We start from the raw sequence: 55,009 nt of genomic DNA, 5'->3' as shown, positions 1-55,009 counted from the left end.
GAGATCTTCCTGGCGCCGTGACTGACTCAGCTAGTCACTCTTATCAGTTAACTTCCTGGGCCTTATCTATAGAATTCCAGCTATCAAATTCCTGAACTCTATTTACTGTATCCTACTGAAGAGTGTAACGATTTGTAATTACACCTAGAAAGGAATCAAGGATGGGTAGGGATTGGCAAAGAGAACATGTGACTGTATTTGGTTGCTAGCAAAGATTAAGTGAAATTACACAAACCAGTTTGAGAATATTTTAAATGCGTGCATTTTAATAAAAACTATACTTTGAAGCACATATTAGTGGAGACTGTAGTGACGGGAAATTATTGCTGGACTATCAAGCAAACGCCTGGTAGAAATTCCAGAAATTGTCCTGCCTTTCGAGAAACAGTAGGCATACGAACTAAGGGGAGTAAAACCCATCTTGTGAAGCCCAGGGCCGATTTCTTTAAAAAGAGTTCTGGAAATCTCGGGGAAACTGGCACCAAGACCCCTCTTCAACGCCTCGGTCCTTTCCGAAAACAAGAATGGACCCCACCCAGCCCGGTAGTCCGTGACAGGGTAAGTTGGGCTTGTATTTGCGCAAATTGCCTTCCCCTTTCCGTACTCCACTTGTAGTGAACACTGCACTTTCTTCACCTACATGGGGTTTCTGCCGTTTTAAATACGCTAACCTACTTTAGCTTGAGAACACGTCTCGCCGCCTGCAAACTGCCCAACTCTCCCGTTTTCCGGGCGCCGGAAGACCAGGCACATGACGCCAGAGTGGGGTCCAGAGAGCGTTGACCGTGTCTACTCTCCGCCACCTCACTTCCGGCGGGGCGACGCCGCACCGCAGAGGTCCTTCCCGCCTCCAACCGGAAGTGTGTTCGGATCCGGCTCCGCCTTTGCTCCTCTTTTGGCCTTTGCCCTCGTTGGGGCGGGACTTCCTGTCTCGTGTGTCCAAGGGCCTCCAAAGTGAGGCCTGGCGCTGAGGGCAAGTCTGTCAGGCGGTGTGGCAGCGGATACGGCCGCGAATTAGCTCGGGCGTAGTGTACGGGTACTCGTCCACTCCTTCTTGCAGTTATCCTCGCTCTTCTCCCACGGCGCCTCCAGGAGGCCTCGGCGCCCTGAGCGCCCAAGCGAGTGTCTGTCGGCAGGTTCGTAGAGGGCCATGGAGGTGCCGCCGCCGGCGCCACGGAGCTTCCTCTGCAGGGCGCTGAGTCCTTTCCCTCGGGTCTTTGCTGCCGAAGCTGTGGCCGCCGATCCCAAGGCTCTTGTGAAAGACCAGAAGCTGCCTTCCTACGTCCCAGAACCCCAAAACCCGGAATCCGGATGGGACCGCCTCCGAGAGCTGTTTGTCAAAGAGTAAAAGTACCTACTGTCTGTGGGGAGGGGTTCGAAGGAGGTGACCTGCTGCCTGTGTCATCTAGGGCGAAGGACCCCAGAGTGGTGGGATTTATCTTTGTGGGATTTGGGGTTTTAATATTTGTATTCCAAATTTGTATCCTACCATTGCCGTTTGGTAGTTCTATTGGTTGACAGGCCGGTTTTCAGATGGTAAGGGTGAGATTAACTGAAAGTCAGAGCTTTTAGGGGTTTTAGGGACTGTAGTCTTAGTGTAATCCCCCGATTTTACAGATGAGAAGAATTGAAGCAAGCTACTTAGTGATCTGCAGGACTCCACTCCAGTATTCTTTTTCACGTTTCACTTGATCCCAAATTTTCATGAACAGCAGCCCTCCTCCTCGCCATAAAAGTGGAGGTTGGAGAGATAACAGAGAGTTGTAAAGTTTTTATTCTGCCAAATAAGGAATATATAAAAAAATAGTAGCAACTGTTGTCTCATCAGTTTATAAAAGAAAAGATATTAGCTGGATTCACAAATAAGGATGTTTCACAATAAAGAATAAGCCTTTAAACTAACTTTAATGGAAACCTCAGGATAATTAGTTAATTTCATCATGTTTTAAAATTCATCACTTACTGGTGAAAAGTTAGCCCTCTTATGAAGTACTTTACCATATACTACACTGTGTTATCAAGTGGATAAATTAACATTTAAGTTTTAGTATGTTGCTGAGATAGGGCAGGGGAGCTGGTGGAATTGTATTTAATTACTTTATTTAGTTTCATCATCTCATTTTAAAGATACCGAGGCCGCCCTTCTCATTGGTCGTTCCAAAATTTGAGATATCTGTGAACGATCCTGTGTAGTACACAACAGAAAAGTGTTATTTTGATCAGCTTTATAAACAACAGAATGATGAGCTGAAAGAAATTTGGAAGATAATTTAGTGTGACTTTCATTCTCCCTTCCATGTCATGGGTGAGGAAACCTAGGTTCAGAGTGATTGTGTTCTGGCTGCAGGTCATTTAGCAGTGGATGACAGACCCAGAACCACAACCCCATTGCTGTTACTTATAGTCCAGGTCCTTTCCACCACTATTCCTTGTTTGTTCACCGTTCATTAGCTCTTAGGGCCAATCATGTAACTTCTTAGAGCCTCTATCTATAAAATGAAGAAAAATGTCACCTATGTCATGGAATTTTTCAGAGGATGAGAAAGAGGAAAGCATATTGCATTTCCTGGCTTGTTAAATCTTAAGCTCTTTTACATTTACTCTTTTCTGAATTCTGCCAGTTTTTATGTAGATGTTGTTTTTGGTCCTTATTCATTATAAAAGATAAAATAGAAAGTTCAGCTTATAGCAGTTTTTCCTCTTGATATAGGAATTAGTTTCCTAAGAGATTTTATTTAGGTTTCTCTCTTGTATATGCAGGAACTATAAAAACTTACTGATTCTGATTTCAGAAATGTAGTGGTTGTTATTGGCAATTAGAATTAAACACTTGTACAGCCTCTGAAGAAAGCAAGTTAGTAATGTAAAAAATTAACATTTAGTAGTTTACTTATGTAGGAGGGCCATTATTTATAGTAACTGAACACTTACAAACTTAGCTATTTCTTAGAGCAATTTCCAGAGGACGTCTTGGAAGCTCCAGTATGGGTTCTGGTTTCTTATGCTTTTGAGAGTAATAGATTGGATTAAATGGTAGTTTTTCCCTGTTATTTTAGGTTTGTCTGTGTTGCCGACTGCATGGTGAGCTTTCTTAGTCAATGGTCTTTAATAATACAGGCCCATCTGAGCATGACATAAAAATTAAATATTCAGAAAGATAAAGTTTTGATTTTTTTTTTTACATCTAGGAATTCATTCTGGCATATCTTGTCCTAAAATCTCATAAGCTCGTGTAATTTCCAAAAGTTATCTAAAAATTCAGAAAGGGAAATATTGATCTGTACATCCAGTTCACAAATTCTTTCTGTTTACAGGGATATGGTAGAGCTGTAATAGTCATCAAATAAAATAACCTTAAAAAACAACCTTTTTATTGGAGTATAGTATGCACCTAGAAAAATGTACATAAGTATACCACTCAGTGACTTTTCACAAAGCAAACATAGCTGTGTATGCAGCCCCAAGACTGTTAACAGCATCCCAGAATCTCCCCCTGGTGCCCCTTCCTTGTCACTGCCTTCCCAAGAATAACCACTAGCTTAATTTCTGAAAGCATAGATTAGTTTTGGCTGAGATTTGAGCTACTTGTAATATAATCATTTAATTCATCAGAAGATTTAACTGGTTCTGCCCATCATGAAAAGTGTAGCCCTTTTAGCATTTGAGATAATTCTGATCATACTGTCTTTTGGAGAGCAGTATGCATAAACTAATCCCAAACAACACTGTCTTTTTGATGTTTAGTGAACAGCAGAGAACGTCAAAAGAACTTCAGGATATTTACAAGGCGGCAATTTCAGCAGGCGTCATTGGCTGGGCATATGGGGGGATACCAGCTTTTATTCATGCTAAACAGCACTATATTGAGCAGAGCCAAGCAGAAATTTACCACAACCAGCTTGATGCAGTGGTATGTACTGGTGTTCTAATAGTATTTGGGGGCATGCCAATTTAGCTGTTCCTTTTACACTTAGTCATCTAGTTAGGTGGTAGGGTTGGGAAGGTTTAGGAAACAAAGTCTGTACTTGACAGCAATGCAAGTACTAATGCTAAAGTGCATACACGAGCCTCGTCAGACCACTTTTCTTATCTTCAGAATTGATCACCACTTATGGCTCTACTTTCTGAAATATATTTCTACACCCGTGCTAAATCGTCATGGCTCAGCTATAGCATATTTATCCTATTCAAAATGCCTCCTGCAGTACACTAGCTCACACTAAAACAATAATTAACACTTAGAGCTTTATAGCTTGTAGAGTGCTAACTCATTTGTTATATCTTAGCTCTGTACATCAATTCTACTGTATTAGTGAGAAAGTTACAGCTCAGAAATTTTAGTTTTTTGAAGCTTTTTTTTGAAATTGTGTCAGACTTAAAAGTTGCAAAAGTAGTACCAGTGTCCCACAGTATCCAAGGGGGATTGGGATCCAAGGACTCCTGCGGATACCAAAACCCGAAAATGCTCAAGTCTTTTGTATAAAAAGGCACAGTACCATAGACCCCCCATATCCATGATTCCACATCCTCAGGTTCCCAATCTGAGGATACAGAGGGCTGACTATACAAAGAATTCCTGTATACCTTTCAATCAGATTCTCCAAATGTTAAAATTTTACGACATTTGCTTTCTTATTCTCTCTCTGTATAAGGCATACTATTATTTTTTTTGTGAACTGCTTGGGAGTAAGTTATAGACACATGAGTGCTTCAGCATGCATTTCCTAAAAACAAAGACATTTTCTTACATAACCACAATATTATTATGCAGAGCAAGACATTAACACTTCCAGAGTACTGTTATCTTACCTATGGACTTTATGTAAATTTTGCTAGTTGTCCCACTAATATAATTTATTTTAAAAGTAAACAATTTAGGGGCTTCCCTGGTGGCGCAGTGGTTGAGAGTCCACCTGCCGATGCAGGGGACACGGGTTCATGCCCCGGTCCGGGAGGATCCCACATGCCGCGGAGCGGATGGGCCCGTGAGCCATGGCCGCTGAGCCTGCGCGTCTGGAGCCTGTGCTCCGCAACGGGAGAGGGCACAACAGTGAGAGGCCCATGTACCGCAAAAAAAAAAAGTAAACAATTCATTAAAAAAATTTTATTCTGGTCCGGGATCTAATACTGGATCAGGTGTTGCATTTGCCGGTCATGCCTCTCTAGTCAGTCTCCTTTAATCTGGAACAATTTTTCTGTTGTTCTTTGACTTTCATGACTTTGATATTTTTTAAGACTATGGTCCATTTATTTTATAGAATGTCCGTCAACTTGGATGTTTGATGTTTTCTTGTGATTACATTTCACTTATGTGTTTTCACAGGAATACCCTAGAACTGATGTTGTATTCCTCAGTAGGTAAGGATAAGGAGCACAAGATATCTATTTGTCCCTCAACTGGTGATGCTTACTTTAGTCACTTAGTTAAGATGGTCCCTGCCAGGTTTATCCACTGTAAAATTACTATTTTTTTCTCTTTGTAATTAATAAGTGTCTTATGAATACTTTTTAGCTACTTTGAGACTATGCCAATATCCTATTTTTCATCAAATTTCTACCCTCTAGTTTTAGTATTCAATGCTAATTCTTGCCTAAAGCAGTTATTACTGTGGTGGTTGCCAAATGGCCATTTTCTAATTCCATCATTCCATTTATATTTATTGGTTAGTATTCTACTGTAAGGAAGAGCTTTCACTTTCCCTCTATTTATTTGTCCATTTATCTATTTATAATTTATTTATTCAATGTGGACTCATGGATTCTTATTTTATTCTGTAGTTTTATAATCCATTATTATCATCATTTATTTTGATACTCAAATTGGCCTGGATTTGGACAATTGGAGCCCCTTAAATCTAGCTCCTGTGTCCTTTTGATATGTCCCCGTTACTCTTTTTTTTTTTTTGGCTGCGTTGGGTCTTCGTTGCTGCATGGGGGCTTTCTCTAGTTGCGGTGAGCAGAGCCTACTCTTCATTGCGGTGCGCAGGCTTCTCATTGCAGTGGCTTCTCTTGTTGCAGAGCACGGGCTCTAGGGCACGCAGGCTTCAGTAGTTGTGTTACACAGGCTCAGTTGTTGTGGCTTGCAGGCTCTAGAGCACAGGCTCCATAGTTTTGGCACATGGGCTTAGTCGCTCCGCAGCATGTGAGATCTTTGTGGACCAGGGCTCGAACCTGTGTCTCTCCTGCATTGGCAGGCAGATTCTTAACCACTGCGCCACAAGGGAAGACCCCCATTACTCCTTGAGCACGCCTTTACTTTCTAAAAGGCACAGCAAGGTGTTTCTGGTACATCTTTTACTTTTTAAGCACCAGCCCTGGCATAAGCCCATTTCACCAAAGACCTGTAGTTTCTTTTAAAATGGTATTTAAAAGCCAAGTTCTAGTGCTAGGTATGCTCACTGCTACTGAGGTATCATGGCTTCTAGGCTCTAGGCACATAGAGTTAGGAAATGTGTATGTGTGTGTGACTTATGTGCACATTGATGCACATTTCTATATCTGTTTCTATATTTATCTACCCATTTTTTAAAAGCCATGAGTTCGCACTGATACCTTTCAGAGAGGTTTTGACTTGCCCAATATCATATAGTAGTTAAGACTACACTTAGGGTTTCTGTCACATTCTTTAAAAATCTTGGCTTTACCCTCACAGTATTATGCCAGACTTGCTTCATTGTGGTCTAGTGAAAATGAGTTGTGGAAACAGACAACCTAACTTCCAGTTCTGACTTTATTCCTTATTGGCTGAGAAAAACTTCCTCTCTATGTTTTAGTTAAAACTAAAACACCTGCTTGAAGAAAATGTTGTAAAGATTAAGTGAGGTAATATGTTAACAATGTTTACATAGAAGGTGGTCAGTAAAGATTGTCTTTTTTTCTTCCTTTCCTCCTTTCCTGCACATCTGTATAACTTTAATCCTTACCCTTTACAGTATACTCTGTGCTTCTTCTTTATTTTGTGTTTTTCTTTTCCCCACAATTTCTTGAAAGAAAGTATGTCTAATACTGATTTTATGTCTGTCATGGTGTTTGTCATATAGATTCTTAGTTGCTACTTAATTGATGGATTACTTGTGTGACACTTCATCTCTTAGTTCCTTTTACACCTCCTGATAGAATACGATGCACATGGCATTTTCACTTAAGTTTCAGTACTTAAAGAATGATATTTCTAGACATTTTCCTATTGTTTCTATGTGTTCAGGTGTCCCTACTTAATGCCTAGCTGACATTCCTCCACCACATTTTTAAAATAGGGAAAGTGTCAGGGTGTCTCAGAACCTCACAGCCTTTTTATTAACTTTAGCAATCTGCACATCGTGCTGCCACACGAGGCTTCATCCGGTACGGCTGGCGCTGGAGTTGGAGAACGGCCATGTTTGTGACTATATTCAAGTAAGTTCTCTGAATTGTGATGAACTGTCTTGGGTATTCTTTTAGGAGCACATTTTTTGAGCAGTGGAATTATGAAGTTTGAACGCCCATATAAAAGTGATTCATGATACCTTTTTCTTAAGAACTTTTATCTATTTACCTAAAAGATTGGTTCAGTTGTACTTTTGTATGCATGGATGAAGGTCTGCCAACTAATATCAAAATAGATAGAGGTTTGCTAAGTCAGAGGAACTCTGCAGAACTCTTCTTTACGTTCTGTTGCTTATTGGCATATTAGCAATCTGAAACACACTGAAGGAGCCTAGACTAGCACCAGGGATTGACATAGTAGGCTCTTCTAAACTAATACGTATCACTTTAGTGAAAGTTACAGTCAAGAAGGTAAATGAGATTTGCTTTAAATGATGTTTTCCTCCTCCTCCCTTCTTCTCAGTACAGTGAACACTGGTCTAAATGTGTACCGAAATAAAAATGCCCTAAGCCATTTTGTCATTGCAGGAGGTAAGACATTTTTGTTTTGTTTATATTTTTCAATCTCAAATATGGTTTAGGAAATATGTAAGGACTTATAAGTCATGGCTACTGAATTCTTTGGTTGGCTTCTCATCACACCTCATTCAACATTCATGCAAAATGTATGGAAAACGTTGTGCTTGGTCCTTGGTGTACTTGTTGAACAAAACAGATAAGGTCTTTGCCTTCATTGAGTTTTATCATCTAATGTGGATGGGGAAAAAACACGTTGCTATGATAGAAAGTAACAAATAGGTGGGGCAGTGGGACCTAATGTGGACAGGGTGATCGAGAAGACCTTGAGTATAATTGCTTTACAATGGTGTGTTAGTTTCTGCTGTATAACAAAGTAAATCAGCTATACATATACGTACATCCCCATATCTCCTCCCTCTTGCCTCTCCCTCCCACCCTCCCTATCCCATCCCTCTAGGTGGACGCAAAGTACCGAGCTGATCTCCCTGTGCTATGCGGCTGCTTCCCACTAGCTATCTGTTTTACATTTGGTAGTGTATATATGTCCATGCCACTCTCTAACTTCGTCCCAGCTTACCCTTCCCCCTCCCCGTGTCCTCAAGTCCATTCTCTATGTCTGTGTCTTTATTCCTGTCCTGCCCCTAGGTTCTTCAGAACCTTTTTTTTTTTTTAGATTCCATATATATGTGTTAGCATATGGTATTTGTTTTTCTCTTTCTGACTTACTTCGCTCTGTATGACAGTTTCTAGGTCCATCCACCTCACAAAAAATAACTCAATTTCGTTTCTTTTTATGGCTGAGTAATATGTATTTGCCACATCTTCTTTATCCATTCATCTGTTGATGGACACTTATCCATTCATGGATAATAACTTATCCATTATTCTTTATACATTCATCTGTTGATGGACACTTAGGTTGCTTCCATGTCCTGGCTATTGTAAATAGAGCTGCAGCGAACATTGTGGTACATGACTCTTTTTGAATTATGGTTTTCTCAGGGTATATGCCCAGTAGTGGGACTGCTGGGTCGTATGGTAGTTCTATTTTTAGTTTTTTAAGGAACCTCCATACTGTTCTCCATAGTGGCTGTATCAATTTACATTCCCACCAACAGTGCAAGAGGGTTCCCTTTTCTCCACACCCTCTCCAGCATTTATTGTTTGTAGATTTTTTGATGATGGCCATTCTGACCGGTGTGAGGTGATACCTCATTATAGTTTTGATTTGCATTTCTCTAATGATTAGTGATGTTGAGCATTCTTTCATGTGTTTGTTGGCAGTCTGTATATCTTCTTTGGAGAGATGTCTATTTGGGTCTCTGCCCATTTTTGGATTGGGTTGTTTGTTTTTTTCATATTGAGCTGCATGAGCTGTTTATATATTTTGGAGATTAATCCTTAGTCCGTTGATTCATTTGCAAATATTTTCTCCCATTCTGAGGGTTGTCTTTTCGTCTTGTTTTTGGTTTCCTTTGCTGTGCAAAAACTTTTAAGTTTCATTAGGTCCTATTTGTTTATTTTTGTTTTTATTTCCATTTCTCTAGGAGGTGGGTCAAAAAGGATCTTGCTGTGATTTATGTCATGGAGTGTTCTGCCTATGTTTTCCCCAAAGAATTTTATAGTGTCTGGCCTTACATGTAGGTCTTTAACCCATTTTGAGTTTATTTTTGTGTATGGTGTTAGGGAGTGTTCTAATTTCATTCTTTTACATGTAGGTGTCCAGTTTTCCCAGCACCGCTTATTGAAGAGGCTGTCTTTTCTCCATTGTATATTCTTACCTCCTTTATCAAAGATAAGGTGACCATATGTGTGTGAGTTTATCTCTGGGCTTTCTGTCCTGTTCCATTGATCTATATTTCTGTTTTTGTGCCAGTACCATACTGGAGAAGACCTTTCTAAGGAGGTGACATTTAAGCTGATACCTGAAGAATGGAAAGGAGCAAGGCTTGCAACGAAGTAGCCTAGGCAGGGAGAACGTCAAGGGTGAGGGCTCTAAGGTTTCTCAAATGCAGGATAATATGACTGGAACATAGTGAATAAGGGAAAGAATGGCTTGAGATGAGATTGGTAAGGTGAAGTAGAAAGGAGCCAGATTTTTCATGGTAAGAGATTGGATTTTATTTTAAAGCTCTCTGCCTCTGGTAGATAATGCCCTCTTTAAAATGAATGTTTAAAAAGAAAAAAAAAGTATTGAACATTTCATTACATTTCCAGTACAAATCCAGTACATTTCCAGAAATGTAAATGAAGTTAACTGCGTATACATGCAAACACTCACTAATTCATGTACATTCTCTCACATACAAAAACATACACATACTGCACATAACAGTTTTTTACTTTTTATTTGGAAATAACTTCAAGCTTATGGAAAGTTGCAAAAATAAAATACAAGGAACACCATGAGCAATACCCTTTAGTACTGATATTTGTTATTGTTAACATTTTTTTTTTTTACTCCACCCCCACCCAGCTGCACAGCTTGCAGGATCTTAGTTCCCCGATCAGGGAATGAACCTGGACCCTCGGTAGTGAAAGCACAGAGTCCTAACCACTGGACCGCCAGGGAATTCCCAGTTATTATTAACATTTTAGCCCATTTGCTTTATCACTTATGCTCTCTTTTATTTTGGGTGCACTCTGTCTTTCTCTGTGTATACACACACAGGCAAACACACATATACGTAATTTGAGCTTAATGTTTTAATGAAAACATTTAAAAATATAAAACTAGAAATAGACATTAATAGCATTGTAGCAGCTAGAACTTGCCTGGTTTTAACTTGTGAACATTTTTACATGGATATTCTGTAGGCTCAAGTGCCTGTATCCGAACCAAACTCTTGTCTTTCTGCCCCTACTTGCAGATTTACTCCTGTTATATGTTCTCTGTCATCTGTTAAATTCCAAAATTGGAAATCAGTTAATGATGTGGTTCTGCCCTTTATTTCCCCTTTCCAGACTTCTAGTTCTATCAGTCTTTTTTTTATAAAAAATTTATTTATTTAATTTTGGCTGCGTTGGGTCTTCGTTGCTGTGCGCGGGCTTTCTCTAGTTGCAGTGAGCGGGCTTCATTGCGGTGGCTTCTCTTGTTGAGGAGCATGGGTTCTAGGTGTGTGGGCGTCAGTAGTTGTGGCACGCGGGCTCAATAGTTGTGGCTCGCGGGCTCTAGAGCACAGGCTCAGTAGTTGTGGCACACGGGATTAGTTGCTCCGTGGCATGTGAGATCTTCCCGGACCAGGGATTGAACCTGTGTCCCCTGCATTGGCAGGCTGATTCTTAACCACTGTGCCACCAGGGAAGCCCTAGTTCCATCAGTCTTATTCCTTAAATATATATGGACTCTCTCACCTCCTCTTTGTTCCCACTGCTACTACAGGTCTTCCCTGTTTCTAATCTTGGTTTGCTTCACCTCTACTGTTATCTGACTTTTTTGAAATATGAATAAGATTTTAATACTTCTCTGCTTCAGATTCTTCCATAGTTTCCCATCACTCTAATGTCGATTCTTGACCTGACCTCCATGCACCACTCTTGCCCAAAACTTATAATCTACTTGGATTTCTCAAACCCAGCATATTCTTGCTTTACAAGAATGCTTGCTTGAATCCACCTTCCAACTCCCACAACTAATTTCATTCAGCTCTATACTTAACCTGTCTTTCAAGTTTCACTTCATCTGTCAGCTTCAGCTTCCCTAGAGGGTTCTCCTAGCTCACATTTTCCTATCCTTAGGTACCTTTCCCCTGTGTTCTCATAGTTCACTGTAAACAGTTTTATCAAAGCATTTATAACACTGTGTTGTAGCTGTTTACTTGTTTTGCTTCCCTACTAGACGACTAACTTGAATTCAGAGAAAGTGTTAGCCTTTTATTTCACAATTGTTTAACATATAGCAGGGTAGAATAAAGGTTTCTTGATTGAATGTAAATATTAGTAAAATAAAAATAGAAAAATATATCTGATACAATATATATTTTTATCTCAAGCCAGCAACCAACATTAAAATTAATGGTATAACACTAATTTATCCTGAAGTCAGACTCAGGTAAGGATGTCTTCCCTCACCACTATTATTTGGCATTGGTCTGGACATTCATAAAAGTATATTCAGCATCTAGAATGCCTTAGTACGGAGCTTGGCAAATCCTCTCCCTCAAAAGTAATAATAAAGCTGGACAAAATTATCAAAAGCAACCATTTAAAGATTCTGAGAATTGACCGGAGGCACACAACAAATTGAGAAGCATTTTTTCAAGAATTTCTACTGAATCTCAGTGAGAACAGTGGGAGTAGTCTGTAGTGTTTCAGCTTGGGGCTTCTTCCACCTCCTAACACCCAGCTGCATGGTGTTGAAGTTCCACAAGGACAGGGCAGGCTGGGAGGAACAATATTTCTGCTGTTTGAGGTGACTGACTTGATATGGAGCAGAGCACAGCAAATTCCATGCCTAAGGGTGTTGCTGAAAACAATAGCAAACAGTTAGGGAAGGACAGTATCACACAGATAACCTGAGGCTTTGATGTTGTTTGGGGCAAGCAATAGACTGGCAGATGAGGCAGAATCTTACCAGGGATGTCCAGGGAACAAGAAAGCCAAAGCAACTTCAGTAAGATCTTACTAATCCCCAGAACTCCAGAAAGTTACCTGTATGTGTAAGCATACTCAGGAGAGACTGGTAAGGGCCCTAGCAAGCTACTTATCTTTGGTTAATTGTGAGGCCTCATGAACATAGAAAGTAAAAGCCAGAAAGGATTTATAAACTGCCTAAACCTTGAGTGCGTTCTTCAAGCCACAGACAGATCCACTGACAAAAGGTAGCAGCCAGGCTTCCCTGGTGGCGCAGTGGTTGAGAGTCCGCCTGCTGATGCAGGGGACATGGGTTCGTGCCCCGGTCTGGGAAGATCCCACATGCCGCGGAGCGGCTGGGCCCATGAGCCATGGCCGCTGAGCCTGTGCGTCCGGAGCCTGTGCTCCGCAACAGGAGAGGCCACAGCAGTAAAAGGCCCCGAGTACTGCAAAAAAAAAAGGTAGCAGCCTTACTGGCTTAAGATGTGTAATCACAACCTCTGACAAATCATTGACTGACTACCAAGCTGGTATGATTCATAGGAAGCCAGGCATAAAAATAAAAACTGAGCAGAGACTTCTGTGGCTGCACTCTACAAAAACAACAACAGCAAAAAACAAAGACTCCATAGAATTGGTACAGGCAAATCACTACATAAGCAAAGAACCACAGCCATGCCCCTGGTAGGGAGATGTTCCAACTCCAGTGTTGCTATAATTTATTACCTAAAATGCCTGATTTTCAAAAACAGCAAAAATGTCACATGATATACAAAAACAGGAGACTTAAAAAAAAGCAGTCACTGGGTATGTCTCTGACAGAGGCCATCTATTGGACATAGCAAACAAAAGACTTCAAGCCATTTTAAAAGAAATAAAAGTGTGATGACATTTACTCACCATATAGAAAATATCAGTAAAGATAGAAATTATTCAAAAAAGAATCAAACGAATATTCTAGAGTTGATAAATACAATAATGGAAATTAAAAATTCACTGGAGAGGAGGCGCTCAACAGCCGATTTGAGAGAGCATAAGAGAATCAGTGATCCTGAAGATAGATCAATATAGATTATCTTTTATCAAGGACAGAATTTTTAAAAATGAAGACAAATGAACAGAGCCTCAGAGATCTAGGAGACACAATCAAGAATACTAACACATGGATAATGGAGAGGAAAGAAAGAAAAGGGAAGAAAAAGTATTTTAGGAAATTATGGCCACAGACTTCCCAAATTTGATGAAAAACATTATACATTCAAGAATCTCAACAAACTCCAAGAAGAATAAACATGAACAGATTCACACTTAGACACATAATAGTTACACTGTTGAAAGATAGAGAAAAATCATGAAAGCAACAAGATAAAAACAACTCATACTGGAATACCCAAAAAAATTAACAGCTGACTTCTCATCAGAACAGTGGAAGCCAGAAGGCAGTAGAATTACTAAGTGCTGAAAGGAATAAACTGTCAATTAGTAATTCTATATCTAGCAAACCATCCTACAAAAATTGAAGGCAAAAGATGTTGGCAGATGAACAAAGAGAGAATTCATTGCTAGCAGACCCACCTTACAAAAACATTAAAGGAAGTTCTTCAGGCTTAAAGGAAGTGATATCAGATGGTAACTTGATTCTACATGAAGAGCATTGATAAAGATAATTATATAAGTAATTCTTGAGGGCAGTATAAATATTTTCTTCTCTTAACTGATCTAAAAAAGTTACATAATAATAAAATTGAAGTGTTGGGCATACAACATTTAAAGCTATATATTATAGCACAAAAGAGGGGGAAGGAATGGACTTATTTTGGAGCAATGAAATGACACCAGATAGTTACTTGGCTCCACAGGAAGAAATGAAAATTACTAGAGATGGTAAATACATAGGTTAATATGAAAGAGTTTGTGAATCTATTGTTTCCACTTTCTTTTCTTAACTGTTTCTACCCTTAACGTCATTAAAATACATATGGTTGTGTAAAATAATAATAATAACATTGTATTGTTGTTTTTAAACATATATGCGTAACGTAAATGACAATAATAGCACAAAGAAGGGAGAGGAGTGGAGCTGTATTAGAACAATGTTTCTACATTTTACTGGAATTAGTACTGATCTGAAGTAGACTGTGATAAGATGCATAGTATAATCCCTAAAGCAAATAATAAAATAGTAACTTTAAAAAAGAGTAACAAGGTCAAAAAGGAATTAGATAATATAGAAAACAAATAGCAAAATGGCAGATCTAAATCTAACCATATCAATAAAAACATTAAAACATGAATGGATTAAACATTCCAATCAGTAGGGATTGTCCAACTGTATTTTAAAAAGGATCCAACTATATGCTGTCTGCAAGAGACATATTTTAGGTTTAAAGGAACAAATTAGTTGAACATAAAAAGACAGACAAAGATACACTGTGCAAACAGTAAGAAAAAGAGCTTGAGTGACTATACTAGTATCAGGCAAAATAGACTTTAAGAGAAAAGTCCTAGAAGACAAAGAAGGACATTTTATAGTGTTAAAAGGGACAATCCACCAAGAAGATACAACATTTAGAAACATACGCATCTAACAACAGAGCTCCAAAATACATGAAGCAAACACTTTGAATTGAGAGGAGAAATAGACAACTCAATCAGTTGCTGGAGACTTTTACAGTAGCTGGAGACTTTAATGCTCCACTTTTAATAATGGATAGAACAACTAGAGGGAAAATCAACAAGGATATAGAAGATGTGAACACTTATCTATCTACATGACACAGTAACATCTCTAGAACACTCCACCCAGCAATAGCAGAATTTTCATTCTTTTCAAGTGCACAGGGGACATTCTCTAAGCTAGACCATATGCAAGGCTATAAAACAAGTCTCAATAAATTTAAAAGGATTGAAATCTCACAAAGTATGTTCTCTGTCCTCAGTGGAATTAAACTAAAAAGAAATTGGGGGAAAATCACAAATATTTGGAAATTAAATAACACATTCGTAAGTAAACCATAAACCAAAGAGTAATCAGAAGGTAAATTTAAAATATTTTGAGCTGAATGAAAATTAAAGCACATTATATTAAAATTTATGAGGTGCAGGGACTTCCTTGGTGGTCCAGTGGTTAAGACTCCACACATCCAATGCAGGGGGTGCAGGTTCGATCCCTGGTCAGGGAACTAAGATCTCGCATGCCACAGTGTGGGGAAAAAAAAAAAAATTATGAGGTGTAGTCAAATTAAAATAAGAAAGATCTCATATGAATAAGCTTCCACCTTTAAAAACTAGAAAATGAAGAGCAAAATAAACCTAAAGTAAGCAGGCAGAAGGAAATAATAGAATTAGAATGACACTCAATGAAATCAAGAGAAAAATCAATGAAACCAGAAGTTGGTTCTTTGAAAAGAGCAACAAAATAGACAATCCTTTAGCAAGACTGACCACGGGGGTGGGGGGTGGGGGTGATACAAATTACCAAAATTTGCTCAAGAAGAAATAGAAAATCCCTATAGCCCTATAACAAATTGATAAACTAAATATTTAATTAAAATCTTTTCACAACGAAAAGTCCAGGACCAGATGGCTTCCCTGGCTATTAATATTATCCTAATACCAAAGCCAGATGAAGTAGACAACTAAACTACAGATCACTATCCCTCAAGAGTATATACACAATTTTATCCTTAACAAAATATTAGTAACCAAATCCAGCAACGAATAAAGATTATACACCATGACCAAGTGGAACTTATTTAAGGAATTCAAGGTTAGTTTGAAAACACATTTGACAAAAGTCCAACATTCATGATAAAAACTCTAAACAAACTAGGATTAAAAGGGACTCTTTAACTTGATAAAGATTATCTATGAACAACAGCTAACATATTTAATGGTGAAAGACTGAATGATTTCCTTAAGATTGAGAACAAGACAAGTAGATGAATACACTTGTATTTAGCATTATACTGGAGACTTTAGCCGGTGCATTCAGGCAAGAAAAAGAAATAAAAAACATCCAGATTGAAAAAGACTGTTCACAGAAATATGGTCCTGTGTAACAAAGAGTGTGACTCCATTTTTTATGTTTGGCTTCTAGCAGCTTCTAAACCCCACCACTCGTCCTCCACCACCTCCCTTTTTTAATAAATTTATTTATTTATTTTTGTCTGCGTTGAGTGTTCGTTGCTGCACGCAGGCTTTCTCTGGTTGTGGCAAGCAGGGGCTACTCTTCATTGCAGTGCGTGGGCTTCTCATTGTGGCTTCTCTTTTGCGGAGCATGGGCTCTTGGTGTCTGGGGTCAGTAGTTGTGGCTCACGGGCTCTAGAACGCAGGCTCAGTAGTTGTGGTGCACAGGCTTAGTTGCTCCGAGGCATGTAGGATCTTCTCAGACCAGAGCTCGAACCTGTGTCCCCTGCATTGGCAGGCAGATTCTCAACCACTGTGCCACAACGGAAGCCCCTGACTTCCTTTCTAATAAAGTTTTTTAGAGCAGTTTAGGTTCACAGCAAAATTGGGCAGAAGATAAAAGATTTGCCATATACTTCCTCCCTGCTGCATACACATAATCTCTCTGGCTATTAACATCCCACACCAGAATGGTACATTTGCTACAATTGAAGAACCTAAATTGATACATCATCACCCAAAGTCCTGTTTACCTTAGGGTTCACACTTGGTGTTTTACATTCTGTGGGTTTGGGGAAATGTATAATGACATATGTCCACCATTATGGTATCATAAAAAGTATTTTCCCCTCTAAAAATCCGTGCTCTGCCTATTGATCCCCATGCTCCACCCTCAGCCCCTGGCAACCATTGATCTTTTTAACTATCTCCATAGTTTTGCCTTTTCCAAAATGTTGTATAGTTGGAATCATACAATATGTAGCTTTTTCGGATTGGCTTCTTTTATTTAATAATATGCATTTAAGATTCCTCCATGTCTTTTCATGAGTTGATAGCTCATTTCTATTTAGCGGTTGATAGCTCATTTCTATTTAGCGCTGAATAATGTTCTATTGTCTGGATGTACGACAGTTTATTTTTCCATCACCTGTTGAGGACATCTTGGTTGCTTCCATGTTTTGATGATTATGAACACAGTTGCTATAAACACCTGTGTGCAGGTATTTGTAGACAAAAGTTTTCAACTCTTGTGTCATTGCTGGATGGTATAGTAAGAGTATGTTAGTTTTATAAGAAACCACCAGTCTTACAAAGTAACATTACCATTCTGCATTCCCACCAGGAATGAATGCAAGTTTCTATTGCTTCATATCCTCACCAGCATTTGATGTTGTCAGTGTTCCAGAGTTTGGCTATTCTAATAGGTTTTTAAAAAATATTTTGTTTGGAAAAGAAGCCTAGAAAAAAAGACCAAATTTTTTGCTGTCTCTGGATAATGGAATTAAAGGTGATTTTTGTTCTTGTTAATTTAAAAATTTAGAAAAGACGGGGACTTCCCTGGCGGTCCAGTAGTTAAGACTCCGCACTTCCAATGTAGGGGGCGTGGGTTTTGATCCCTAGTCGGGGAACTATGATCCCACATGCTGCGCAGCACAGCCAAAATATTAAAAAAAAAAAAAAAGTTAAAGAATTGGATAACTGATACGCTGGATGCTCTAAATGCATAGTCTATAAAATAATAATAATAGGATATTACAAACAACTTCATATCATCACTTGAAAAATTTTTTAAATTTAGAAAAGTTAAAACAATGAATATTTAAATTAAATAAGTACTTAAATAAGAACTGTAAACCTCAAATGTTAATTTTAAAATTGTTACCACCTGAAGTGTCATTCGTTGTGTTGTACGTAGTGAAAGAGGAAAATGAATGGACATCTTGGGTGTACAGTCTTAGTGGGAAGGAAAGAGGACCTATGCCCCGGCCACCAGGTGGCGTTGTAGGCCAACTGCCCACTTGCAGGCTTGCTTGAGAGGTGTAGCGTAGCAGTACAGAAAGGTGAGGCTGGGGGAGGACATGAACTGCAGGCTCTAGTGAAGGTTTTGTTAATTATTTGGGGAAAACTTTCCTTAAAGAAGGAACAAATGAAAGACGTGGAAGTGACGAAATAACAGATTTTTAAGGCGAGGTTGGCAAAAATGAAGCATAATGAGAAGAGGCTGGGTCCATAGAACCGACTGAGCAATTCTGTTTGTAAAAGGAACGTTTCTTCATTTGAACCTGCAGAGTGGATGAGAAGCTGGCTGTATTGGCATTTTAGATTCAGGAAATCTAGGTTGTGGTGGTATATTAATGTTGGGTTCAAAAAGCTTATTTGGAGATTTATGTCCTTCTTATGGAGGAACATTTTTAAATGGAACTCTGGTGTTTAAAGGTGATTTAATATTGCCCTTTGTTTCTTTTAAAATAGCTATCACTGGAAGTCTTTTTAGGATAAACTTAGGCCTGCATGGCTTGGTAGCTGGTGGCATAATTGGAGCCTTGCTGGGGTAAGTGTTAACATGGTTTGATTCTAAATTAATATAATTTAATGCCTTCTCTGTTAAAAATTGCAATCATTTCTAAAGAGCAAATTTAATACTTAGAGCCTATAAAAGGTCTCTAGTCTTGTATTAGCAGTAGCTTTGACTGTCCAATTCTGATTGTACCCCAGTTTTTGATTTTACTTCTAGTTTTCACCGGATAAAAACTGTTAAATATCTCTAACACCTGAAACTATTTGAGGTTTGAGCAAAGGTACTTATAAGTAGCAGGAAAAAGGAATAAGAAACAGTTAACAAGCACATTCTATAAAAAATTTGGGGTTAGATTTTGTTTGTATAGTTTAATAAACGTTAAGAATTTTCTTCTCCAACTTTTTACTTTGAAACATTTCAAACCTGTAGAAAACATGAGTGAATTGAACATTGAACACGCATATAACCCTTTACTCAGATTCACCAGTTGTTAACATTTTTCCATATTTGTTTTCTACCTCTCTGTTTATGTGTGGGACATGTGTATATTTCCTTTTCTATTTTTTTCTTTTGGTTAAACCATTTAAAGTATTTTAGACCTCATAATTCTTCAGCCCTAAATACATCAGCATGTATTTCCCAGGATGAAGAACATTCTCCAATGATATCACAGTACAGTTACCACAATAAATAATTTAGCATTGATTGACTGAATACTATTTAAGATAGGGTCCATATTCAAAATTCCTCAGTTATTACAATAATGCCATATATATATAATTTTTTAAAATCCAGGATCTAATTGTTGCATTTCGTTGTTATGTCTCTTTAGATTCCTTTAAGCTAAAACAGTTCCACTGCCTTTTTTTGCCCAGAATATTTCTCAATTTTGTTTGATTATCCCCTCATGATTAGATTTAGGTTTAATGTTTTCACCAAGAATACAACATAGGTGAGGTTGTGTCCTTCTCAGTGTATCACATCAAGAGACATATTATGTCACCCATTGTAAGTGATGTTAACTTGGTGTATTAGTTTTCTGTTGCTGTGTAACAAATCACTACAAACTCAGAAGCTTTAAACACCACACGTTTATTATATGGGGTTGGTCAAAAAGTTTGTTCAGGTTTTTCCATAACATCTTACAGAAAAATGCAAACGAACTTTTTGGCCAACCCAGTATCACTTTTCTGTAGGTCAGAAGTCTGGGTAGGCACAGATGGGTTCTCTGCTTAGTATTTCAGAAGACCAAAATCAAAGTGTTGTCCAGGCAGGTTCTTACCTGGAGGCTCTGTGGGAAGAATGTGTTTCTATAAAATTCAGGTTGTTGACAGAACCCTGTGGCTGTAGGCCTGAAGTCCCCGTTTCCTGGCTGGCTGGCTGTCAGGCACCACCTTGTTCCTAGAGACATCCACATTCCTTCTAACGTGCCCCCTCCATGTTCAAACCAGCAACCAGCATGTTGAATCCTTCTCAGACTTTTAATCTCTCTGACTTCCATTCTGCCACCAACTGGAAAAAACTCTCTCCTTGCAGAGGGTTCACCCAGATAATCTCTTTTTTGATTAACTCAAATTCAACTGATCAGTAACCTTAATTACATCTGTAAAATCCATTTTGCCATGTAACAATTTAATCATGGGCATAATAGTTCATCATTTACTCATAGTTGAGAAATTAGGGCAGGAAATTTTGGGGGGCTATTTTAGACTTCTGCCTGCCACATTTGGTATCTACTAAATTTCTCCACTGCAAGGGTATCTTTTTGCCATTGTGCTTAATAAGGAATCTGTGGGGTGAGACTGTGTAAATAGCCCGTTCTCCAGATGTCTTTCTTCTAGTGGTTTCAATGATCCATTGATGATCCCTAATGTAATCAGTTATTGTAAAAGTTGCAAAATGTTGATTTGCTAATTCTGTCATTTCTTCTGTTTTTATTAGTTGGCATTTATCTGAATAGAAGAGTTATTTCTCCCTTACCCTCCCTTTTTCTACCCCACTTTGGGGAGGAAACACTGTAATTTTATGGATTCTTTTTTTTTTAAATTAAAAAACTTTTAAAATTCAACATATTATAATCTATTGCTGATGTTTTTGTTGTATTGTTAATATACCAGCTTGGTTTGAAGGGAAAAATTGCTGAAATTAGCCGCAAAAATATTTTTTTGTTGAGGTAAAAAAAACACATAACATAAAAATTACCATCTTAACCACTTTAAAGTGTACAGTTCAGTAGTGTTACCTGTATTCACATTGTTGTGCAACAGATCTCTAGAACTTTTTCATCATGCAAAACTGAAACTCTGTACCCATTAAACACTAATTCTCCCTTCTCCCACCCCAGAGCCTCTGGCAACCACCTTTCTACTTTCTGTTTCTGTGATTTTGACTACTCTAGGTGCTTCTTATTAGTGGAATCATACAATATTTTTCCTTTTGTAACTGGCCTGTTTCGCTTAGCATAATGTCCTGAAGGTTTATCCGTGTTGCAGCATGTGACAGGATCTTCCTTTTTGGACTGCATAATATTCCATTGTATATACAGTACCACATTTTCTTTATTCATTCATCATCAATGAACATTTCCACCTAGCAAAAATAATTTTTAAAATGTGGTTACAACTTAAGTTGTAACCAGAAGGAATTTAAGTTGTGTCAGAGTCAAAAACTCCTTCTCTTTGAAAACATGACCCAAACCCTCTTCATTACTGTAATAATTATTATCTAAATCAGTTTCTCAATGGGTAACTGTTGGCATTCTGGTGAGACAGTTGTGCCAGACTCTTGAATTTTAGGATGTTTTGGCAGCTTCAGCCCCAAAAGCCAGTAGCATCCTTCCCTCAATACCCTTCACATTTCTTGTCCCTTAAGGGGCTCTGGCACCATTCCTGGTATTAATTTCATTTCTGAGAAACCTTCAGTATAAAGCTATTTACTAGAACTTGTCATAAATGTATTTTTTCCCGGTTTATTTATCACTCATGATAAAAATCAGAGCCAATTTATAGACCTGTTGTTTTTATACCAGTTAAATTTAGGAAGTTGCAATGATTGTTTTTCCTATTATTCAGACCAGGAAGGAAATTATCTGAATATTTTTTTATTTGACAAGGACACTTTAATTATCAAATGTTCCTGTACCTGTCAGTGAGCAAGTGGCTCGTTTGGTGCTGCTCGCGCCTTAGCAGAGACACTCATGTTTCGCGTGGTTAACAGCTCTTTCTCCTAAGCATTCCCTCTGCCTCCCCCTCAGCACTCCTATAGGAAGCCTGTTGATGGCACTTCAGAAGTACTGTGGTGAGACAGTTCAGGAGAGAAAACAGAAGGATCGAAAAGCACTCCAGGAGCTGAAACTGGGAGAGCGGTAAGGAGCATGTTAAGACCAGGGGGGTGTCTGGCTTTCCTATCCGTGGACAGTGGTGCCCTCTGAAATAAGTACTCTAAATTGCCGCTCAATTCACAGAGTTTCTGTTTACTGAGTCCTTCACCTGGCATCTTACCTGGTCTTTTAATCTTTTTAATTAAGGAGAATGGAAAACAGAAAGACACTAATTGAGAATCTTTCCTTAGATACATTTTTTTTTAAGTTAAAATGTTGTAAATCTCATTTGGTTGCATATTTTTTCTTTTCCTGTGTTTTTGACTGCATAGGAAATTATCTAAAGGAAGTAAACAGCAATGAGTGAGCTTTATTTAAAAGATGATATCCTTGTTTACACATACATCTATGAACAATACAGAGCATGTTAGGCCTCCACATTCAAAGATTTTACTTCTTGCTGTGGACGCAATAGGCATTAGGTAGATATAGTGGCTGTTCATGGACTAGATGCCACTGAGAAGGATACAGACTGTCACCTGTTTATCTAGTCACTCCTTGGGGTCCAGCAATAGCAGACTTAATGCTAATTCTTTTTAAGATCATCATAATAGGCTGCCATCTAGCACTTTGGTACAAATGATTCTCATGGTTCTGCTTCCTGGCCACTAAGATGACGTCTGCTGCTGCTACTTTGGTGGTTTGGTAGATAAGCAGTCTTCTTTTTCCCATGTTTTTATTGGAAACTTCCATTTGTGCCACACACACACACACAGACACACACACGGAAATTCTTAATATCTGTAGATCTGTTTTCCAAGAACAGGTGCTATAGGAGAAAAAGCATTGATTTTAGAGCCAATGAAACCTTGAAAACAAACCTTAAATCCCAGCTAGACTATTAATTAATTCTGTGACCGTAGATGTTTTCCTTAACTTCAAGCCCTCAGTTTTCTCAGCTGTTCTAAGGGAAGAATCACACCACAGTGTTCAACAGATGTTTGTTTTGTTCTGTCTTCTTTCCATAGTAAGAAGGTGAGTGAGATATGCTGCTCTCTAGGTTCTAGGATAAAGTACTTAAAATTCTGAATGCCATCATATAATTTGATATTATGGAGAGCTAAAAGCATGAAAGCATTAGCTTATTTCTAGCCCTTTAGGTGTCCTAAGAGACTTCTTTTTAAAAAGGAATCTTTGAGAAAGGAGTTGGAAAAGTAAGGAAAATATCTGGTTATTTGAATCTGATATAGGAAGTTATAGAAGAATTAACATTTGGACAAATATGAACAAATAATAATTGTATTCCAATCAGAAAAAAAGGAAACCAGAAAAAAAAAACTAGAGAAGTTGGTCAGTTATTTAGAGATGGAAAACCTCAAGAATGGGTAAAAACAACAACTGGAATTATAGAAATGAAAGAATATTTTGGCAGAAGGAAATAGTGTCAGAAGTGTATAGGTTATTTATATATTTATATATATATACATATATAATATATATGTGGTATTTCTGAGGACAGTTAATAAATAGTTAAGAACCTTTTATATGTCTGCTTCTTTGCTTGAAAATAACTATAGTATAGAGAAATCAACAAAGTGAGAATCTAGAAAATTAACATAGTGAGCAGAAAATACAGAACATTGGCTGTATTTTCCATAGAGCTATGAAAGAAGATATGGTCAAATCTGGTTATGAAGAGTTGAGAAGAAAGTCATAGGTGACCCTGATAATCACTTAAAGACAGGAAGACACTAATACTTGACTTGGAGAAAGAACTGATCTGTTATTTGGAAATTCGATTTTTTAACTCCTAGTAAATACACGTATGTAGTATTGCCCTATGTGACTTTTCCGTACTGAGATTACCAATGTTATAATCTTTGTGCAGGTCCCACAAGGTCTGTCAACAGAGTTTAACAGAGTGGCAGGGTGTTTCACATCCCCTCTGGGCCCTGAGGGCAAGAGGACAGATTGGTTTGAGGCTCACACCTTAGCTCAGGGTGCTTCATTCAGCAACTGCATGTCACCCCTTCGAGAACTCTGGAGTATCTTAAGGATCAGAGCTACTGCTGGCAATGTCCACGATGGTAATGTGAGACTCCTAGCTGGCTTGTAAGTGGAACAGGTTAGGAGAGAGAAGAAAGTCATTGTATTTGAAGTGCAAGGAGCAATGTTTGCTCACAAGTTGTAAGGGAGTATAAGACAAACACTATCTTTCTAAAAAAAATTCTCTCTAAAAACCAAAGAAATAGAGCAGTACTTGATATATCCTTCTTGTTCTTTGATTACAGGAAAGCCAGACTACACTTTACTGAGCTCCTCCCTGAAGAAATTGAAAGTAATTTACAGAAAAATCGATCCAAGGCTGATGCTAAGAAGATTGAAGCACTGCTAAATCTTCCTAGAAACCCTTCGTCAGCAGATAAACAAGACAAAGACTGAACATGCTCTGGACTTAAAACTCACTGGAGAGTTGAAAGCTGTGTTGCTATGTCCATTGAATGCCAGTTAGTTGGGCTGCTGACAGATGTAAGTACGGGCATCTGTAGTGGCAGTGACTTGCTCTTACTTTTTCTTTTAACCAAGAATTGGGCTACTGTACTCTTACTTTACTCATCCTTAAATTTAAGTACATACTTTTATCTACATTGATTGATCTATATATTTGACATTATATCTATATTGATTGATCAATATAGATTTCTTTTCCCTGGATTATACAATAGTAAATTAAGATTTCCCAAAAGATTAAAGTTGAATTGTACAGGTTGTAAATTTATTCTTGTAGCCCTTTAAAAGAGTACTGTAGGGATCACTAGGAAGGAGAGGAAGGAACCAGGTAAGGCAAATGGTCTGTGAAACCCTTGCACCCTTGAGTCCTAGAAACAGTAAGGACCTAAATGTGTAGTCGTGTTTGGTTCTGTCTTAATAAAAATCAAAGATGGTTCCTGTGCCATTTGAAATAATATAAAACTTAACAAAAAGGAAGTAGGTAAGCATTATTAAAGAAACAACCGACCTTGTTTCCTATCTCAGTAATGCTGACAAAGTATCTCTGCTATAGTATACAAGAGTTACTCAGAATAGATACACTGTCTCTACACTCCAGGAGCTTGCTGCCTGAGAAGGAGGCTGCCCTGCAGATTATAACTTTTACTCAGTGAGAGGTGAGAATGACTGAATTGAGTGTACTGAGAGGAAAAAACTGCTAGTGCTTTGTTTTGGGGTTAGACCTCTTGGTTCCTACTCTGAAAATACTGTTGTTCACATGAGCAGGGTTTGTGAAGCAGCCTAGAGTAGGGGCTAAAGCCGTGGGCTCTGGAGGCAGAACAACTGGCTTGGAATCTCAGCCCTGGAGCTTTGCAGCCATGTGACCTGCAGCCAAGCCATTTTACTTTAAGTCTCAAGTTTTCTCATCTGTCAAATGAAACAGTATCTACCTCAGAATGAGTATTAAATGAAACGATGTGTGTAAAACATAGCACAATGCAGTGGCATACAGGACATTATCTAACAACAGATATTAGCAGTTAAAAGGATACGCACCAGCACATTTTCACCATGATTTACATATTATTGCCACACTCCCAAAAGCATGTTTTTCTTAATTATCCCATTCATAAATTGCTGACAAATTGGTACTTAGTCAATCTGTTTATTGTTCTATTCACAACCACATTGAGATTAAATCCTTCAACTTATAAAATTAGATGGTTGGTTTTAAAATAATTTTATTCATATCACAAAAATATCAGAATAATAAAAGTAAAAAATACTACTTGAAAAAATAGTAGTAACACATTTATTAAATGTAATCAATAATTTACTATAATTTATTTAAAGTACAAGTAAGCTGTCTCTTAGGTTTGTACTGTTTTGTGGTTACTTCTAGAGGTCTCCTTTTGATCATGTCCAAGGATTATGAATCTTAACTAAATGTGGCAATTCCTGGTGTGTTTTTTTTTTTTTGGTAGCTGTTTGTTTGTTTAAATTCTTGTAATTTTGTTCTGTGAGCAACCATTTAAAAGTGTACCTCTGTTCCATAGACTATATAGAGTAATCTAGCCCCTTTACAGCTACCAAAATTAAACGTTTTAAATCCAGCCCCGTTTGAGAAACTTGGTCAACTTGCTGTGCAACTCCAGATTTTCAAATGAGAATGTCTGATTGCCCCAGGTTAAATCACGTCCACTCCTGGTCCAATGAGCATGGAAGGCAATTTCAGAGAAAGAGGAGTCATGAGTTAAGTGATGTAGGAACAGCAGTTGGCCACTTCTTTCTTTTCAATTCTCTGCTGATGTCAGAGGGATCCAGAAATACCATGGAGGAAAAGCCACTTTAGGAATGTAAGGAAGCCCAATGGAATGCTATTTTCATTACTTCAATCAATTTCTGCTAAAGACAGCTTACTCTTTTGTACATACATAAAACCTATCTCATTTTAAATGAGAACCTTCTCATAAAGATTTTACAAATGAGATTAAACTAGCATAAAGCCATTTAAGGAGAGTATCAGTCCAATGTGAACTAAACAAATTATCACTCTCCAACCTTACTATTGCTTTGAGTTGTAAGTCCCCTACATACCAACATTCAAGTTGTGAACTGTTTTTTTTTTTAATTTAACTAAAAATAAATTTTAATTCCTTTATATGTCTTTGAAGTAACAAAATAGATATGCCAATTTTTATTACAAAAATGAACTTATGAAACTGTTTTCATTTGCAGTTACTTTCTAGAACAAGTTATTGATTAGTTCATAAATTTTAAATAGAAAAAAAAGTTTGTGTGTGGTTTGTACACATGCACAACTTTTGCTAAATCTTTTCTTAGAAACGTTTGCATTTTCCTCCTTAACAGTTTATTGGTTGTGTCAGTCTTAACCACAGAGGTTAGCAGTGTGTATTAAGTATTTTGCTATGCCCTTGTTCTCTAATACAGTATTTACTTTGGCTTACCAACTTTTTTCCAAGGAATTATCAAGAAGCATTCATCTGGGCTTTTCATAGTATTGATTTATTTTTTAGTTGCTCCTTTTAAAAGAAAAAAAAAACAGTTCAACAAAATCTATTCTTGTTTGACCTATGATCTGGTAAGTTTGATTTACTTTACAAAACAAAAAATAAAGTCATTCTGTTTGCATTTACTAACAAGTTGCGAACTTTTGAAGATGCGAACATGTGTTCGCACGTCCAATCACGTAAGTTAGTTCAAGTGTGTGGCATACGTTGTCACGTGCATGCACCATTATGCTTTTGTGTACTTTACAGTACTGTATAGAGTACAGTAGTAACAGTATATTTACTTCAAGCCCAGCATGTCCAGAAGCAAGCGTAAAATCAGCGGTATATAGCCGCTGTGTTAGTCGGGTACCTAGGCTAACTTTGTTGGACTTACAAACAAATTGGACTTATGAACACGCTCTCAGAATGGAACTCATTCATATGTAGGGGACTTACTGTATAAGTCATTCATTCTACCTGTCAGAGGAAATTAGTTTTAGATGGGTCTACTTCCTCCTGAACCTAGTAGAGAATTAGGAGAACAACAAAGGAGAACACAATGAAAATGTGCTGGCTAAACACCAATAATATTTCCATTAACCTCATCTAGGTGTACATACACCCTACTTCCCACACATTAACATTAGATTGTTTTTAACAACATAACATCCTTCTCCATTCCTTCATCAGATCAAGTCTCTGAAATTGACCTGATTGATACTGGATAAATTCTGTTTCCAGAAGCACTTTGACTGGTGTGTGTGTGTGTGTGTGTGTGTGTGTGTGTGTGTGTGTGTGTGTGCACTTTGACTGGTGTGTGTGTGTGTGTGTGTGTGTGTGTGTGTGTGTGTGTGTGTGTGTGTGTGTACACACATACCAGTTAATAGCACAAAGCTGGATTGATGAAGGAAAAGAGCACCAGTGCCAGGAAATCTGGGTTCTGGCCCTGGCCTTTACAATTCAAGTCACCTTCCAGGACTTCGATGTCCTTGTCATTAGTAAGAGTATTCACTAATGTCTCTTCCAGGCCTAAAGAATTCTGTGTTTCCAAATCGTTGGCCAGGGTCACCATAGCTACTTCTGTCCCCATCATACTCCTCTAGTCACTTCCAGCAAAGCCACTGGACTGAAGAGGCTCCTAGAGAACAGATACATGAAGGTCGAGGTGGGATAATCCTGGCCATTTGAGGAAGCTCCAAGAAGAGGTCGATCTCAGATGGATGTGGGACCTGAAGAAAACATTAAAAATGTTTATATTTTTTATCACAAGGGTATTCCCAGTTTGAGGTAACATTGTAGATATTAATCTTGATGGCTAAAGAACATAAAGGCAAGTCTAAATTATGAGAGAATTTAGGACAAGTCTGACAATTTTTACTACGTGAAATATCAGGCAAATATTAAGCACCAGCTATCACGAACCAACCAAACATTAGAGATCAAGGCACTCACTCACGTATGTGTGGGGCAAGCAAAGGTGTACCAGGCATGCTTGCTCTTCTCAGTAAGCCTACAATTTGGTAAAGGATATAAGACACAGCACATGAAAATAAACCCAGGGTGCAGAGTGACGTGCTAGAGAGAGCACTGCTCTAGTGGTTGGGCAGAACTGCTTGAACTGGGCAAGATGGCCACAGAATACTTGTGAAGGAGACTGGGTTCCTGGCTTCATTATGAAGGATCAGCTGACTGAGAAGAAAACTTTTAAGATGGAAGGAAAGTCAGGGAAATGCTAGGTAACTGCAGAACTGAGGGGAACATCCTGGGAAGGGCATCTTGGAGAATGAGCAAGAAGTTGAAATGAAAAGAAAGCAGGATAGGAAGCTGAGAGACTGCTGTGCGGAAAATATGCATAGGCTGCTATGCTGCTGTGAAAGGAACCTGAGCTTGATGTCGAGTTTGGGTCCTGGTTTTCCTCCTTATTTGTCTGACTTCAGGCAGATCACTTTACCTCTGGCAGCCTTGGGTTTCTCTCCCATAAAACGGAGATAGAAAGATCGTGCTCATAGAGATTTTTATATGGCGAAATGAAATAATGCGTTTGTAAAACATAACCTGTTATGTAAGTCTCAGGTATTATAGTTCACTTACTTTCTTTTTAAAGGTAACTCTGCAGAATCTCGTTTTTTAATGCCGCTGTTACCCTAACCTTCACAAGTCAAAACTAAACTGTTTATGGAGACTGATTTATAGTGGTTTACCCTGGTCCCGATGTCAGTCTTTTGGATCCTAATGTCTCAATGTTTCTCTTACCTGAAAAGACCTGGGGATTTTAGGATAGCACAAAATTGATATAAACTAATAGTGTGATTCACAAAAGCTGATGCTGTGTTTAGGCTTCCTTAACATCCTTGGATGAATAGTAACTACCCCACCATATGTAGAATCAGATCAAATCTAAAGTTTCGGACACCGTTTATTGACATTTAGTGTGTTCACATGGAGCTTTTGGAAACTGCCGTGTGAAGAACAACAGAAACAACTGAAGATGTTTAGACCGAAGAGATCAGCTGGAATGTGGAAAATAAAAAGTTCTGAAACTTTTCCTGTAGACCCTGGGGTCTCTTCTGAGTTTTTAAGTGAGAAAATGACACGGAGAGGTAATTCTTTATGAAATTCGGCTCCATAATTGGGTCAGTGGGAGATGACTCTGTTAGTAAGAGGCAGACAGATCAATGAGATGTTACTGAATTAGTACAGAGTGACCCCAGTCTGTGTCCAACAGTACTGAGGGATACAGGGAAAAAGGAGTGATCAGAATAAGGAGATAGCCCAGGAATAGTACACGTGTTTGACAGATACTGAAAGACACTGAGTTGACTGACAAGAGGGGAACATTTCAAGATGGCAGAATGGCACGGCAAAGGAAGAGGTTACAAGAAGCAAATTTTATGTGGGGAGAAAGGAGAGAGGTGCCAACCATCTGTTTAGAGTACACTGAATGTGGATTTTGAAAAGGTGGTGGTAGTAGTAAAAGATCTTAAATTTGGTACTGAGAGGAAGAAAACTCTGTGTTCACGAGCACAAGATCTCACATATCCCACACTGGTAGAGAAGATACCTCGAGGTGTTCTGGTCAGCCCAGTTCTTCCACAGATCCTATGTAGATGGGGAAATCCTTCCCATTTCCATGCTCTCCTGATTCCTCCTCCTCTCTCTCCATCTTGCAGCATGTCCTTGAAGACAAAGCACAAGCAATAAAAATCTAGGTACGTAAGTTTCCCTTAAATCACGCCCATGTATTTCAGCAAAACTTCAACTGGCTTAGAACTAGAGGAGTGGTTCTCAACCAGGGGTGATTTCCACAGCCACCACCACCATCACCCCCCAGGAACCTGTGCAATGTCTAGAGACATCTTTGGCTGTCACAACAGGGGCAAGAGGTGCTATCGGCATATAGTGAGTGGGGGCTAGGGATGCTGCTAAACATCCTACAATGCACAGATCAGCCCCCTAAAACAAAGAATTCTACAGCTCCCAAAGTCAATCGTACTAAGGATGAAAAACTCTGAACTAGAGAGGTTCACAGTCTGTATTAGAAACATCCTTGAGCCCACCAGACCTCTTTATTCCTACCCATGGGGTAGGATGTTCATAGGAAAGAGTCTCTAGTCACTTCCTCGAGCCTTGACATTTTTTTGTGCTGAAAGTTGGGGAAATCAGCAGATGTTGGTCTTCCAATTTTCTTTGCTCAGTGTACAAGATTTCTACTCCAAGAAAGGTTGGTGTTCCTTCATGGTGACTATAGCCTTAGCACTGGCCTAGCAGTTCCTCTTCATTTAATTACAGATTGAGGGTAGCATATGTGTAAAGCCAAAAATTTAGATTCATAGGGAAAAAAATCCTAGATATTTCTTCTTTCCTCACTCCTGATCTTTCATCCAAAAATAAATTCTGAAGAATTGAGAATTGGTAAAATCACCTGTGGCCATATAGTTACTCAACTACATCTCTTTAGTGCATCTTACCCTCCTCTAAGAAAATGATTCCTACCCTTAAACCTTGTCATTCTGCCTTTCCTCCAATTCCAAATCAAAGATTAGACTATCACTTTGTATCAAATATGTTTTCAATTTAGTTAGCAAGCCTCAGTGTCTCCAAGAAAATATTATACATTTGGGGGAAAAATAAAAGGACTAAACTAGAATGTGTCTTGAGGGCAATGATCTCTCATCTTTGTAACTCCAGTGCCTAGTAGAGTGCCAGGCACATAGCAGGTGTCCAAGAAATATCTGTCCAGTGAATGAACAGAACTTGCTGAGACAAGTAAAGGAGACACTAAAGTTTCCATAGATTTGGTCCAAAAGTGAGAGTAAAATAGGCTAAAACCTTGGAGAGGTGCTGACCCATACTGGTAGAGTTTGGGTGTCCAGGAATTGAGATCGTTGTGATAGTACAATATTACTTACTGCAGGACAGGCATGTTAGTGTTACTGCAATGATCACAGAAATCCCACATGCTGAGACTGGGATAATAATGGCCCAGAGCAGGAGCTGATTAGCAGAAGGGGCTGGTTTGGCTGCTGAAGGAAAAGAATAGTGTCAGCTCTAATGTGTTTCCAACTGCCTGATACCCATTCTGTGCCCCTTATATTGACACAACTGTAAAGCATTTTTCACTTTTTTGCCTGGTCAGCTCTCCAAAATGCAGCTTCCAGCATTTTTCTTGCATAACTCTTTCATCAGACACGTACTTGTGAGCAACTAATACCAGATGTCAGATATTAAATGTGAAAAAGAAAATTTGAACTTTTGCATTTACTGAGTTAAGTTGGCATAAAAAAAGATTCTCAGGAAAGCCTTTAAAAGCTATCTTGTCTTCCTACCTCATTTCTATAGCTGATATTACTATGTATTGCTACTAATAATTGATATTGTGTTCTAGAGATACCTTATTTTTCCTTCTCCAGCTCTGTCATGCCTTCTCCCTTTTAGGGTGTCCTCTTTAACACACACACACACAAACACACCCCTTACAGTAGCTGCCTAAAGCTACAGAAGCCACTTTGCATTCATTATCAGATACACATTTTTCATCATACAGCCTAGAGCTTCTGGAAGAATAGAAGAGACCCAGCAAAGAACCAAGCATGGATATGGCTTGGTAGTAGGTAGGATCATCCTGAAGGAGAGCTCTACAAACTGGCTATCAGCTGTAGAGCACAGGGAACAGAGAAAAGACAGGGCACACTAGGAAGGATGCGGGTGGGAGTAGAAAGGTGTATGCGGTACTGCTGTCAGTCCCTCCCGCTCAGGAGCAGCAGCTACACCATTTATTTTCAACCCCTTTGAGGAATAGTTAGCAACGTCTGGAGAAGGGCAGGGACACAAAAGGAATATTAGCAGCTCATCCTCTTCTGATTTCTCCAGAATGGCTTACAAATAAATATTGAGCATTTACTAAAGTACCGTTTCTCATTTTTCTGATTACAAGTCTTGGGGATAAATTTCGGTCTTTAGCTTATTGGACTTCTCATCAGCATTCGGCCCAGTTGACACTTTTCCTCCTGGGACGTCTATGACACTACATTCTTCAGTTTCTGTTTGTGACTCAGTTTTCTTTGTAGGCTCTTCTTCCTCTTCTTGTCCTTTAACTACCGTTGTTCCCCATGGCTCCATCTGTGATCCCATTCTCCTCTCACTGGCCCCGGTAATCATGGGGTGATCTCATCCACACCCAAGTTTGGAAACACCAGCTGATTTCTAAATCTGTATACCATATTTCTGATCTCATTTCTGAGCCCCAAATTTGTATTTCCAGCCGTTGACTAATGGTTGGATGCCAGCATCTCCACCTGACTAAAATTGAATTCAGTGTCCATGTATTCTTTCCAAAGCATATCTACCACCCGCATTCTCCCATTTCAGTGAATGGCAGCACCATCAGTGACCCAAATAAAAGGGGAGGCTTACCTTTGTGCTCACTGCCCAGTAGCTCCCACTGACTTTCTATGCTGTATTGAGAAAATCCCTGCAACTGATTCCTTTTCTCCAAATCTCCTGCAGCAACCGCCTTCGTTCAGGTTTTTCTGATCTCCAACTTAGTCGCCTTTATATTGGTCTCTTTGCCTCTGGTTTTCTAGGCTTTAATAATTCCTACACATTCCGCCACAGTGATCATTATAAAATGCACATTTGACCATAGAGAACCTACTACTTAGAGACTAGGGAAAGTCGTTTTTTTATTATTCTCTAAAACACCAGATTGGGTGGAGACATCGAGTGATTAACAGAGTTGGCCTCTGCAGACCAGAATGACACCCCAAATAACAAAGAAGCTCTTGCTATTATCCTGGGAGTCTAGATGTTTCACAAATTCCAACTCACTCCTGGCTTCCTCTCAGAGGTCACTCCTCATCCATCCTCAAGCCTCACTCAGCCTGGAAAGAAGGTATGTGTTTAAAGAGACAGAAAGGGGAACCAGTAGCAGCAAATGTGCTCTGTCGTGATACCTATTAGGAACCTGGTAAGGCACCCCAGGGCAGACCCAAAATCCCAAGTACATAGTTGTGTGACGACATCTGCACATATAGCTCATTAGACAGCCTGAGTGGGACTCTGATTGACCCCTTCCACACACACACATATATCTTCCAGTACATCAAGGGTTAACAAATTGGGCCGGCCCAGGCTAAAAGAGCCATAGACCCAATCTGTTTAATTAATAAATTTGGGGTAAAGAGTGGGTATTTAAATAGTAAAGGTTTATTCACATTGACATAACTATTCCTATCGACTATACACCTAATTTACGTTTGTTTATGCAGTCACCCCTTGACCTCCCCCACAAATGCATTATTTGCTTTTGACTCTAAATGATACTTGCCATCCAGTTCATGAGATCTGAAGTATTTAAAGCTCTCTGACCACAAAGACAACACTGGTGCCTAGCAAGATGCTTGGTATGTGATAACTACTTAATAAAAACTGAATGAAAGAATGATTAAACACATACTGTTAATCATCTCTCCATTAGTCATTGTGAATGTGGACCAAATAGGACAAAGAACTAGTGTTTTCAATTATCGTGAAAAGGGATACTGCTCATCCTTAGCATGAAGGAAGAATTGAGAGAAGGCAAACTAGGGAAAAGATGATAAAGCTGGGCAGTCTAAATCATCTTTAAATAATAGCTCCATCCTTTTATATAAAGGACTACATTCTATTTCCTATAAGTTAACAAACTACCATGCACAGGCCAAACCTGGCTTACCACCTATTTATTTATTTAATTTTTTTTTTTTTTAATCTTTGTGGTACGCGGGCCTCTCACTGTTGTGGCCTCTCCCGTTGCGGAGCACAGGCTCCGGACGCGCAGGCTCAGCGGCCATGGCTCACGGGCCTAGCCGCTCCACGGCATGTGGGATCCTCCCAGACCGGGGCACGAACCCGTGTCCCCTGCATCGGCAGGCGGACTCTCAACCACTGTGCCACCAGGGAAGCCCCCCACCTATTTTTTTAAATAAAATTTTATTAAAACACAGCTATGTCATTCATTTGTCTTTTCTATGGCAGCTTTCATGCTATAACAGCAGAACTGAGTTGTTGCCAGAGACCAAATGACCTGTAAAGAATAAATATTTACTATCTGGCCCTTTTCTGAAAATTTTTGTCAACCCTTGCCCTAGAGTATCATATGTACTCATATTCCAAATATAAATGATGTCCAAAATAAAATATAATTGAAGCTGCTGTTACTAATTTGTGTAATACTGTCTACCTTAGTCATGATAATCTAAAAGTGGTTAAATAATTATATATCAGTAAAGTGACAAGAATGCTGAATTAATAAACTTTTTACTATAGGATTCAAAATTCATTTTTATGAATTCTTTAGAATACATAAAAGATGATAGAGATGAGTTTGTACTATTAATAAAATCATGTCAAAATTTTATCTCATTACCTATTGAGGAAAATAAAGAATCCACTCAAGATAGAAAGATCTAGAGTAAATCATTCACTAAGATGAACTACTAGACCGTCTAAAATATCTCCTCTACTACAAGCAAAAATAAGAGGAAGATGTAAGACATACTACACATAATAAATTATGCTCGATGTGTAATTTTTTACTATGCAGCCACAAAACATATTGTTATAAGTGGGGCTAGGGCTGAGAGAGGCCTGGTGGTGCTCCTTATAATCAGCCAAACAAGTTACAAATGTATTTCAAGTATTTGAGTTCTTCTGTAATAACTCATTATGGGTTTAATATGCATAAATTTATAAAAGCCCAACTTTTTCCATTTTATATTTCCAGATGATTTCACCTCTTGGGGAAAGAAACTTCTATAAGTTTACTACATGTAGGGTAAACTATTTGGTCATGGTTTTGGTTAAAAATGACCAACTTGGTTCTAAATGAACCAGTAGTTCTTAAAAGGTACATTCACCCTCAAAAGGCAATGATTTGACATCATGGGACCATGGGGTGGGGGCCCCCAAAATGAAAGTGCCAAAGCCCAGAGAGCAAATCCAAAGGAGGACAATTCTTAGTGCTTTCAATCACAACAATATTGTTATAATAACTTCCCAATATGTTGACTTGATGGATAGAACTTACTTGGATGTCTAAATTTTAGAATGTTTATTAAAGAAAATAAGTCTAGTGACATTATAGTCAAACCTTGTACAGTGACCTTAATAAGTCATAGTAATACTGTCATTATCATTTTATTTGCATGTCTAAAAATACTGCAAAAAAATACTATCAGAGTCAATATACATAATTCTGTGATGCATCTGGCTGAGTTATTTTCTTTTTAGACTCTACACAGCAGAAACTTCCCAGAACAATATCACTTACATTTTTGCCAGTTGAAGGTCTGTGACACTGTTAAGCCTCCATACTTGACAAGACACACGAAGCTGTGGTTGCTTGTCATATTGAAATCCAGTTCGCTGCTAATCGTGTAGAGCTCGGTTTCAGGATCCTGGGAAAGTGTTGTATTGGTAGAATTTAATTCTTCTCCATTTTCCAACCAGGAAAGGTGAGGCTTTGGAAAACCTCCAGAGGTTGAGCAAATTATCCTTCTGTTGTTAGGAGATGGATTTCCAAGATCAGTTATACTAGGGACAGGGAAGTCAGCTGAAGAAAGAACAAGGCCGTAAGTACATATCATTACATATTTGTGTGTGTGTTTATATTTTTAATAAATACCTATCTTTAATCAGAATAATAAAATATAATTTGCAACTTCCCATAAGTCATTAATATTTATGTATAATCCAAAGACTAATTTTGGTTTGAATTGGTTATTATCAATTCTTCATAAGGAGGTAGGAGGGCACTTATTAAAGAAAGAAGTAGGTTCATGTGAATAAATACTGACATGGTATCAATACTTGCATTTGCAAGAGGTGAAGAAAAAAATAATAGACAACACGTTAATGTTTCTTAGGTCTGGACATTATCTCATTTCATCTTTACAACAACCCTAGGAGGTAGGTTGTAGAGCAAAAAAGGTCAAATATCAGTAATTTCATATGATTTAACCTAATACAATGTTTCACTTTATAAATAATCAAATTGAGGTCTAGAGAAATCACAACCAGTAAGTAGCAGAACTGGGATTTGAATTCAAGTTTTTCTGATACCAGACCTTTCCCTTCCCCTGACTTCTTTTCTTTTCTTTCCTTTTTTTTTTTAGAGCTTCAAACATTGCTGTTTTATTAAAACATTAAAAATAAGATTATATTGAAAAACATATTCTCAGAAAAATACTAATGCCATGGTATTAGAGATGTAAACAAGCAGATTAAAATATGTCTGCCTTCTTTTCTTTTCCTTTCCTTTCCTTCCTTTCTTTTACTTCTTTTTCTCCTCTTTCTTCCTAATTTTTGAGGTATACAAAGTAGCTCTCTTTTATGTATCTATTTATTAATTCATACTGTACTAAACACCTGAGAACCCACCATCCAAACTGAGAACCAGAATATTGACAGTAACTTGTGTAAATCTACTTGTATGGTCTTAACTTTGCTGTCTCCCTACTTCCCACACTACTGAGGTGGGAAGTAGGTAACACTACTCTAAAGTTTGTTTAGCATTACCTTACTTTTTCAAAAGTAGTCTTTAATCAGATAAACCTCTGTCCAAATTTTACACTATTGAGCCTGTAATCTCAACCACTGTACTTTACTGATTCCCTTACTGTTCTGACATGCCTTATGAGGACAGAGAGACCTTCCTAATATTCCTCCAAGATACTTGAGGCACTCTTTCATTTGTGTATTTGCCCCTTAATAAGATAGTAAAATAAAGCAAAGCATAGTGAAATGACTGCAGAGAACACAGGAAAAAACTCCCCTCACCTCTTCCTCACTTATTGTTAGGCTTAAAGAATTTATACTTCTTAGCATAATGTGGGGGACCAATCCCCCCATACTTCATCTTATATATTAGTTTTTTTTCAGAATTCAGAGTCTCACAGAGAGATGTAGTATAGCACAGTGGTCATCAAGACCAGGTTTTTTGTTTTGTTTTGTTTTTATTTGTTTATTTTTGGCTGCATTGGGTCTTCGTTGCTGCGCGTGGGCTTTCTCTAGTTGCGGTAAGCAGGGGCTACTCTTCGTTGCCGGGCACAGGCTTCTCATTGTGGTGGTTTCTCTTGTTGCAGAGCGTGGGCCCTAGGCACGCAGGCTTCAGTAGCTGTGGCATGCGGGCTCCAGAACGCAGGCTCAGTAGTTGTGGCACACGGGCTTAGTTGCTCCACAGCATGTGGGATCTTCCCGGACCAGGGCTCGAACCCGTGTCCCCTACATTGGCAGGCAGATTCTTAACCACTGCACCACCAGGGAAGTCCCAAGACCAGGTTTTATAACCAGTTTTGCCTTTTAACACTGGGCCAATTACATAACCACTTTTAGTCTTAGTTTGCTCATCTGTAATATGGGGATAATAATACCTGCCTCCCAGCGTTGTAAGAATTAAATGACATCGTTAATATAAATCACATAGAACAGAGCCTGACACACAGGAAGTTAGTTAATAGACTAATGTGAGTCTTAAATTTGTCCTCTTTTTTTTTTTTGTTTTTTGCGGTACGCGGGCCTCTCACTGTTGTGGTCTCTCCCATTGCGGAGCACAGGCTCCGGACGCGCAGGCTTAGCGGCCATGGCTCACAGGCCCAGCTGCTCCGCGGCATGTGGATCTTCCTGGACCGGGGCACGAACCCGCGTGCCCTGCATCTGCAGGCAGACTCTCAACCACTGCGCCACCAGGGAAGCCCTTAAATTTGTCCTCTTTTAAATGAGTTCCCTCATTTAAATCAAGTTGCCAGGTGAAAGCTTCCAGGACTGCCTGGTGGCACAAAGTTATGACAAGTGACTATAAATGCCAAGAAAAAGAAAAACTTGGATTTGGTTAGGGATAGAGTCACCTTTCTTTTTTGAATTAATCCTGTTCCTAAATTAAGTTTGACATTTTCTCGAGCCATTTTTGGTTGACATTATTATTTTTTACTCCTTTAATTTTTCCTATAAGATCAAATAATTACACTGGTAGCTAACAACAAGAATATTCTGTTTCTTTTTCATAACATCAGTATGTCATGTTATAACTTGGAATAACAAATCCAAGTAACTCATATCCTAATTATGATTCATGTTCATTTCTGCACTTTGCTTTTCTAAGAAACATTTAGCCGCAAGAATGCCACTAATACCAAGGATCATATTAAAAACCATCTTTTCAAGGTCTGGCTGGGCTTAGAACAGCCTAAGCTCTGTCTCCTATCCCTTCTATAAGGTGATCTGTTTAGAGTAACAGCTCCTAAGGCTTTGCAAGACTGTGAACCATCAAAGAATTATTCTTGTGTCTCTCATTTTAATCAATTAACCCAAATTGGTAGGGTAAGAATATCTTATTAGGAAAGGAAAAGGTGCATATGCTTTAGAAAGGTAAAAATCCATTAACCTAGTTAATATGTTAACTAGTATAGCGAGCTCCTCAAATGTGCTGCTTAATGAAGGCTTTCATCCATTGATATTATGCTGCTATTATATCATTTAGCAAATATAGAGAAAGCAACTTGTCCCAGTTAGCCTTTCTCAGTATTAGCACTGAAAATCTCATGTCCAAGGAAACCCCTCAGTCCTGGGCAGAATGGGACAGTTGGTCACCTTGGCCTTGCTTCTCAAACTGCGATCCTCAGCAGCAGCACAGGCCTCACCAGGGAGCTTGTTAGAAGTGCCAGACCTGCTGCCTTTGAATCTGCATTTTAACAACATCCCCAGGTCATAAGCACCTTATCATTTGGGAAGCACTGTTCTAACTGACTCGATTGGAAATACCAGAATTGGTTCTGTGTCTAATTAAGCAAGTAGACTTTCCATTTTCGTCTTCCCTTACCTGATTTTGGTGCTCCACTCTCCTTTTTGAGGCCCTCAGTGCTCCCATGCTACCGCTTTAGCTGTCCTTGGTCTCCTACGATAACCTGCTGCTAGGGCCTGCCCTCCCTGAAACTCTGCCTCTTCTCCTTGGATTTTCTTCTTTATCTTTCTATCAAAATGTACATGTTCTAGGGGCTTCCCTGGTGGCGCAGTGGTTGAGAGTCCGCCTGCCGATGCAGGGGACACGGGTTCGTGCCCCGGTCCGGGAGGGTCCCACATGCCGCGGAGCGGCTGGGCCGGTGAGCCATGGCCGCTGAGCCTGCGCGTCTGGAGCCTGTGCTCCGCAACGGGAGAGGCCACAACAGTGAGAGGCCCGCGTACCGCAAAAAAAAAAAAAAAAAAAAGTACATGTTCTAAGTCTACTTCTGTCTGGATATTCTGTTAGAGAACTAACTATGTATCTAATGTAATTAACTAACACAGGCTAATATGTCTGTGGTGCCATCTCCCCCAGGGAACACATTTTTATCTTTAACAGGGATCTTGTGGGGAAAAAAAGCTGAAATTAGCAGGAGAGGCTATAATAGTGGGAATTCCAGGAATCGACGCAGGTCTGAATTTTGGAGGAGGTGGGCTTCTCAGAACCCCTCATATCTCACCACCATATGATCATTCGCTCTCTCCATGGTTAGGGAATACACAGAGTGAAGTTCAAGATAATCCCATGTGAATTTGGCTTACCTCCTAAGCTTTAGGTATGATCTGGATGTTACAGCTAAAGATTCAATATAACTGAAGACCAAAAGCAGGGAAGAACAGTGAAGACTTCACTAAGGATCCACTTAAGTTAACTGATATCAAGGTTAATTATTATCTTTTATTAAAAGGTTTGAGCCTTTCCACTAAAGCCTCAAGTGCCCAGGAAGAAAAAGAAATGTGTTTGAATTTCAAGTATGAGGGAATGGCCCAGGGCTGCCACTTCTCAATGAGGGCTCAGAATATATTAGTATCCTCTAGCAGTATCACCTGTGGTTAAGTCACGGCTTCTTCCTACCCTGCCCTTCACAGTTCTCTGACATCTAATTTTGTAGGAATGACCGTTAGAGGAGAGCTTCAAATATACAATAAATATAATAGAACAATAGCCATAGTATTTATGCCTGCATTGCTCTTATACCTTTCAACATACTTTACAAGAATATATTACTGGATCAAATCCAGTTAATAGTATAGCTACATCAAATCAAATGTGTCCCTTTATGATTCAGAAGATACTTCAGGTCATTATAGTGCTCCAGGGTGATTGTCATGAACTTAGATTGTCAAAGTGCAAGAAATGCAACTAATAGATATTTCCAGGACATCCTGAGAAAACCGTTAGGGTTCACTGTAAAACTAGAGACTCAACCCTAAGAAATGAAGTGAGATACACCCCTCTTTGGTAAAATTTCCACTTAAATCAATAGGAGTATGTCTTTAAGGGCATCAAGAGTCTGCCGGCTTACTGAAAATCAGAAAGTTCCACTGACCTCTGACCATTAACTTCACCGAAGTCCGGTGTTTCAGTTTGTAAGACCCTTTCTCAGGCTTCTGAATAACACAGGTGTAGGTGCCATTGTCTGACAGGCGCAGAGCCAGGATCACAATGCAGAGGTTACTGGTGACGTCAGTGATGGTGCGGTTCTCGTACCTGGGCCACACCGTCACTTTTCCAGACATGACAGCCAGCACCATTTCGTTATCCTTTTGCCAGTAGATGCGAACTCTCTTCAGTTCTTCAGTGGATATGTTGTAATCACAGGATAGCATTGCTGCTTCTTTCACTGTTTTGGTCACCTGGATAATGCCTGTGGAGAGACAAACAGAACAAGATCATATACCTATTAAATATAGATGCCTGCACAAGCAAGAATTTGGAGTTGACGGTAACAGAATTGAGTGTTGTATCCAGTACCAAGCAGGATTGGAGTGTTCAGTTTGATTTTGGTTTCTTTGGTCCCCAGTGCTTTTTTTCTCCATTTAAAAAATAGTGATTAAAAAATAACATAGGGCTTCCCTGGTGGTGCAGTGGTTGAGAGTCCGCCTGCCGATGCAGGGGACGCGGGTTCGTGCCCCGGTCCTGGAAGATCCCACATGCCGCGGAGCAGCTGGGCCCGTGAGCCATGGCCGCTGAGCCTGAGTGTCTGGAGCCCGTGCTCCGCAACGGGAGAGGCCACAACAGTGAGAGGCCCGCGTACCGCAAAAATAAATAAATAAATAAATAAATAAAATAACATAAATTTAACCATCTTAACCATTTTTAAATGTGCAGCTCAGTAGCATCAAGTGTATTCACATTGTTGTGAAACAGAACTTTTCCATCTTGCAAATCTGGAACTCTGTATGCGTTAAACCACTCCGCTTTCTCCCTCCCGCCAGTCCCTGGTAACCACCACTCAACTTTATGTTTCTATGAATTTTACTACTTTAGATATCTAAGTGGAATCATACAGTATTTGTCTTTTTGTGACTGATTTATTCCACTCAGCATAATGCCCTCAAGGTTCCTCCATGTTTTACATGTGTCAGAATTCCCTTCCTTTTTAAGGATATAATGATAATGACTAATATTCCGTTGTATGTATATATCACATTTTCTTTATCCATTTGTCTGTCCATGGACAATGAGAGAGAAGGCACACTAGTCCCAAAAGAAGAAGGACTTTAGGAGACCTAGCATGTGAGTGGCAACTACCAGTTAGACAATGTTATTCCCACAGGGATAGGGAAGTCATAGTTAAGGAATGTGAGATTTTGGAGGAATTTCCCTGATCATTTTGCTGGTCTTATTTTACAGATGAGGAAACTAAGCCCAGGAAAGGAAACTGCCCCAGTTTTGCAGAGAACTTTTTGGGCCACTCTCCTTGTTTACTGGTTTCCCCATATGAGGCCCAGTTCTAGGATAAGTAAGCCAGCACTGCCCGCTCCCAGCTGGGCTCCATCACTGGGCTCTTTTGCTTTGAGAAACAGTCCTTTTCCTTCCAGGCCCGGCTTGACCCCATGACCTCATTCTGAAATGACTCTCCTCATCCCCACCTGACAAGGCCTCCATTACTCCTCTGGACAATTTCTGCCCTCTCCAGCTACCCTAAACAGATGGATATCTTGTCTTTATCTCCCTTGGCTATCTGCAATCCACACAACAGGTGCCCTACAACCTAGTTTTGCTAGAGGGTCCCCATTTAAAACATTTGCCCATTTCCCATCAGCATATCACAGAAATATCAATATTTCAGCATCCAAACTCCATCTTTTTGTTATTTCCTAAGCACTCATCAGTAGCACCAAAATCCCTGTCAGACTATATTTTCTGGTTTTTTGGTTTAGAAGGCATACTAACTTTTCCTATGCTGTGCTTGACCTAAAAGCAGAGTTCCTCTAAAGCCCTGGTGCTTTCACAACTGACCACCCCCCCAAACCCCCCAGTGCTACCATGTTGCATCTTCCCTCTGGTATCCTCCAGAGCCACACAGAACCCCTGGGCAGGCCCATGTCTCACTAGGATAGGGATCTCATTTCCAGGCCCACTCTCCTTGGGCAGTGGGATCATGGGACACTAGCACCTCTCCATCTCACCAGCTCTTCTACCTGCCTCCATCAGACTGGATGTGGCCCTACCGCAGCATTTAGGAAGAGAGTATTGTGATGGTAGATATTTTCACAGCAGTGTGAAGTACCTCAGAATGATCGAAGGCCCTTCTTCCGACAATCGTGCTGAACATTGCCAGCCCTAGATTTAGGGAATATAACTGAAAAGGGGGAAATAAATGAAAAGGTCTACTTGAGGGGAGCAAAGAATAGCTAAATAACCCAAACTCTCTTTAAAAAGAGATACAACAAAAGCAAAATGATATGTAGAAGGTGCATGGACTATGGATTCCTGTTGATTTGGGATCTAGTCTCAGCTCAGCCATTTTCTGATTAACCTGTTTCCTCATCTATAAAAATGTTATGATGCCTACCTCTCAGGATCATTGTAAACTTAAATTCAAATAAAATGATATAAATGGAAAAGTCCCTAGTACATAGCAGGTCTTCCGTAAGAGTTTCCTTTCCTCTCTCTCCCTCCTCTCACCCACAACTTGTACCTTTTGGTCTCTTTCATCTCACTCAGGGGTTATGTCAGACGCATGGAACCCTGGTCTTGCTGTGGCCCAGAAAGACCCCATGATAGAAAGCAGCTCACTCCTCCGGGGTCCTAAATAACTGTGTCTTTCCTGTGCCCTGTTTATTCCCACCCAAAAAGAATCCAGGATTTCTAACTCATTTTGACATGTGGTGACATTAGCAAAAATAAATCTTAACTGAAAGTGAGCTAACTTCAATCATAGTTCTTAAGGAGTTTTTGTCCAGCCATCTGAGGAGAAGTGTGGGTGTTTGTCTAAAGGTCAACAGCAAACCATCAATGGGCTCTTCGATGTTCCTATGTGAGATCCCCTCACCAGACGCTGATGCTGAGGAAGAACCAGACTGAAAAGAGGAACCAAAAATCTTCTGGGCAATTCCCACCAGGACCTCGCTTCCATACTCAGGGACCGCTACATGCGTTTACAAGAAGACAGTCGAAAGATTTCTGAAGGGTTTTGTCCGCTTCAGTGGTTCTAGAGAGGAAAGTCAGGTCTCAGCATTACTGCCTAAATAGTTGGATTTTGAGCTTGCTTTGCCATTTTACAAACTGGCCTAGCAACACCTACCTAATAACATGAGTTGAGGTTTCTGTGAGGGAATGCAAGTAAAACCTTACATGGTGCAGGCACACGACCCGGACCATTGTCTTCTCCAGACATCCACACAGCCCTGTCCCTTGCTTCCTTCAGGGAAGGTGTCCCCTTGTGGTGAGGGGGACCCTCACCTAACCCCTGACCCCACCCATCCTGCCACTTGTTAGCCCCTTGCCCTCATTTATTTCTCTTTGAGCTTGTCTCCAGCTGCTATATATCAGCTGGAGTTACTTTGGGGGCCATGAGAGCACGGGCTTTATCTGTTTTGCTTGTTGCCATATCTGCAGAACCTAGAACGGGGCCTGGCCCATAGTAGGTGCTCCATAAATATTTGCTAAATGCCTGGCTAGGCATTAGGAGATGAAATCTGCTTCCACCGCTGTGCATTAGAATCATAACCTGTAACATGTTGATTAAACTCCTTGGGCCAAGGTATAATTTCTGCAAAATGGGCATAATACTATCTCCCTGACTTACTTCACATAATTACCATGGGGGGTCATATGACACCCAGAGGTAAAGTGTTTTATTAACTGTAAAAGCTATACAGGGCTTCCCTGGTGGCGCAGTGGTTGAGAGTCCCCCTGCCGATTCACGGTACACGGGTTCGTGTCCTGGTCCGGGAGGATCCCACGTGCCGCGGAGCGGCTGGGCCCATGAGCCATGGCCGCTGGGCCTGCGCATCCAGAGCCTGTGCTCCGCAACGGGGGAGGCCACAGCGGTGAGAGGCCCGCGTACCGCAAAAAAAAAAAAAAAAAAGAAGAAAAAAAAAGCTATAGATTTTTTTCATGGGGCTATTTCTCTCAGACACAGCACCTCATGTGTTGAATCACACCCAGGATGTGGCCAGAATCACTGTGGTAACCGGCTGACACTTGCACTGAGTCAAGTCCCCAACCCCTGCCCTTCCTGACCACTTCAACTCTCCACCGATAAACCCCCAAGAGAGGGAACTTTTTTCCAACAAGCATAGAGGTCACTAGTTTTAGACAAATAATGTACCTCTCAAAACTCAATCTACAATGGAATATTATTCAACCAAAAAAGGCATGAAGTACTGATACTTACTACAACATAGATGAACCTTGAAAACATTATGCTCAGTGAAAGAAACCATACACAAAGGCCACATATAATATAACTCCATTTAGAAGAAATGTCCAGAATAGGCAAATTCACGGAGACAGAAATTAGATTAGTGGCTACCAGGAGACAGGGCAGAGGGAATGGAGAGGGACAGCTAATGGGGATGGAGTTTCTTTTTAGAGTGATAGAAATGTTCTGAAATTAGGTAGTGGTGATGCTTTCACAACATTGTGATTATACTAAAAACCACGGAATCGTACACTTTAAAACAGTGAACTTTATGTCACTGCAGGGGGAAGAAAACCATACAGGACAATTGGGAGATACAATAATAAAATTTAATGTATAGCTTTAAAAAAATAAGAACCCAATCTAGGAAGCCATGAGTATCCCCTAGTCCCTCCAAACTAGAGCAAGGCAGTGTGGACACTGGGCTGGCCACAATGCCCCTTCCTCAGAGGTGAACCCCAGCAATGGTCAGCAGGGCTGCACCACCGCTTCTCCTAAAGGAGAAAGAATCAGGTGCGCACAGCAGCTTATATCACCGTGTACCATAACGTATCTCACTGAGGACCTTCGTGTGCTTTTTAAATAAAGGTTTTCCCTGACTCTAGAAGAAGCACACATTAAATTTGCAAAGAATGAAAAATACAGAAACGCATAAAAGTCACCTGTAATCCCACCACCTGGAGATTTACTGTTAATGGTCTGTGTGACCTTTAACACAAAGGAAGTGACCTTTTTGGGCCCTTCTAAGTGCTTTTGATTAAGTGAACCAGCATCCACGGGGCTTGTGTGGGCCCCAGGCTGGGTGCTGGGCACACAAGGAGGCTAAGAGGTATCTGCTCTCCAGCAGCTGACAGATTTAGACTTGTCACCTGATTTTTACATTGCTGCCAACTTTCTCTCCTCTATAGGCGCAGCCTACACACTCGTTATAAATCTGATCCTTACTTTTATGTGTCTCCCTAAACAGTATATGTCTAAAATGCTCGGGGACTTCAACAGCTGATATCACAGTAGTCATAGCAAGAAGCGTGGCTTTCAGGATGCCTTGGCCAGCAGCATGCAGACAGAACATGGTGGGAGGGAAGAAAGAGGCTTTGTTCACAGTGGCACTCTGAGGGCACTCTTTTCCTCTAGCTCAGTGTTTCTCATGCCACAGAATTCCAGGCCAACACCTATCCTGCATCCCTGGCTACTCCTACCCAAGGCCTCTCCCCTCCCCTGAGAGCTGTGTCTCCCTGAGAGAACCCCAGCTCTGAGGAAAAGCTGCCCATGTTAGACAACCACCAGTCTCTGGAGCACATGAGTCCAGTGTTTCTGCCTCCACAAACCAAACTAGAAGTGGAGAGGAGCCCTGCTGGTCCCACCCTGTGCAGGAAAGAGAGATCCCCTGTCCTGGGCAGCAATGGATGGGGTGTCAGGGGGAAGTGCAGCTCTCCTACACAGGAGAGGAAAGGAGGGGCTAGTGTGCAAATCCCCTGCCCTGAACAAAGTCCTCCGTGATTGTACTCCACTCTCTTTGTCCAGTCTTGTCTCCCACAGGCCATGCCCAATCCACACCTGCACTTCAGTCTGGCAAATCCTCACCAGTTCTACGTCATACACATTCTCCAATCCCTCCATCTCCCTCCAATCCCATTCTTTTCATCGACGCTATCATCAAGTACTATAAGCTACTAAATGGTTTTGGCAGTCCCTATGGCTGCCCTACAAGCCATTCTTTATGCTTCAGCAACACCATTTTAAAAATATATATATCATTTAGAGCTTTACTACTAAAGCTAAAGGTCTGTGGACCAGCGGTATCAGCATCACCTGGCTGCTTGTTAGAAATACAGAAATGCAGGCCCGTCCCCAGGCCCACCTAAGCAGAAACTACATTTTAAAAAATATATACAGACTTTACCTTTTAGAACAGTTTTAGGTTCGCAGCAAAATAAACGTAAAGTACAGAGAGTACCCGTATACCGCCGCCCCTGCATGGGCACAGCCTCCCCACCACCGATATCCCGCGCCAGAGTGGTACGTTTGTGACAGTCGATGAAGCTACACTGACACATCACTATCACCCAAAGTCCAGTTTACACCAGAGATCAGTCTTGGCGCTGTACATCTTATGGGTTTTGACAAATGTGTAACGACATGTATCTACCATTACAGTATCATACTGAGTATTTTTGCTGCTCTAAAAATCCCCTGTGCTACATGGAACTCTGCTCAACATTCTGTAATAACCTAAATGGGAAAAGAACTTGAAAAAGAGTGGATGTGTATAACTGAATCATTTTGATGTACATCTGAAACTAATACAACGTTGTTAAGCAACTATACTCCAATTAAAAAAAAAAAATCCCCTGTGCTAGAAACTGCTTTTTAACAAGACCCCCAGGTGATTGGCATGTATAATTAAAGTGTCAGCAGCACTGATATAGACCGTGTCACTCCCCTGCTTCAAATCCTTCTATGGCTTCCCAGTGCCTCCAAATAACATTCAGATCCCTGGCCTTCAAGCCCTATGGAGCCTGGTCCCTGTCTCCCTGCTGCCCCAACACTGCCCACCTACACTTCCTTGCTCCTGTGTGTCCCTCACATGCTGCTCCTTCCACCTTCACCCAGATCACTCTCACCACTGTCCCCTCTGGCAGAGAAACAGAGAGTTTCTCGGTCATACATTCATTTGAATGATTGATTAATCTTCATCTTCTTCCTAATGACTGTAAATTCCATGAAGGCAAAAGCCAAGTCAATTTTGCTCACAACTTGTCCCCAGGACCAAGAAAAGTGTCTTGTACATAAGAGATGCTCAGTGTTTGTTGAATTCATAAATGATTAAACAAAAGAATAAACCTGACTCATCCTTACTCACCCCTGACTCATCCTTACCTTCGGCGTCCTTCACCTTAAAGCCTGCCCCGCTGCCGCAGCCCACCCTGGTCCCAGCTTTCCCAGGTCTGGGGCGCTTACAGTCGGGGCCAGTCACTTCACTGCTCTTCACTTGCTTGTGGGTTTGTTTTGCCTTCTCCAACTAACATGCATCTCTTTGAGGGCAGGAATCCCAGGCTCAGTTTTTAAGGCCCACCTGATACACAGTAGGTGTTCAGACAAAAGAAACTCATGGATTCCTTTGTTGACTCAGTATACCAACAATAAAATCTGAATGTAGCTGTAGAACAAGGTACTTTCCTAAATATCTTTCTTTAGCTCAAAGTTTATTTCCTTCCATTTGTCCCTAATTTTTCTGGTATAATTGTTATAGCCTTGGTTTTAATTTTCTTTTTATACTTTCTCTCTTTTTTATTGTTTCTTTCTCTCTCCTCACCCCCTTTCATCTCTCTCTCTCTCTCTCTCTCACACACACACACACACACACACACAGACACGCTTGCACGCATGCATGCACACATACCACATTTCTAGGAAGCCTGTACATTTCCTTCTACATCTTTTAAAACTCATTAAGATTCCCCAGAAGACTCTAGATTGGGAGTGCTGCCCCCGACTACCCAGAAGAAAATTGTAACTGTTGGAAATAATACTGTCCGTAAGATATAAAAAATCTGATGTGAAACTTGACTCATGGTTCTCTTGGTTCAGCAGCAGTGTAAAATAGCAAGTTTTACAGCTCAGGACAGACAATGTACAAATACCAGAGTCACAGTAATCCCTTCCCTCCAGTGCCCTCCCTCACACCTTAGTCATTCTGGGTGATGGCTGCAGTTTTAAGTAACCAATGCTTACCAAGGCAACCAAGACAAGGCCCTTTGATGTTCGGCTCTTTGCAGATTAGGAAACGCTGCAGGAGGCAAAGGCTCTTCTTTGTTTTGATGAAACTAGGTAGTACGCTGCTCAGCACAAAGCAGATCTTTTTTTTTTTTTGTGGTACTCAGGTCTCTCACTGTTGTGGCCTCTCCCATTGCGGAGCACAGGCTCTGGACGCACAGGCTCAGTGGCCATGGCTCACGGGCCCAGCCGCTCTGCGGCATGTGGGATCTTCCCGGACCGGGGCATGAACCCACGTCCCCTGCATCGGCAGGCGGACTCTCAACCACTGTGCCACTAGGGAAGCCCCCAAAGCAGATCTTTTATTTGTTCTGACTTTAAAAAAATAAGTCAGAGCCACCCTGTCAGCAGGACCAGCACCACCCTTCCCAGCAGCCCCCCAAGTCCAGCACCTGAGATGGAACAAAAGCCTCCAGAAATCAAAATATTCTTTGTAGGACACACCTGAAATACCTATATAGTAAGTTAAAAACAACTCAAAATATGATTTGTGCTAAATCTGATACTACTTAATGTCAGATGCCTGTGTTGACAAAGGGCATCAGCACCTAAAGCATAAAAATAAATATTGAGAAAATTTTAATATTAAGAAGATTGTATGTTACAACTATCAATACTTTCTTTTCCCCCTTCAACTTGGAAAGAAGATCATCACTGTTTAGTTTTAGAAGCAGAAGACTTTAGCTGTGTTGTCTCATAGAAATGTAGTTTGGGAACCAGAGCCCAAGGCCAGTGCCTTAGCGTTTCACAAAATGTAAACAAGCACCTAGTGGAAGAGATCACAACTCGAAGCTGTCCTTCTGAATCAGCTTTTGGCTTTGTTAAAATAATGCCGCCCCACCTTTCCTTTGAGGTCTGTGTTCTTGAGCTAACTTGGCCACTGGCTTGCTGTGTGATCAAGGGCAGGTCCTTTAACCTCTCTGGACCTGTTTTCTCAGCCCTAAAATGAACTGAAATACCCTGAAGGTCCCTTCCGTCTCACAGAAGGAGGCAGCACAGAGAACACCATTTCCTCTCTCTAAACCCTGAAGCAGTGGACTCAGTCAAGTTCCTGGAGGTTGCTTACCTGAACAGAAGTAAAAAAGACCAGCCAGCACCAGGAGCTGAAAGAGCTTGAGGTATGGGCGCTTGGATGGGATTCCCCACTTCAGCGTGTGATCCATGGCTTCTGCTGATGAGGATGGAAGACAAAAGCAAACAATTTCAAGCCAGATGAGACTCGGGCACCTCACAGCTTACACCAGGCAAGGCAGAAGACAATTCAATTGCCCCACACAGAGGGTTCTCTCGCAGTGTTTGCAAAACACACTGAGGAGAGGCTGGATGCTGTACCTGGGTGTCCAAACTCCTAAATATAAAATATTATGGATTTATTTCCACAACCTGAAAAGGAAAAAATAAAAGTCTCCCAGGAAGGAAGACTGGCCCACCATGGGTTGTAAAACCTGTTAGTTGGCCGCCTGAAATGAGTCAGGGATCGTCATCTGAGCAACCTCTAAGTCACGGCACAATCTCTAGGGAAAAGCAAAAATTGGCGGACCTCTGCGGAAGTGACCCTGCCTGTGCATGCATGTTCCAAGGACCAACCACCGCTCTCCCAATGCCAGAAGGGATGATGAAGACTGCTAGAAACACAGAGAACTAACTATAAGGGCCCTGGATATCAGCAAGCCCAGCCATGAAAGCTTGGACTCTTCAGAACATACCGAGAACACAGAGCACCAGGAAGGGCGTATTTTGTCCAAGGCAGTACTTAAGTCACGAAACTACTTCTTTCTTAATATATTAACAACAAAAAAAAGTGTTTCCATTTTTGAATACTTCTACACAAAGAATATGTCTTAAAGGGGTAGAGGATCTCAATCAACGGAAAAGTGTCAGTAAAAAAGGAAGAGAAAAGACATGCTGAAAACATTACTTATTTATATTATGTACTATAATGTGAGGAAGCGGATTTGGTTTTTTTTAGTAAATATATTAAACTTTAGGAATAAAAATGAAAGCTGTGCTCTTATGTGATCCTCTCAGATTGCCACCAGAGACAGTTTAGTGCTACCAGGGAAATGTCTGGGACCCCTCGTTGAGCCAGTTTTTCAGCCAAACTGGATTGTTTTATCAGCCACACTCCATTTTTAGTCAGGATTAGCTTGGATTCACTTATTCATCAGAATTTTGCTGGTTGTGGAAAACTCAAATTCAGCCTACAAAATTAATATTTCCTACCACCTAGGAAACTTAAAATAATGGGCCGTAACTCTGATGATGATTCTCCAAGTATGTTGGAATAAGAGACCCCCTGAAGGCCCTTTGGGGCGAAAGTATGCATCTTGGAGGTAAGAGTGACGGTATGTTTCTTTAAAAAGCAGTCAGGTTGTTGGTCACTAGGTCTACCAAGCTATCCCATATTAAGTTAATAGTAAATGTACTTACTTGCTGAAGAACAATTCCTCGTTTTCTCTTGTGTTGAAAATCGAAGGATGAGGCCCCACTTCTGTTCCTTTCTTGCTGTCTCCAAAATACTGGCAAGTCACTCAGTTGTCTTTGAGTGATATTTTACAGAGGTGGCATTTCCCCTCCCAACTTCCTTTTACTTGGTAGAGAACTCTGATGTTCAGAAACACTTAAGTCAAAAAAAAAAAAAAGAAACACAAGTCAAATCAGGGGATGAGCAGAGTGTTATTTATGTGCAATTTGAGGAAGCTCCCTCTGCTGTCCTACTGTTCCCTCCAGATGGTGTCACAAACCACACAGCAGCCCTCCCTCACCTAGTGCCAGCACTGCCTCAGTGTCAGGGAGAAAGGAAACTGCACTGGGCAGCCTGGGGGAGAGGGTAGAAAGGTGCCCCACAGTGGGAGGGGCTGACTCATCGACTCTGGTGGTAGATTGTCTATGAACCTCATGGGCTGGCTGTGTCTGTGCTGGTCTCAAGTTTTGTTTTAGCACCCAGAAGTACCCCTCCCTAGTCACAGTCATGCCACTGCAGCAGTGGACCACCCATCTCATGTGTAGTGGACACTTTGGGAGAGTGCTTAGCTTACAAGGCCACCCTTACCTACACTCCCACCCCTCTACCCCCACCATCTTCACAGAGTGGGTGCCTGCTAGCCAAGTTGGACATTGTATCCCAGTCACCCCAGCCCCGGTAGAGTAACCCTCAGGTGAACACAGTGACAGAAACAAAGGGTCGGGTGAGGAAGCTTTTAGTCCTCCCCTGACAATTTCCAACCAGCCTGCTACCTCTGTGTAGAATTCTGGAGCATTCCATGGGTGAGCAGCCAACCCATGTTGGTCCAGTGGATCTCTTTTGCACCCGTGGAACCTGAGCGCACCTTGTCTGAGCCTGCACCTTTCTCAGTCTGCTTCTGGCACTGGGGCTTCTCTGTTGCCTTGGCATGGGATCCCCTTGGAAATTCTGTACTAAGGCATGTGCAACTTGCAAATAGGAGGCACTTAAAATCCATGGAGCTACTCTTGACCAAAAGGGGCTGGAAGATGATGGATGACTACTTACCACTTTTGTCACCCGGATGGAGAGTTGAGAGACACATTTCATGAGGCTTTCCAGAAGGTCCCAGTGGGACAGAGTACCAGTTGCCTGCAGCAGAGGCCAATGTGGTAAGGCACAATTGTATTGGCTTTTCTTCCTTCCCTGTTTCAATTCCCCTGTCCTGCACCACTGGACTTACATTCCCAATAATCTAGGGCTTTGTAACTAACTTTGCTTTCTGGAGAATCTAAGCTAAGGCAGGAGGGATACTTATGTGGTAGAGATACAATGGTTTCCCATCTAAAATAAATGTGTAGAAGTAAAAAGGTGAGTCAATTTAGAGGAAAAAAAGAAAACGACAGGAGACATGATCTATGAATATGGTAAATACAATACACTTGGTTTTGCCCCTGAACAGGGTGATCTTTGTAAAATGATGATTCAATCTTTCCTCTCTCAACCTTAGAGCTGTTTCACTCTCCTCAAGCTGATAAAAGCCAGGCTGAGCTAAAACTGTACCACAGGGCAGGGTCGGGCTGGACCCCAGGGCTACTGCAAAGTTTTTGCATGTTGAGTACTCAGGGTCCAAGGTGTTAGGACAGCTTAGGTGCTGAGAAAACCCCTTTCCCACAGTGGACTCTCTGTTGCCAAAGAAACAAACCCATTTTTTGCGTTAACAAAACTTTTCAGGAAGTCATGTTTTTGGTTTTTCTAACAAGACTGGCTGCAACCCCAGCAGTGAAGAGTCACAAGAAGCTTTCTGACCTCTGTTTCAGGTCAGTTCCCCAGGGCACCCACCTGGCAACAAGCACCCTGATTTCTGCTACGGAGTGTTGTTGCAGTGACTTTCAGCCTGACAGTGGAGCCCCTGTGACTCCTTTCCCAGCTTCATTCAAACCCATCTATATAGCCTGCACCCAGAATGGGGTGGCCAGACCTTGGCTTTAAGACCACGGTGCTCCCGAGTGGTGCCGCAGTCTGTTAAGCTGTGGGAAAAGCCACCAGTGTGAGAGCGGTCACCTCGTCTTTGTACGCTCTCACATTCTTTTTGGTTCTCTGAGATGGAAATCACCAGAATTCTTAAAACGAAAAGAGAAGTGGACATTCAGAGCTAACCCTGGTCTAAACAGAGGGCTTTTTCCCTATTGCCCACTGCCTCTCTCCCTCCTGCATTTGGCACTCTACTCTGTGCCTGAAAACCTTGACTCTACCATAATTCCTACACCGCCTTTCCCCATCCTCTCTGCCCATCCAAACATCTTCCTTCCATAGAGGAGCATTCCAAATGTCACTTCCTCAATAAGCTCTCTTTGACTCTTCTAATCCCCATCTGTTCTTCCCCTTCTCTGAGCTCCTAAAGTCTGTACCACTCCTTTGTCACATCTAGCCAATTCCCCCCAATTTACTGAGTGCCTACTGTGTGCCTAGAACTGTGTCAAGCACTGTGGATGCAAAGGTGAACAGAATGGGAGAGAGATAAGAGCAAGATGGACAGACCCTAAGAAAAAGAAACAAGCAATGGCAGGAAAAGACCAAGGCAACCAGCCAGATCTGAGGCTGCAGGGTGGTGAAAATGGCAACAAAATATTGGGAGGTATGAGTGGAAATAAGACATACCATGGCCAGGAATTATCTTTGTTATCTTTCAACATGAGCCCAGATCCTGATTGAAATATAACATTCAGTTTCAAACTAAATGTAGAAATGGATCCAGAAAAAAGTAACAAGCAATAATAAAACAGATGTTAAACTGGGTAATTCAGAGAAAAGAGCAATCAAAGGAGAGCTGAGATATTTTTAAGACTGGCCAAGGGGTTTTGAGGTTCTTGATAAGGGTCTTTCACTGCCTTGAGGTGTTCCTGTTTATTTGCCTTGAGTTTTTAATGGATGTAAATGCCCTTCACTTCTGTGGATAACCAAACTAGAGAAAATAATCTTAAATTAAAGCCGGTGATATTTTGGTTGTGTTTAAGGAAGTTTTATTTGCTTTTGTTTTTTTGTGATGAAACTGGAAAGTGCAAATTTCAGAGGAAGTTGCAGTGTTTTATTACTTGATCCTTTAAGAGAATAGACAAACCCTGTATCCATCAGCGTTTGGGCTTCTCTGCCTGAGGGTAGGGGCCTGCCCTGGAATCCTGGCAGTTTGTGATTCTAGGATTCTGGGGATTGAGTTACCACAGACATTGGCTGCTATCCCCCTACCCACACTGTCCATTAGCGCTGCTGGCAAAGTTGCAAAAGTCATACTTTTTTCAGTTTGTATTTCATTTTCCTTGTTCCTCAAGAAACAGTAAGGAGCCAACCATCTGGCAGTAGAAGGATACAGAGATGATTTTGGTGCTTTCATAA

General features: G+C 40.4%; 2 protein-coding genes across 5 annotated transcripts; one reads left to right on the top strand and one right to left on the bottom strand.

Moving 5' to 3' along the window:
* Positions 1–355: 355 nt before the first annotated feature.
* On the top strand, positions 356–27,355 carry TIMMDC1 (translocase of inner mitochondrial membrane domain containing 1). Its single transcript, XM_004320460.4, has 7 exons — positions 356–1,344; positions 3,745–3,910; positions 7,307–7,395; positions 7,829–7,896; positions 18,838–18,916; positions 22,137–22,247; positions 24,494–27,355. The coding sequence occupies exons 1-7, from the start codon at positions 1,151–1,153 to the stop codon at positions 24,642–24,644; spliced, it is 858 nt and encodes a 285-aa protein (XP_004320508.1). The 5' UTR covers positions 356–1,150; the 3' UTR covers positions 24,645–27,355.
* On the bottom strand, positions 26,406–51,888 carry CD80 (CD80 molecule). Of its 4 annotated transcripts, none has more exons than XM_033855812.2 (7): positions 51,604–51,888; positions 50,240–50,341; positions 41,071–41,388; positions 36,015–36,296; positions 31,615–31,728; positions 30,267–30,381; positions 26,406–28,434 (listed from the first exon to the last, which is right to left on the bottom strand). In XM_033855812.2, exons 2-6 carry the CDS (start codon positions 50,334–50,336, stop codon positions 30,305–30,307), a joined length of 888 nt encoding a protein of 295 aa, XP_033711703.1. In that variant the 5' UTR covers positions 50,337–50,341; positions 51,604–51,888; the 3' UTR covers positions 26,406–28,434; positions 30,267–30,304. The 4 variants fall into 4 exon arrangements, with proteins under 4 accessions (XP_033711703.1, XP_019778089.1, XP_019778090.1 ...); XM_019922530.3 differs by having other exon boundaries at positions 50,240–50,344; positions 51,604–51,887; XM_019922531.3 differs by lacking the exon at positions 51,604–51,888 and having other exon boundaries at positions 31,615–31,725; positions 50,240–50,699.
* Between the last annotated feature and the right edge of the window lie 3,121 nt (positions 51,889–55,009).

This window comes from Tursiops truncatus, chromosome 4 (genome assembly GCF_011762595.2).
Source record: "Tursiops truncatus isolate mTurTru1 chromosome 4, mTurTru1.mat.Y, whole genome shotgun sequence".
Classification (NCBI taxonomy): domain Eukaryota; kingdom Metazoa; phylum Chordata; class Mammalia; order Artiodactyla; family Delphinidae; genus Tursiops; species Tursiops truncatus.
The sequence above is the reverse complement of the archived record's forward strand: the minus strand, read 5'-3'. Positions and strand labels throughout refer to the sequence as shown.

Coding starts and splice junctions, on each gene's coding strand:
- TIMMDC1 (XM_004320460.4), top strand. CDS start 1,151: ATGGAGGTGCCGCCGCCGGCGCCACGGAGCTTCCTCTGCAGGGCGCTG. Junction 7,897..18,837: donor CCATTTTGTCATTGCAGGAG/GTAAGACATTTT, acceptor CTTTTAAAATAG/CTATCACTGGAAGTCTTTTT. Junction 18,917..22,136: donor ATAATTGGAGCCTTGCTGGG/GTAAGTGTTAAC, acceptor CCTCCCCCTCAG/CACTCCTATAGGAAGCCTGT.
- CD80 (XM_033855812.2), bottom strand. CDS start 50,336: ATGGATCACACGCTGAAGTGGGGAATCCCATCCAAGCGCCCATACCTC. Junction 41,389..50,239: donor TCTTTTTTACTTCTGTTCAG/GTAAGCAACCTC, acceptor GTCTCTCCACAG/GCATTATCCAGGTGACCAAA. Junction 36,297..41,070: donor GGTGAAGTTAATGGTCAGAG/GTCAGTGGAACT, acceptor TTCTTTCTTCAG/CTGACTTCCCTGTCCCTAGT.